The sequence below is a fragment of the Lonchura striata genome, chromosome 1 (genome assembly GCF_050655825.1).
Source record: "Lonchura striata isolate lonStrDom1 chromosome 1, ASM5065582v1, whole genome shotgun sequence".
NCBI lineage: Eukaryota > Metazoa > Chordata > Aves > Passeriformes > Estrildidae > Lonchura > Lonchura striata.
In genome coordinates, this window is record NC_140703.1 from 60634772 (window position 1) to 60705938 (window position 71167).

Consider the following 71167-nt stretch of genomic DNA (forward strand, 5'->3'; position numbering starts at 1 on the left):
AGGCTGTTTCCCCTGGCATTGAGATGACAAGCAACTAAATCCAGCTGGGAGGGTATGTTCTGATTCCAAAACCTCCAAATGTTTACATCTAAACTCACTGAAGAGAAAAAGAAGCTCTTTGTTCTTCTTTTCTTACCCTATTTGTAGAACATACCTTTTCTCTCTTTGCATTGTCAGCCAAGTAACTGAGTAGTATGACCTCAGAGATGTTCTACAGTAATGACCCAAAATTCAACAGTATCACAGACAGCTGACATCTGTGTTGGCCCATCAGTGACCAGAGAGTCATGGAATAGTTTAGGTTTGAAGGGATCTCTAAAGTTCCTCTAGTCCAACTGCCCTGCAATTATCAGAGACATTTTCAACTAGATGAATTTTCTCAGAGCCACATCCAACCTGACCTTTTATGTTGCCAGCAATGGAACATCTACCATTTCTCTTGATAGCCTGTGTCAGTGTTTTACCACTCCCATTGTAAAAAATTCCTTCCTTATATTTTCTCTATATCGACCCTCTTATAATTTAAAGCCATTATCCCTTGTCCTATTGCAACAGTCCCTGCTAAAAAGTTTGTCCCTGTCATTCTTATAAGCTCCCTTTAGATACTGAAAGGCCACAATAAGGTTTCCCCAGATCCTTCTCTTCTCTGTAGTGACTAGCCTGAATTCTTCCAGCCTGTCTTCACAGCAGAGATAGTCCATCCCTCTGATCATTTTTCTGACCTTCCTCAAAGCCCACTCCAACAGCTCCATGTCCTTCCTGTACAGGGGATCCCAGAAGTTGATGCCACACTGCAGGTGGGGTCTCACCAGAGCAGAAGGGCAGAATTCCCTCCCTTGCTCTCCTGGCCACAGTGCTTTTGTTGCAGCCCAGGACAGGTTTGGCTTTCTGGGCTGCAAGCACACATTGTCAGGTTATATTCAGTTTTTCATCATCAGCCTCTCCAAGTCCTTGTTGGGACAACTGATCTCAATCCATTAATCCCCCAGCCTGTGCTCCTACCAGGGGTTGTCCTGACCCAGGCACAGCACCTTGTACTTGGTCTTGTTTAAGTTCATGAGGTTTCCATCGCCCCACTTCTCTAGCCTGTCCGGGTCCCTCTGGATGGCATCCCATCCCTCAGGCATGTTAGCTGCACCACTCAGCTTGGTGTCATCTGCAAACTTGCTGAGGGAGCACTCCATCCCAATGCCTATGCCATTGATAAAGATATTAATGGCACTGGTGCCACTACAAACCCTGGGGGACACCATTTGTCACCAATGTCCATCTGGACACTGAGCTGATGACCTCTATCCTATGGATAAGACCATTCAACTAATTCCTTGTCCACTCACCTGTGCCCCCATCAAATCCTTATGACTCCAGTTTGGAGAGTGGGAGATCGTGTCATCAACCTTACAGAAGTCCAGACAGAGCACATAACAAAGTACAGTTAAAGGTTTAAAATGGTTTCTGGGTCATGAAAAGTAAGGTGTTCCCACTTTCCTTATTTTTAAAGTGTGCACTATGCACAATATAGAAGTGTAGCTCATTATAATAAATTTTTAAAATAGGATAGAAAAAAATATGATTAATAACAAAACTCATATGTACCAGGAAAAAATGTTACTGCTGCCTTGGCAGCATGATTTAAATTCACTGCTGCAGTCTTCTCTGTCACATCAGTTGGCTGCCTTCTTGGGAAATGTTTATGTAACTAAGGGTCAGGATCAGGCCCAATATAAATAATAATATGATCACTTAGAGGGAGCTTTACATCTGTACAAACACTGTCTAATGAATTCCTGATGGAGTTCTGCTGTTGACTAAGGAAATCATGTGAGAACCTCCACAATAACTGAAGCAGCAACACATTTTGGATCAAAGAAAACCATACAGAAATGCAAACTAATATACATAGGGCTGCAGTCATTCTTGGCATATCTCCTCCTAAATCATTTAGACCTTCTTTAGGCACTGCCACTATTTACCTTATAGAAAAACACCCTGGCCTTTGACTTGAAAGGCCTTCAGTCTTTGATATCAGAGCTCTCATCTTTAACCAAGAGGACAGTCTTCAAGAGGAAGAGGGTGATATGTGCAGACTCCAGCTCCATTCAGTGTGAACTCTTTACTGCAGAGGTAACCTTTCCATTTTGCTGTCGTGCAGTGTGAGCACAGCAAGGTCCACATCCATGCCAAAGATTCCAAGGCACTCAGAAACACAAACAAATAGCAACAGTCCAAATTTAACCAGGGTATGACCACACTGAATCTAACACCAAATGCTAGATGCTCTTCTTGCAGTGAATCTCTATGGAAAGGGCCTAAATTTCTACATGATTTTTAGGAACTACATCATTCCCTTTTAACTGCAGTAGCTGTATGTGTTGAAAACCTCCACCAGACTCTATTTGGACTGTCTTCACCTCAAGCCACATGCACAAGACCAGATAAAGGCACAAACAGTATTTTCAGAGTCAGACCATAAAGGATAAGTGTCCTGTCAGTTTACCTGCTAGATGTCATCAAATACTTCACCCTACTTTTGTACATCCTCCCATGTCCTCTAACTTAGATTCCAATAACTACCTTACCATATTCTTAAAACCCTACTGAAAGATAATTTACTAAAATTACCCACTTTTCACATACTGTGCTTTTAGACCAACAACTGATATTTAGACACCCAAACATATGGTGGTATAAAATGGTGTTCAGTCTAACTTAATTCTCTGATAAGCAACCTTCAGTGCTGACCAGTTTTGATGCTCCAGAGTACAAGGACATTCAGTCTGTAACTCTGGCATGCAGAAGGAGTCTCACCAGTTGGCATGAGGATGTCTTGGCAAGAAGTTTTAGAGCTGCAGAAGCAGGCACTGCAGAAATGGCAAGAGGTAGAGTGGAGATCCATAATGCCAGTCAGCATGCACCAAAAGGGCTGGTGAGGGTAAACACATGGGTGAGCTGTGCTGTAATCAAATGAAACCTGCACCCCCCGTGATGCAAAAGTGTTGAGTGATAAAATCTAAACAGCAGAGCCCATTCAATATGGATCCAGCCCATAAGGATATAAATATATGGATGAACTGCTAGCCTTGGAACAAGTTAAAGGGAAGTAGATGCTGCAGTTACAGATCAAAGCAGCAGAAAACTCCTGACATTTTTTTTTAAACAGAGAGTTTCAACCACTGTCCAGTAAACCAGTCAAACTGCCTGCAGGGAGAAAATTTAGGGAAATGGTTTCTCACCACTTTAATGCTCTGAAATTGGCATTTCCAGGAAATAAGCATGTAAAAAGAAGAGATTATTCTTGGCATAGAGTTAAAACACAGTAAATAATGTTACCTGAACCACTTTTACTGACTTCAAAATAAATAAATATGTCCAAGGGGTTTGGTTTTGGTACCAAAAAAGGACCTGCTAACAGCATATTTGAAAACAAAACACATGTCAGCAAATGAACAGGAAAATATCCTGAAGGTTTAAAGGAAAGAAATTAAATCCTAGGAGGTAGCAAGAATATATCTTTTCATGAGATTGATAAGAAAATCTCCAAGGCATGTATATTGCTGAACATAAAAATAAAATTTAAACAAAAAGGATGAAACACACACCAAAAAAAAAAGAAACTAATGAACACAGCTGCCTGGCTTGGCTCGAGGGCCTCTTTGAACCAGTTAGAAGCCCTTCAGCACTTGGAAATCCGACCAAACTGATGCCAATAACAAGAAGGATAAAGTACAGCAAGGGAGAGGTGAGGAATGAAAGAAAGAGGCTGAAAGGTTTTCCCAGAGAAGCTATACCTAAAATTCATAGAAGCTGCTTATAAACAAGAACTCAGTGGGGGGAAATGCAGTGTCTGTTGGATTGCTAGGGATTACAAGAAGTGATTGTTAGGCAGAGACAGAGAAACCAGGAGCCATACAAGGGATCTCTACGTTATAACATGACTGTTTTTCTTCATAGATGGATATTTTTATCATTTCAAGGAAGTCTTTTACTGTCATATTTTAAATTGCTTTACAGATTACATGCCCATCTCCAAACACTTGGGCAGAGTTTACAGAAACCAGTTATTAGTTATTATTATGATTGTTGCATGCACATATTTCCAAGCAAAAAAATAATTACCATCATATTTCAATGCAGAATATTTTTTTGCAATCTCAAAACATAATGGCACCAGACACACTGAATAGAGAAACATATTTTTGATTATGTCTTGGTAATAATTGCCTTCATTTCTTCATATGAATTGAATATTTAAAATATTCTCATAAAAATAGAAATCCTTTAAGAGGTATTATCCTCTTCCATAATGGAAGTACAGGCCATAGAACACCTTCCTTTCCTCATTATTGATGCTGCTAGAAACCAGGTTGATAACTTCATTGTCACTGCAACATTTCTGAAATAGTTTGCAGGTGTCTAAAAACGCAGATATTAACCCCCGCTTTAAGCAATTGCTCACCAGCATATAACTGAGAACCATCTCTCTAAGAACTTCAGATAAGGTGTTTGGCCTGAAATAAGAGTTTTTCCAGTTTCTTGGTAAGAGAGAAAAAGAGAGTTCTTTATCGAAAGCATATTAGCATATTTTGCCTCATTAATAACTTCACTGCAGCATTAATTTGCTTAATTATTGCATTTAGAATTCAACATGGTAGCTAATTAATTCAAAGGCTGGGGAAAAAAATAAAATCATAACATACACACACAGTACTGTTTTGGGAGCACACTTTTTGGGAAAATCTTTTTTTTTTTTTTGCTGTTCTGTTTCATGAAACACTACATCTGTGGATACAATAAGTTAAAAGTTATCTTTTTAATTATTTATTTTAATTCATTTTCCCAGGTTTGCACATTTAATCTTCTCTCCTGATGGATCTTCCTATAACAAATGGAGTTAATGCACCTCAACAGTCTGCTATTGGGACTTCCAACTCCATTACCCACTTTTAAGATCTTGTTTGCTTCCTCTGCAAATCTTTCTGTCTATTTTACTGACAAAGGTCAAAAGGCACAGTAAATTCTTAGGAGGTCATTTGAAAACAAGAGCTCACTTCTGTCCAAACAGCCTCAAAAGGGACAAAAATAATCCAACACCAGAACACCACTCTCCATTTCCTTAAGTCTTTCATTCTAGTTGAAAAATAAAATCTCGTGATATATGGGTCACGTGTAAAATTCTCAACATTTGAATCAGGAATGATATTCCAGTATAGCATCTTCTAAACTGCTTGCTTATCAGTTTTACCACAAGACAAAACCACCAGAAACCAGTTAATGCTCCAGGCTACTCTGAGCTGACTGTCTCTCAGATGATGCTACAAAAGCTGCCCAGTAACTCAGGGGATTCTCACTGTGCTGCTGCAGGGATGCTCACAGAGGCATATTGTCCATAGCTGTGTTAACAGAAAATCTCAACTGAATATGGCTACATCAGGAAATAACTATTTCCATCCCTGCTACTCTACCTGAAGAAAATATTCTATATTGGTAACAAGCTGGTATCACCACACTCATGTTGCTGGCGCAGCTCACCTCCCATACAGGCACTTTTCTGCTTTAGTCTCTTGCTGTCCTCATCCATTTGTACTTTGTCACATACCAGCTTGGTGAAACCACAGAGGATTTCAAGGTGCTGGCCTCAACTGCCCACACTTTCATTCTCTTGGGTTGTTTGCATTTATTTAACAAGCTTGCTTACCATCACCTGTACTTTTTAATGAGAGATAACAGGAATGGGGATCGACAGAATCTGCTGGAGGTGACTTGGACCTTTTAAAGCCTGGTGTTGTAGTTGATGTTTTTAATGAGTCTCTCTGCTGCACTGGCAATATTTACATAAGGATCAGAACAATCCACTGGTGTAGGGGTAATTTTATTAGGGATTTTGGTGCCCCATTCAACATCTATTTAGCCCTGGAAATACCTAAATTCAGTAGTCATTGTCTTTTCAGTGGAAAACATTCTCTGCCAATGGAAAACATTCTAAAAAATCCAGAGTTCTGGTTTCTGGAAAGCCTAGATCTGCTCCAGGTGTAGGGAGCTCAGCCATACAGACTAACAAGATGCAGACAAAATATACAACAAAGTTCCCTGTGCATCCCTCTCCAAGACTTACTGTCAATGTACACTTAACAATGCAGTCCCAGTGCTCACAAAATGCACCCTGAAGCATTCTACTTTTAAAAAGCATCTAGAAAAGGAGATGCTGAGGATAGTACCCTTAATCTACTGAATAGCTTGAAGGTGCTTTTACAGAGGATCACACGATTATCTTGTCTTTTACAACTCCTATTCCCTCTTCCATCCCTTCTCCCTGGAATCATGCCTATGGTTGTTTGTTTTCCCTGCAATGTTCCTCCCCAGCTCATAAGCCCATCACCTGGTAGTTGTGATCAACAGATTCAAACCCTCTCCGCAAGAGCAGAGAGCAAACATGGGTCTATAGTTTGCATAAGGGTCATAACCAGCAAGCCACATTCAAGAGATAGATCCTTCATCATGTTCCAGATGTCTCTTGCAGAAAAATACATCCACTGAGACTTGTTACATCCTTTAAGAAAAATTAAAATTGTTGTTTCAAAAGGTCATTGAGGTGGGATTTGCTCCTTTACTGCAGCCAGGAGGTGGGCATTTAAAGCTGCAGGCTGAGAGGGTTTTGACTTGGCAGCCCTTTGCCACACATTCCCAGCTCACAGGTCTGGTCAACCCTGCAAGCCATGGAAATCCCTCTGAGAAACCAAGCCCATAGCCATGTTTGAGAGCTTCAGCTTGGCAAGTAAAAGATGGGCAGCAGACCAGCCACGTGGGATTGAAGCACTTCTTCCAGATCTTACCTCTGTTTTTTGGGTACTGCAGTGCCCTGGGCTGGAAATTCTGTAGCATTCAGTGTCATATTCATTACAAAAATGATGTTTCTAAATTAAACATGAGGATGAATAATGAGAGCACACATGCCATTATTTGTCTGACTTTTTAAATAATTTTGCATATTTTATAAATCAGACCATTTCAAAAACAGAATGAGCCATAATTTTTTGTGTGGCTAACTCAATCTGCATCACCAGATTTTCCAATTGCTTCTGTGGGATAACCTGGTATCCAGGAAAGAATGGAGTAAATTTGGTACTACTTGGATGTCCCTGCTAAGAAGTAAGCAGCAAAAAGAGACAGTTTTTCCATTGAAACGTTAACTATCCTTTGTGGCACTGATCCGGTTTGTGAATGAAGCTGTTTAAATCCCTTTAGATGAAAACTATGGCTTGAGGCTATCTACAGTCACTTATGGATAGTCTGCTTTTGGGGCTTCTTCCTTTTTTGCTGTTCTTGTGGAAAGCTAATGCCCTGGTCACAGTTCTGTCCCAAGCTATAGCAACCCCAGCAAGTTCTTTATCAGGGGAATTACAGACTGGACACCCAGAGCAAGCAGAGAGCCAAAGCTGAGCTGAATTAACAAAAGAGTTATTTAAGGAAACATGTCTAGCATCTGTTTTATCGAGCATATGTACTCTGCTCATTGCTGTGCACCATTAAGACTTCATGCAGAGATCATAAGGCACACATGAGCACTACAGAAGCTCTGAGATTGCTATTTTTTTCCTTCTTTACTTTGCCTCATCAAGATTTCATTCAGGATCACTCTAGCCTAAAATTACCCCAGTAGTAAAACTAAAATCCCCCTGATAATGATCTGAAGGACAAGGAGGCATCAAATAAAGAGGGAATTTTCAGAGTGACTAATACACATTGGGGATGTGACCTTATTTCAGCTACAGGAGTCTGGCTAACTGAGGACAGATGAGTACATTATCCATGAAAACACATGTTTAACCACTGTTAGTAATGATAGGATCCAACAAGACAGGATGCTCTGTCCTCTGGCTGTGTTGATCCCAGCAGGAGAATGTCCCAAGTCAGCTTGCCTTCCCACAGACTGAGGGAGGACATCCACTGGAGAACAGTCACCTGCTCCACCATTCCATGTCTACTGGATAGCCATTTTCAGGAGCACTTTCACCAAACACAGAACCTCCTCCCCACCCTACCAATTGTGGTAGATAGGACAGAGGAAAACCTGTGGAACAGTCCTCTGCCATATGCTTCTGGTCCCTAACTCTGCACACTGGGAGAACCTGGCAAGGAGCCGTTCTCCAGACTATTCCCAGACTAAAGCATCCCATCTACATTACGTGGAGTCTGAACCAGAAGGGAAGAAACAACCCTGCTCAAGCATTCAACTGTCTCACTGCCTTATTTCTGGTATTGACCCCCCAAAAGGCACACAGGCCAGGAGGTTAATTTAAAATAACAAGAATGTTCAGAAGTTGGCAGCTGGATCTCCTCGGGGTTCACTGGGGGCAGATCAGCCACTCGTTTTTTTCATTATCTGGATTACAATAAAAAGAGAAAAGAGGCTAAGAGGCAGCCACTTCCCTGCAGACTTCTTGCCCAGATGCTAATCCAGCTGGCTACAAATCCCACACAGAGGCTTTGCTGCCAAAACCAGGGTTGACAACAGAAGATGGAAATATGACCTCTACCTTTTTCTCTTCTGAAAAAACTGTATCTGTATGACAGCCTGAATTTGCCACAGCAGATGCCACCTGGGATAGTGCTCTGCAAAGTCACACATCCACATTTGTACCATGTCCCTCAGGATTTAGAGAAGATCTTTGTCACATGCACCATCTCTTGCCAGTGGGCCTAGAAGGGCAGTTCCATGAGGATCACAAGCTATGGGACCATGGGCCCCACACTTTGCATTGCTTTTGCCTGAAACTTCTGCAGTTCCATCCCTATGACCTCACAATGTCTTACACTTCACACTTCAAGCTGTTGCAGTGACCCTCTTCCTAAGATTTTTTTGTCCTTTTTCTGTTAAATCTTCACCTTCCCATTTGTCCAGCACACCTTTCATGTTTGTTTTTTAAAGTACACTGCTCATGAGGAATGCACTTAGTCCACCAGGCAGGGCAGGAGAGGTACCTCAAACAGACACCTGCATTGTCTGAGAGAGACTAGTTCTGCCTTCTGGTAATTCATCATATTCTCAGTCATATGCAGGGAATTCAGCAAATCCTCCTTAGGAAAACTCCCTTGTATCTCTGAAATGAAAAGCTGGCACTCTGCACCCTGTTCAGCCACAAAATGCTTGCTTTCATAACAGGTAAATAAAAACATTATTGCCAAATGCTTCTCTCTTCTTGTTTCAAAAAAAGAAAAAAAATACACCCAGCAGTCCGTTGATAAAAAAAATTTATTTACATAACTATCAACAATCAACTTGATAACACAGAGCAGTCAACACTGATAAGCAGAAATTGGGACATTTACCAGCTTCAACATACTTGAAATCCTGTGTTGTCTCTTTAAAAACAATGAAAAACCATTCTGGATAAAATCTTTCAGAATGTTTTATTTCCTCAAGAGAACAGATCTCTGTTCTTGAAAAAAAAATACTCACTAATATTAAAATATACTTAACCTGATAGAACAGAACGTCTCCTTTGAAGTTGCTTCAATCTTTTTAAATATCTAAAGGACCTAACCCACACAGGGCTTGCACGTTTTCAGCTTGAAAAAAAAATCAAAGCTTTCTCCCCTTTTTTCCCCCATGTACACCCGCTCGCCAATTATGGGAATTAGGAAAAAAAAAAATCAGTGTATGAAAGAGGTAGAGCTTTTTACACTTTTGTAATTATGCATAGGATTTAATCATTTGGGGAGAGGGAGTGCCTGGGGGGAGAGTAGAGTTTTATTCCAAGGCACTTTCATCCTGGACCAAGTGTCAGCCACCAGGTGATTTTTCACAGGCATTGCCACGCTCCTCTGCTTAACAGCTCATCTCCGATTTGCTCGAACGATCAACAGCTCCTCATCTTCTTTATTAGTCTCTCTGTTTATCTGCCCAGCAATGAGCTCCAGCTCCCGCAGCCAGAGAACAAGCCAAGAATAGCCAGATCCAGAGCTGTGAAAGATATTCTTCCAGCATCATCTGGCTCCTTGGCAGAGTCTGCAGGCAGCTGTACTCACAGCCCTGTCCCTGCCGCTGGGTATGTCATGTGGCCATGCCATAGTGGTACTGGCTGAGCATCTCTGTCCTCCTGGACACAATTTTCCTTTGATTCACCTTGAATTCGAGAAACTCATTATATGACCATTGCTTCAGATTTGATAAATAAGGGCTTTTTTTTTTTTAATGGCTGTCCATAAAAAATAACCAACACCTCTTGTTTCTGCTGTCATACTTTATAAATCTAAATGCTGCCTTTCAGGACCATTCCCTTTGCCATACAGGGCATACTTCAGTGGCACTTTTTCACAGCACACGAGCAGGATCTTTTCCAGCTGATTTGTAGCACAGGGGCTGGACTTCTTCACTGAGGGATAAATAAAAAGCCTGAAAAAAGAGGCATGGAGCAGAGGACAGGAGGGCTACCTCACAGCTGCTCTGGAGATTAGAGCTACATTAGTCAGTCTATGATTTTCAAAATATATTTAATTGGTTTTTTTTCAGGAAAACACACAAAAAAAATCAAAATTAGTAAAATATTATCCCTGATTTAAAGGATGCAATCCTACACAGCTATTACCTTGTGCTTTTCACTTCCTTCTTTCCTTTTTCCTCCTTTTCTTCCTTTCACAAGAAAGACCAGTAAAAGCTCTGTGTATATTAGATACAAGCCTCACCTATAAAAATAATGTCTTAAAATATTACTCATATCACACTGTTGCACAGTCAAATTTCATAGGAAACAAAGCACTAAATGCAACATAAATTACATCAGCATTACAACTTGGGCATAAATTATCTGAACTAAACAAAATCTGACCTTGCTTCTACTAGTTTGGTCAGTGTCTCCATTTTAGATGCTGCAGGTCATCCTTAAACATAAGTTTATCCTTTCAGTTGATTTTTACATTTAAATTGATTTAATAAATCATGACATAACAAGCATTAAAATATAAGCATTTTATACCTAAGGAACTAGCTGTCTGTCATCTTCAGCAGTAGATGTGACACAGCTGAACACTTGAATCAAAAAAAAGAGAATATTTCCATCGACTGCAACTGATGAAATTGCATACAGGCATTTATTTGTCTGCTTAAAGTTTCAACCCTGATAGTTTTTTCCTTTCTTATTGTATTTGTCTAAATCCAATTGTGAGTTCTTCAGGGCAGCAATCTGTCTCCTCATATGTTCATAAAGCACCATGTACACCTATGGCACTCTGTAATAAGTAATTTCTGATCTGTTTATGATTAGAGAGGGATTTCAGGTGAAATATTGTAAATTGAAATAGACAGGCGACGAGGACAGCTCACATCCTTAGGTCGGACATGGTCTTCAACACAGGATGGCAGCCAATGCGCTATGCGCAGTTTGAGCTTGCCCATGTGCAGCTCTAAATGCATTTTGAGAGCCACCCTACAACCATCCCCCATGCCCTGACACTATGCCCTTAAAAAACACATTCTGCAGCATGGGAGCACTCTCCGTTAAATGCTTGTTGCTGCGATACACATCTATTTATAAGGATTTATAAGGATATCTACTGTTTTTTCCAGCGTTACTCTCTGAGAGCGAGCCAGACATGCTGCGGAGTGACCAGAAAGATAGCGACTGCCCTGTCTCAACAGGAGTTGGAAAGAAAGTGGGACAAGCCACAGAAGGAGGAGCAGAGGGAGAAGGTGAGAATTTATTATATTAATAGGATCACCTGGTGACTTGCTCAGGGGATGAACATATCCAGACCAGTCTGTTCACCACTTAATGGCAGTCGGTTTGTGCAGGTGATATATCTAACGTGAGAGTCCAGCTGCCTGATGCATGCATGGATAAAGCTCCCAGCATGCTTAGGATTACCATATTTATGATAGCAAGAAGACATGTGATAGCCTTCTGGGAGCAAGCATCAGATCAGGCCTTTGCCTGCACACCAGGACAGGATGATACCTATTGGTGGCCATTCTAAAATCCCCCATCTTCCAGAAACTCAGTCCTACACATGCCCTTGCTGCCCCCAAAGAAAGGGGCTTTTCCTCAGCCCTTCCCAGTCCAGATTCCTCAGCTACCCACAAAGTGCCTATACCCAACATTTGTGGTCTCAGAGCTCAAATTCCCCAGCTACTTTCAGACCTAGCCTGTCCCAATCCAGCTGCTGTCCCCAAAGCCAGCATTCTCACCACATCCCTCCCATCACTTTCCACACCAAGACCTCAGCTCCCCAGGCTTCCCCAAACCCCATAACATTCCTCAGCCCTGCACCACAGACTTGCCATCTCAGAGTTCACTCTCACCCCTTCAGGGTATACCCATATTTCCCCCCTTTCAAATAATCCCACCAAGTCCCTTTACCACCCAGTCCCCCCACCTGGTCCTCCCTCTCCCACCTCTGATCACAACCTGAATATTCCATCACCCCATCTCCCTCTCTATACAGAGACCCCTACCTCTCTGCATCCCTGCCATTTGTATCTGCCATGCTGCTGACAGGCCCAACATCCCAATGGGAGCAGACCTCCAGCTTCCAGTTTACCCTGCCAGATGAAACCCCACAGCTCCCTTTTCCTGCCTGCTTCTTCTCCAAGGGTCAGTCTGAAGGAAATTCCCATCCATAAAGACTTCATTGGGATTCTGGTGTCTGGAAGGGTTTTAGAAAAATAAAATCAATAGCTTTGATTTTTTTCATTTCAGGATTTCAAAAGGACCTAGCTACAGGCTGAACCCACTGCCCTCTGTGGAGTGCTATTTTAATGGCAACACAAGGAGATGACTTGCCCAAGAACACACACAGAGTCCAAGACCTGAACCTTCAAACTCGCAAGACACATATTAACCAAACTGTGCCTGTGCATCATTTTTGGCCACCCAAAATGAGTTCTGCACAGTTCTGCTTTAAGGCTCACCTGGGTCTTCAGCCTTTGTTCACCCTAGAAGCCTCTTTGCTTCCTGAAAAAGCTACAGCCTCCAAATAAAGCTTTGCTGCTATTTATTCTCTAAAGCCACATTCCCAAGGCAGCAAAGCAAGAAAGTCCCATGCAGAGGTTTCTTCCTCTAGGCAGGAAGATCAAAGAAGGTTTACAGCTGTAGGAAAAAGGAGACCAAGAAGGTCACTGTATACCTGGAGGACAGTAACAAAAGAAGTCACCACCTGGGCAGCCAAAGTTTGTAACTGAATAAGCAATCACTGATCTAAACTTTCATCATGCCAGCTTGTGTCATTACAGGGCAAACAGGACAGAGTTTTCACTTCACAGACCTATATATTTCCATGGCTATGACACCCAAGGGAACTGCTCTGCAAGTACATTGGTAAGACTGCAAAGTCAGGCACTTAAACTAGGAAATATGGGGCCTAAGGTGGTCTTTGCAGCACCAGTCACACTGTGATGCAATCCTTATCTGCCCAGAGAAGTGTCACTTCTCCACCATTCTCCTACTCTGCTCCACAGACCCAAGAGCTTCAGTGGCATATTCTGGGTCCTTGCTCCTTGGTCATAATTTCCTCACATCACTCAAGCCCTGCTCAGGATGGAAGCAATAATTTACTCATAGACTTTTCTTTGGCCTTCCCTGCTCTTAAATTAGAGTGATTCACAGATGTTAATTATCTTATTTCCATAATGAACCTGTGGAAGGAAGGTGTATCATTAACTCTGCATTACAGCTGGTGAGCTGAGACAGAGGGCTGCAAGTTACTAGATTAATATCTGCTAATTTTGCACACCTAAGCTCAAACACTCAAGGCTAGCTTTGCTTTCACTCTGTGGGACCTGACATTGCAAAATCGATGGCGCTTTATTCACATCTCCTTGGACTTTAAGGTACAGATCCTGGAAAAGAGAAACTTTACCACCAGACCTCCTGCAGTTTTCCCCAGAGCTGCAAACCTTAAATCCATAATACTGACCATATCCTGTTTGAGGAAGCACGGAGCCAAGACCAGCACTGGGCTATCATGGCCAAACGTTCTAGAAATCAAGAGCATTTGGGATGTTTTGCTAGAGGGTTTTGATGGCTCTTTCTTGATACCAGACAAATAGTTGGCTCTGTCTCTCAAGTAGCCAGAATACTGATTCAAGTTTGAGGCAGAGCAAGAAAGAAGAGGGGAAGGTTACCTCCTTGATGTCTACTCAACTCCTACAGGCTGCACCATTTAAAATGTGTAGTCCAGTTTAGTTGAATGCTTACCAAAATGGCACAAGTCACCTGCCTGCACCTTCTTGCAAAATGTCAAATCCACAAATGAAACCATGAGAACTGCATCATGAGTTAGGGGGAAAAAAAGAAAAAAGAAAATAAAAAAGGAGAGCCTGGATATTTATCCCACAGGCAAAACAACCATAAAAAACCCTAGGATAAATTTACCTTAGTTTCCATTCTGGAGATAACTAACCTGCTTCAGCTGAAACTTTCTCTTAGAAAGAACTTACAGCCTGAAGTCAACATCCAGGATTGAAAATTTCAGCTTAAAATAGTTAATGCACGCTGAAGAAGAAGACATCTATCCACTGTAAGTATTGTATTACAGGACATATAGTGAGTCCTGAGTGCTTTTCCTCAACAGTGTCTGCTGTCTCTGCCTCCACTACCTTTGCCTGACTCTCTACTGCCCCTTCCCAAGGCAAGACTTACATTGCCACCCACACTGACACAAATTTCTCACCCTGACATTTTTATCTGGGTTAAGGTAGCACAGCAAACCAAATTCTGAGGAGTCACTAATCCAAAGCCTTCAATACAAGCTACAGCTCTCTTATATGTACTTGCAGATCTATATATTTTGTACTTCTTACTGTCCTTATCTCCTGTGGGTCTGCCACAGGTTTTTTGACTGGTTAATGGCTTTATCCCCAAGCTGAGCACACAATCTCCAGTCATTAGTGAGCTGCATTTGGATGTGGAATATCATCCTCTTTGCAATGCCAGGGGTGTCTTGCACAAGCCTCCCTCACTCTTTTGATGGACTGTAGACAGCTTGCTCATTAGTTTAGTATCTAATTGCATATCAGTCACACTCTCAGGCTCCTCATTACTTCACTTACACAGCTACAGTAATTAGATTTCACATTTCTTTACACTCTCATGGCATTGTTTTAGCCTATCAAGGAGGCACTCATATATAATACACATATATTATAAATTATCTCCTGTAATTATCATATTCATTATAATACATAACACATGCATATACATACATAATGTTGCTGAGGCAAACTCAAACCTCTTCAGTTCTAAATGCTCAGGATGCTCCAAGAGCATCTCCAACTGCTTGTTTGTTAGTTTTAACTTCAGCAAGGCTTCACCCATCTGTGACCCTTTGCTTACAAACTGTGCCTGATTGCATCATTTCCTACTTTTCCCCCACCACCTTGTACCTCTCTGGAAAAACAAAGCCTTCAGATCTGCTCACTGCAGAGATGCAAATTCTTTTAGGCAAAAAAACAAATGTGATGTTTAGTACAGCAGCAAACAGAAAAGCTGCTTAAGCCACCAGCCTTTATCTTTTGGGATAACATAGATTTTATGCCTCTTTTTTGGTCTAATTTGATGCATTTCTTTAGCACCTACTCTCTAAGCTTCCAGCTTTTATGTGAGATCATTCCATACATTTATTATGGCACTTAAGAAGTGATAACAATTTATTTAACTTTTCAGAACAGAATTCTGCAGACTTTGGGGGCAGATGATTTTTTTCCCTGGGTATCGTGCATGGAATGTATGATGGTGTCTGTATTTCCAGATGCAAAAACCACAGATACAGGATAGGAACATGTGCCTCTTTTTAAAGGGAGTTAAATAACTGAAGGCACCAAATAGCTAAACTCAAAAAGGCAAACAGGTTAATTCCCCACAAATTGTAAAAGGGCTGTACCTGCATAGAATATGTCTGCAGAACTAAGCAGAGCCAGAGTATGGAGCTTTTCATTCAGTGTTGTAGATATAGCCATAGAGACTGCAGTGGTTTCCAAATTGCCTCCTTGTCCTGCTGTGATGCACATTCACAGGTGCAGGAGGGATGGATGACATTTGGGGACTGACTGCCTAGCTCCTGAAGATGGGCAAACATGCCCTTCAGGGCTGCGGTACACATGCATCCTTCAGCCACAGAAACAGCTCGAGTCTCTCCACTCTGTCACCAGCTCCAGTCCCAGGTCACATCACCCCAGGCCAACATTCTGCCTCCTCAGCCAGGCTCCTTCAGCGAAGCGTATGCGGAGAATGAGCAAATGCCACATATGAGAGACAAACAGTGAGTACAGGAGCGTTTCATAGGTCTGGAGGTGCTGCAGAGGTCAAAGAATGGTAGATATAGTCCAAACAAAAAAAAAAAATCACCCAGTGGCCTCAAATAGCAGTCTGATCTAGTCCCGAGCAACACCCCAAACTCATGAAATGCAGGAGAATGCAGTAGCAGAAAACCTTAAAGCAAAAATCCTGGATGAAACGCTCAAGAGCACCCAAATGATTTAAAAATCAGATTTGCCAAGCTTCTGAAAAGTTTGCTTATCTTCAGCTTAGTAGAAAAATCTAAAGTTCTTTCATCTCTCTTGTAATGGGATGTGTTTGCTCTCCATCCTCCTCTGTACAGCTTTGTGTTGTTTTTCTGCCCTGCTCTGCCTGGAGCTGGCTGCGTGTCAGGCAGCAACACCCTGACATGGAAGATAAAATCTATCACCCAACACATTAAGGGTGGGGCCAGAGAGGGACATTTAATACTGAGCCCTCCTACACATTGGAAAAGGAGATGATTCCAAAACCAGGATGAAGGCCTGATGGAACTCACTACCATTCCCCCCACATCCTTCAGCTCTGGGGTGCTTTTCACTATGCCAAAATAAAACCTGGTGCTGGGCAGACTCCCAGCCCTGGAAGCCGCCGGCTGAGGGAGGATGCTCGCAGTGTGCTCCTGCCCTGGCAGGCAGCCAAGTGCGGCAGCCGCCTGCATCTGAGCTCTTGCCCTGCTCTCACAGCCTCTTCAACAGGAGTGACACGAGGCACACTCTTGCTCACAGCCTGCTGCCGCTCAGCAGCTTGGGAGAAGAAGAGACTTAGTCCTTCACAGCTGGGGGCTCTGACTTTGCAAGCTGAGGCGCGATTAAGATGGAGGGCAAGGGGGGAAGCAGGGGGGAGAAGGAGAGCTGAGATGGAGGAAGGGACTCCTGGCATATGTCTGAGTCCCTGATTCTGTGTCGCGTTCTTCCCCCGTGCTGCCTCTCACTGTAATCCTCCGGGAAACAACCAGGAGCAGAGCAAGGCTAGAACCTGCAGGCCCCTCAGCCTGGGAATCAGAAGCTGTGGCACTGTGCCCAAGCCTATTAACCCTGCTGCGATATTGGGCTAATTAGCTCCAGCATGGCATCATGCTAATGCAACTTCTCTGTTTCCAGGACCTTAATGAGGATTGCTTTCCAATGTCCTCTCCTATGCCACAGATGTATCAGTAGAGGGGGTGGGAAATCACATGTGCAGGGTGATACTGAAAACATATAGACAGCAGAGAAATGAGAAGGCCATTTTTATGGGCATTGTAAAAATATATTGGCATGTACGTAACTATCCTTGTGCTTGTATAAGGATATGATCTTACTGGGAAGGGCTTCCAAAACTGTAGGAAGGTGGCAGAGACCAAAGAGTGACCAGGACATACTTGTTTAGTGTGGCACTGGGTGGGTGACACTGGCTGGGCAGGGGCAGCAAAAGGACATGCAGAAAGGGACTTTGCACGCCAAATAGCCAGGGAGCTGTTTCTCAGAGAAATCAGTGAAGCCCATCACAACCACCACACATAAGTATTCGCAGAGGACTGTCCATCTTTCTGGGAGCTAAGAGGTGTATTTCTTCCACCCATTCATCATTTGTAAGAGTCTAAAATTCCAAACAGTCCTTCAAGGAGGAGAGTGTGAATGAGACCCAAGAGGAAACAAGGAACTGCTGGAGGAAAGCCAAATATATCAGTGTGGACACCTTCAAAGTACTATGAAAGACATCCCAGCCAGGCATGTAGCAGCAGCCACGGAGCAGGAGCATCAATTCACAACAGCCAGGGAGAGAAGATGTGCAAGTCCCCTCTTTAATATCCCAGTGATCTGAGCAGACCTCAAGCTATGGAGAAGGTAAGCACTTCTAAAGGTCCAGACTGGGGACAGATATGAATAACTGCTCTGCTACCTGCACTCCCTAAAACCAAAGGCACCAAGGCAAAATAGCCAAAGGGATGTGCATAATAAAAGCAGTTACTTCTAAGGGCAATTCTGATCTCCTAACAGTCCTCGTGGTAGGCAAAGAGCAGGACTTGGGATGTCACCTGTCCAATGCACCCACATCTGTAGACATGAGGAGTTGAACCTGAGAGAGACTCAAGCCCTCAGTCAAGTTAAATATGTCCAACTTCCACAGCATTCAATGACAATTCAATACCTAAATATCCCAGACCTTGGTGGGGCTGAGCCTTCCTCCAGATGAGATAGTTGAGAACTGAACATGTGAACCTGCCTCCTGGTTTAACAGCTTAAAATCATCATTTATCACTTCTGGGGCAGAAAACACAGAAGGTAAAGAGAGCTGGAAAAGGGGCGGGCAGTGGGAGGGTGGGTGGAAGAGCAGAAAAGGAAAGGGACACCAAGGAGTAAAGTTATGTGGGAACATAAGCTGGGTTAGGAGGCAAAATCTCATATTCAGATACCTTGCCAGCAAGACAGACCAGGAAACACCCCCAAAAACCTGCAGTAGAACCTGCCTAAAGACAACATGGGGAGACCTTTAGGAACGCACTGCCCCAAGGATACCTCCAGGCAGCTCGCCCCACGCAGTGTAGGGAATGCAGAAAACTGGTCTTTTGTTTCATGCCCCTTTGTTTTAACCTCTTGTATCAAAGACCCCAGCTGCTACTCTGGGAGAGGCTAGAAATTAATCCAATTAAAAAATAAATTCCCTGTGGAATCAAAACTGCTTGCCAAGTGGGGGGTACAGGCACGCAGTTTCTTTTTTCTGCAAAACAAACTCCTTCTTCTAACCCACATTTCACAGAGGGGAGATGCAGGCAGGGTAGCATTTGAAGCAAATAAACAAATGATCAGAATGATTTATAACCCTGGTACCAACCCGCAGCTCACGGAAAGGTTTGCAGCCATGTCTTCTATAGCCTGCATGGCTGGAGACAGAAGCACAATGCCGCATGCTACCCTCCAACACAAACAGCCAGAGAGCAACAAAACCCTTCGCCGCTTCGTTCCACTCCTTTGTTTTCCAGGGGTTTTGGTCAGCCCGGGCTTGTGGAGCTTGACAGGTTAACCCACACTTCCTTAGTTTCAGCAGAAATGATTAAACAGGGGGATTGTTTAGACCCTGAAGCAGAAGGAATTCCTTTGTTTTTGTAGATCGCTCCAAGGCAGCCAAGTCCTGGGGATACCCAAGAAGAAAGAGGAAGGCCTGAGCATGGAGATGAGTTTCCAGGGAAGGAGGGCCATGCTACCAGCTCTGCAGGCTAAGAGACAAGGGGTGGGGGGACATGTTGCACCTCAACTTCATGTCTAGAAAGAGGGTCAAAGAGATTCTCTGGTATGTGGGGAGCAGGAGCAGCTGGAGACCATGCCCAGGTAGCCTGGCTTCTCCTGAGAGGCAGATATACCACCCTAGGGTTTGGGCCACAAGGGGCTCCCACCCCACCACTCCCAGGACATGCACTTACCATACAGCCTATGTTGAGAGGGCCAGAGAGGGGCACTTTCAATAGCCAAGGCTTGATACCCTTAAGATCTCCTGGGAAAAGGGAAGCACATATATTGTGCAACAGGGAAGCACACCGCCCTGTGCGTGCATGAAGCTGCACGCTCTCCCCCAAGGCACACATGGTCCTGAGATACTAGATGGAGTTCAATGGGAACCTTGCCTTCTCTCACACCTTTAAAACATAGGACCTTCAAGCTTATCTCCATGAACAGAAATCCCTGGGCAGGATCCCAGGCACCTGTTGAGAGGAGGGAAGTCTTACCCTCCTGCACTGGGACACTTGACACCTTGACACCTGTGTGAACCTACTGTGCTGTAAGTGATGGGAAAAAGCAGTTTAGTGTCATCGCTCAGCTGGAGGAGTGAAGAACAGGATGAGATTCCGGGGTTTTGCCACCCCTTGTAAGGCAATAACTACCTGGGGAGAGGGAAAAGCACCCACAAACTTTATTTCCAAGATCTGAATTGGGGGAAAAAAGAAGTAAGTTCAAAGCTGAAAAGGAGAAACCTGGAGTGATTTGCTGGCAATCACTTACTTGACTGATCTTGGCAACAGGCTGGTGGTCCAGGAGTGCTCCCCCTCCTTGGGAGCAACACATTACCCAAGATCCCAGGTTCACAGGGATCCTCTGCCTGGCACCCATCTCTCAGAGCAGCTTTGATTTCTGTGTCTAAAGAGGTACAGAGAGCAGCTTGGCAGCAGAGATCAGACCTCTGGACACCGCAAAACACCTCCTTCTTTGCACGCTCTGAGTCTCCGCAACAACACTAAGTGCAAGAGAGCTGGTAAATTATTAAAACAACCTTGCAACAGCTCCAGAGAAACCACCAGTGCCTCAGATTCAAAGGAAAGGCTGTGGTGTGAGAATCCCCATTAGTAACAATACGCACAGTTTGCAAGAACATATGTCCCCACATGGAGCAATCAACCAATCTGGGCTGTTTAACCACAATATTTCAAAGAAGTGCTTTTAATGCAGCTGATCCGTATGTTTATTTTGAGCTGTAAAACAGGATTCTTCACCAGCCTTTCAGAACACTTCTGTGGTGGGGTCTATTGGGGAGAATAGAGAGATTGATACATTTGGGGTTTTTTTTAAATCAAAGTCACTACAGCAAAAAAAAGAATAACCCAAGCAGGCAGAAAGTGCATTTGAACTCTAAAACAAAATACACACACACACACACACAAAAAAAAAAAAAAAAAAAAAAAAAAAGGCATGATGAGCAAGACCCCATGAGTCCCTCTTAAAAATGGGTTTGGATAGAAAGCATGTGAAAGCAGGACTGGATAGATGGGAAAGGGAAGGATTTCCAAGCCTCCCCTTCTGATTCAGATACTTGAGCATACATTGAAAATACAGCCCTTTTCAACCTTTTCTCCTGCAAAGTGTGTGGGAGGTGAACACAGGTCCTGGTTTATCGATTGATTGGCTTTTTTGTAAAGAATAAGAGCTCCTCGTGGAATAGCCATGCCTTTGCGGGGAGGGGGAGGTGTGGGGAAAGGTCTGGTCTCCTTCTCTGCTCGATCTAATCCTAATTAAAAATAAATTACATGCTGTATGGAACTTGAAATGGCAAAGATAATCCTGTTACACACGAGAGGCCGCCCCGCTGCCCACTGCCCGCTCCCGACCAGCGGCCCCGTTCCCAGGCAGCCCGCTTCCAGTCTCCACACCTCGGACCTCTGCCCGGTGCGGACCCCGGCCCGGCTCTGGGCGGCCCGGCCCGCAAGCTCCCCGCCCCGCCGGGCGGCCGCCTGCGGAGCTGCCGCGGGCAGGAGAAAGGAGCTCCGCGGAGGTTTGTTCGTATGGAAACCGCGCGTTCGGGGAGCTTTTGTTGGCGGCGGAGCGTGCCCCCCTCCCCGCGCCCCCGCAGCCAGGGCCGAGGCGCGATTTAAATCCCATTTCCATAAGCCGGCGCTGCGGGCAGCCCGCCGCCCCCCGCTCGCGTGCCGCCCCGCGCACCTCGCACGCAGCCCGGGATGGAGCCCCGGGATGCGACAGCGCTCCGTGCGCCGAGCCGAGCGCCTTTATCCAGGGTTTCCAAAGGAAACCGGCGCGGGGTTGGACCGGACCGCATGCTGTTTGTCACCCTCTTCCTTTAAAATCAATGTCTTGGGTCCGAGGAGAGGAGAGGAGAGGAGAGGAGAGGAGAGGAGAGGAGAGGAGAGGAGAGGAGAGGAGAGGAGAGGAGAGGAGAGGAGAGGAGAGGAGAGGAGAGGAGAGGAGAGGAGAGGAGAGGAGAGGAGAGGAGAGGAGAGGAGAGGAGAGGAGAGGAGAGGAGAGGAGAGGAGAGGAGAGGAGAGGAGAGGAGAGGAGAGGAGAGGAGGCATGAGGTTTCCCGGAGAAGCAATTGCCCCTCAGAACCCGCATCTTCCTCCCCGTCTTCTCCCTGCGGGCCAAGGCCGGCAGCCCCATGGTTTTTGAGGCACTGCGGGGCTGGGAAGCTGCAGCGGGCTCCGCGCAGGGCCTCGGTGCCTTGCGGGGCAGATGGTTTCGTTCCCCCCGGTTCGTGCCAGGTTTCAGCCTCATGCTGTTATTTTGTTCTTCTGGAACGAGACTAGTGTTGCTTCCCAGAGAGGCCCTATTAGGACAAAAAGAAAATCCTGTGAATAGGCGTAACAGGGCACCAGGAGGGATAGGTCTTAAATGCATTTTAATATGAGCAGGGCATTGTGTGTAATTCAGCGCTCATCATCGTTTAGTCAAAGAGTTATGGCAGTGATTGGGAATGAATAGAGGGACATAATGGATACATGTGGCGTTTGCTCATTATATTCAACTTAGTCCAACTCCTCTGTGGAAACTGTTCAACTTTCTCTCCCTTTAGCCTGTCATAGTGAAATAATACAGACATTGGTTCCTCGAATGGGATAGCCTGCCATGCTATTATATTTCTACAGCTAACGAGGGCTTCATAAGCCTTTGATACTGCCTGATCTTTGAAACCTTTCCAAATCTCCTCAAGCTTATGCTAAATCCTATTTGGAACTTTTTTTTTTCTTTTTTTCTTCCTCGCCTGCTAGTGCCCCAGGCTTAAGAAACCCGGGCGGTGACATGCATACTAAAGCATGCGGGGACACCTCCTGAAAGGCGACTTACGGCGCTGATCACAGGCTCTCACGCGAGTGACACACCACTCCGGGCGCAGCTGAATGCCGCCCCCGCCGCTCCCCCGCGCCCCGCTAATGCGCGCCCGCCCCGCGGCCCCGCGGCACGCCGCGGCACAGCGCGACGTGCCACGACACGGCGCGACATGGTACGGCACGGCATGCCGCGACACGGCACCTGTCCCGACTTGCTGGCGGATTAACAAACCCCACCGCGCACTGCACTCCGCGCTCCCCGCGCCACCTCCGCCGCCGCGCCTACGGAGAGAGGGAAGAGACGAGAGCGGGAGGAAAGGGGGGAGAAAATGAGAAATAAATAAACGGGGGGAAAGAAATAGCGACGGTGCGGGGAAAGGGGGGGGAAAGGAAAAAAGAAAAGAAAACCCCCGGACCCCGCAGAGTTAAAGAAAACAAAGGCGAGCGCCCCGCGACCCCGCTCCCGGCCCGGCCCGGGGAGCGCCGGGGGCCGCCCGCCGCCCGCGCTGCGCCGCCTCCCATTGGCTCCGCCGCCTGCTCATTTGCATAGAGCCGTCTATGAAAGGCGGCGCGGCGGCGCGGGGGGCGCAGACGGCGGCGGAGCTTTCCCGGTGTGTCCCGGCCGGACCCGCGCTCATCCCGCCCGCTCCGCGCGTCGGGCTGAGCCCCGCGCCGCTGCCATGAGCCCCCTGCGGCTGCTGGCCGCCGCCTGCCTGCTGGCCCTGTCCCGCTGCAAGACGGTGAGGTATCGCACCGACGAGGAGGGCGCGCCGGGCACGGTGATCGGTACTCTGGCCGACGAGATGCCGGTGAAGGCGCCGGGGGAGATGAGCTTTCGCCTGATGCGGCAGTTCAGCAACAGTTCCCTGGTGCGGGTGCGGGAGGAGGACGGGCAGCTGAGCATCGGTGAAGCGGGGCTGGACCGGGAGCGGCTGTGCGGCCAAGCCCCCCAGTGTGTCCTGGCCTTCGACGTGGTGAGCTGCTGGCGGGAGCGCTACCGCCTGGTGCACGTGGAGCTGGAGGTCCGTGACATCAACGACAATGCACCGCGCTTCCCCCATGCCCAGATGGCGCTGGAGATTTCGGAGAGTGCTGCACCTGGCACTCGCCTCCCACTGGAGGTGGCTGTGGATGAGGACGTGGGCTCCAACTCCATCCAGAGCTTCCAGGTCTCCCTCAACAGCCACTTCGGTGTGGAGGCACAGACACGGGCGGATGGGGCACGCTGTGCCGACCTGGTGCTGCTCCAGGAACTGGACCGTGAGCGCCAGCCCTCCTACACCCTGGAGCTGGTGGCCAAGGATGGTGGCAGTCCAGCACGCTCAGGCACAGCCACCGTGCATGTCCGTGTTCTCGACGCCAATGACAACAGTCCAACCTTTGCCCAGAGCTCAGTCACGGTGGAGTTGCCTGAGGACGCACCACCCGGCTCCCTGCTGCTCGATCTGGATGCTGCTGACCCTGATGAAGGCCCCAATGGTGAGGTGGTCTATGCCTTCAGCAGCCAGGTGCCCCCTGAGGCACGGCGGCTCTTCCGCCTCGACCCGCGCTCAGGCCACCTCACGTTGGAGGCTGCCGTGGATTACGAGCGCACCCGCACCTACGAGCTGGACGTGCGTGCCCAGGACCGTGGGGCCAGCCCCCGTGCTGCCACCTGCACCGTCGTCGTGCGCCTCACTGACGTCAACGACAACGCTCCGCGCATCAGCATCAGCGCCCTCCGTGGTGCTGCCAGCGCTGCCGGCGTGGCCTACGTCAGCGAGGCGGCAGCCACTGAGAGCTTCGTGGCCCTGGTCAGCGCCACAGACCGCGACTCGGGTGCCAACGGGCAGGTGCGCTGCAGCCTCCGTGGCCACGACCACTTCGCCCTGCAGCGAGCCTACGAGGACAGCTACATGATCGTCACCACGGCGGCACTGGACCGTGAGCGCATCCCTGAGTACAACCTCACTGTGGTGGCTGAGGACCTGGGCTCCCCGCCCTTCAAGACTGTGCGCCAGTACACAGTGCGGGTGAGCGATGAGAATGACAATGCGCCGCTCTTCGCCAAGCCCCTCTACGAGGTGGCTGTACCAGAGAACAACCCCCCGGGTGCCTATATCACCACAGTGGTGGCTCGTGACCCTGATCTTGGCCACAATGGTAAGGTCACCTACCGGCTCCTGGAGACGCAGGTCATGGGGGCCCCCATCTCCACCTACGTCTCGGTGGACCCCGCCACTGGGGCTATCTATGCCCTCAGGACATTCAACTATGAGATCCTCAAGCAGTTGGACCTGAGGATCCAGGCCACTGATGGTGGCTCCCCACAGCTCTCCAGCAGCACTGTTGTCAAAGTGAGAATGGTGGACCAGAATGACAACCCTCCTGTCATCATCCACCCAGTGCTCACCAATGGGACTGTGGAAATTGGTGTGTCCAGCAAGACCACCCGTGACTCCCTGGTGGCCCAAATCAAAGCTCGAGATGCAGATGATGGCGCCAATGCTGAGCTCACCTTTGCCTTCCTGGAAGAGTCCCAGCAAGACCTCTTCACCATCAACCCAAGTACTGGGGACATTGTGCTGAGGGGTGACCTCTCTGAAGAGCTGGGAGAGCTATTCAAGGTCATCCTCACTGTGACAGACAACGGCAGACCTCCCCTGGCCACAACTGCCACAGTCAACTTCCTGGTGACTGCCACTGCCCCATCCAGTATCCAAGACATAGCCAAGCCCAGCTCCTGGGAAGGAAAGGCTTTGCAGTGGGACATCCCTCTGATTGTGATCATTGTCCTGGCAGGCAGCTGCACCCTCCTCCTGGTGGCTATAATCACCATTGCCACCACCTGCAACAGGCGCAAGAAGGGGAACAACGTCAAAAGCAACGCTGTCCTGAAGGACCAAATAGACATCTCCCACCTGGAGAAGGGCCATCAGGAGGAGGGTAGCCAGAGGGGAAACATATTTGAGGTACGAACCTTTCCCAGCAAAACCTCTTTCACCAGCCCTGACCCCTCTCCAGCGACTGAAGAGATCTCCACCACTGAGAGCGGCAGCGACAGCACTTGCCTCTACGAGGGTCAGAAGAGGCTGAGGGGACAGAGTGGGGAGGTAAGGTCCCACCACGGGGAAGTGGGGCTAAGGGCTGAGGGGTATCTTGGAGGATGTGAATTGCAGAGGTGCAGTTAATGTTGGTTTACTTTTCACCGCTTCCCTCTCTCATGTCTCCTTTGATTTTCTCCCCACCAGCAGGGTTTTGCTGCCACTCCGAGCTACAACAAGGAGCCTGCTCCCCCCGTGGCCATTTGGAAGGGACACTCCTTCAACACCATCTCTGGCCGAGAGGCAGAGAAGTTCAGTGGCAAAGACAGCGGCAAAGGCGACAGTGATTTTAACGACAGCGACTCGGATATCAGTGGAGATGCCCTGAAAAAAGATCTCATCACACACATGCAGAACGGTAAGGGCTCTGCCCCTGCTCCCCACTGGACTTCAGACAGAAAGATGGGGTGGATGGGGAGGTGAATGAAGGGACCCATCTGTGGGGCACAGTGGTCAGGCAGGGCAGCTGGAAGGGGAAGCCAGATGCTGCATGGCTCAAACTGCCCATCTCCTTGTAGCAGGCTGTTAGGTGTTGGTCTCTCTCTGCACTGAAAGCCCAGCACAAATAAGGATTTGCCAGAAGTGCTGTAGGATTGGATTTTTTTCCTAAAAAAAGGTTCCCTTAAAGCTAGAATTGTGAGGAGTGTCCTTAACAAAACATTTCCTAACCGAACCTGGGATTTTGTTGTGCTGTAAAGCATCGCCTCCCCACTCCTACCATCAGTGCAATGAATCATCCTGTGACTGGTAACTCTAAGGATTGTGAACGGTGTGGATTTATTCCTGCAGTAATGACAAGTTTCTCCTCCCCTCTCTCTAGGTCTGTGGGCATGCACAGCTGAATGCAAGATCCTGGGGCACTCCGACCGCTGCTGGAGCCCCTCCTGTGGCCGAGCCAACCCTCACCCCTCTCCATATCCTTCAGCACCCCTCTCCACCTTCTGCAAGAGCACGTCCTTGCCCAGGGATCCCCTTCGCAGGGACAACTTTTACCAAGCCCAGCTGCCCAAAACAGTCGGGCTTCAGAGCGTCTATGAGAAGGTTCTGCACAGGGACTTTGACCGGACAATCACGCTCCTCTCCCCGCCACGCCCTGCACGGCTCCCCGACCTTCAGGAGATTGGGGTGCCCCTGTTCCCGGCCCCCTCGACTAGATACCTGGGCCCCCAGACTGAGACGACTGAGAAGGCGTAGCCCAGCGTGCTCCCCCTCGAGCGCAGCCCTCCCTGCGCACACAGCTAGGTCACTCCCGAGAGCCTTTAAGTTATTGACCAGATCCAGTGTCGTATGTGTAAATATGCAAGATGTGCCTTAAAAATGAAGTCGTTTGGGAAAGATTTCCAATCAGATCAGTACTGTTTGATATTTGCAAACAAAAAAATTTGTTTGTAGTTAATGTAATTTTTATGAAATGTGCAGTATTTAAATTTTTTTTCGTGTTTTCTACATTGGGGTTTTTTCTTTTGCTTTTGGTTTACCCATGGCCTGCCATTTTTTTTGTAGTGTTTTTAACCTGTACATTGTGTAATGTAATGTTTGTACATAATGAAAATTCATTATATTTTTATATAATAAGTACTTAAAAATGTGAATTCTTGCCAAAGGAGCTGTCTGAAAGACACAGTAATAACAATTAATAATAATAATATCCTGAATATGTAGAATCTTGTAAGGGAAATTCCTCTTTCACGGTGTAATAATAACCTAAGCAATCCAGTGTACTGAGAAGTTTGCCTTGCCAAATGTGACTTGTATTTCTTGAGTCTGTGGTCAGCTTAAGTGTTATTTAATTGCCTTTGGTTCCTGTAATCTGTATCACTGATAAACACTAATAAAGGTTTTGTGATGTTCAGAGGGTTCTGTTCATGAATTTCATGCCTCAGGACATAGAGGTATTCACAGGTCAACAAAAGTATTTTGTGCTGGGAAATACAGTGGGAAGGAGCTACTTTTAGTCTTCTTGCCCATCGTTGGTCTCTGGCAATACCTCTGGTGGTTTAGCTCTAAAGCTTTTAATGCTGGGTGGGAGGGAGGCTGGGGTGACAGAGCCAGCCTTTGCTTGTCACTGCCTGGTCTGAGCTCTTCCAGCTCAGTCCTTCGCGGGTGGGGAGTGGTGTCATTTTAGTGAAGCTCTGTTCATCAGTGGAAACGTTCGTGCTGTGCTGATGTCTTTGCATCAGCAGCCACCCGAGCACTTCACTTTCTGCTCTGGCTGAGACATTGAGCCAGGCTCTATGGGTGTGTGCTGAAATGTTTACTTCTTTTTAAAGCAGCCTTACTAAAGGATTGTAGCTTGTGTACATGTACATATATTTATACATCAAGGGAAAGGTACATAAGGTGCATAAAACAGAAATCAAAAATGTTGATTGCATAGACATTTTCTGTGGTACATATTTCTCTTCTCACTGAAATGACTGTCCTGAAAAAAAAAAATCATAGTATTCAAATCAGAGCTTTGAAATTCCTTCCTATGAGGGTTTCAAGCTAAAAGCAGATCTCAAATCCATCTGCTGAAATCAGGTATAGAGTAGCATTTAATGAAACAAAATGAAGGTTTCTTCCTGTGTTCAAAAAAATTCTTACACCAGAAGTAACACTTCTACTGGAGTTTTAATATTTGATTTAAGTTTTCCAAAAGAGAGAATTGCTCTTTATGTGGACTGTTTCACATTTTGTACAAATTAATAGTCCAAAAATCTTTCCAAGGCAAAGCTTCAGGGTTTAATCATGAATTCTTTAGCTCTTTATCTAATTGGTATGGTACATATCTATAGGATATGACTCACCAAGGAAATATAAAACTTTCTTAGATATACACAACACTCAAAATGTAAGCAGAAAACATTATGGCTTTGTGTCTCAAAATGTAAGCAGAAAACATTATCTCACTTGTATGTCCCTTAACCAACAAAAATCACCTTCTCCCTCAACTTCCAGGTTTCTCAAGCCCATGTAGCAAGAGTGGGAGAACCCAGTCAAGCTTTTATGTACATGGGGTCTGAGTTTTAACTGGGGCTTCACAAATGCCACAGTGTGAAGATTTGTGGTGGGCCAAGAGTTTCAGAGATTGAACTTGAAGGGAATTTAAATCAGGCTGATGTAAGACTCAGCTGGGAAGCTACGTTTGTGATACATCTCCTATGGTCAGGAAAACAGGTGAGCATTTCTGGTGAATCCTCTGAAGTCTGGTAGTAAAAATCATGATGCATCTAATGAATTTAGAGGGTCATCTTGGTTAAATATAGAGCTGAAGTTGTGGCCGAAGGATGGGTGCTGAGAGAAAAAGCTGGTAGTCTCCCTTCTGGCTAATCACCAGTGATGCAGAGCAGCAGGCTGCATGGGAAGTAATTAGTCATAACTGAACTCAGGGAGGGAAAGGCTCTCTGTCAAAAAAAGCAGGGCTGTCTGATAAGCTGATTCTTCCTCATCTAGTTCAAAAGCCTGGATTGCGTACCCCAACACCTTCCCAGCAGGTTCCTAGACTCCCCTAGCAGGGCCAATAAAGAATGGTTCATCGCACTGGGTTTTCACATCAAATTTGTGCTGTTTCCTGCAACAGAGCTCGTGCCCTTCTGGAAGTGGATTGATGCTCCTCACTGCCTGATCAGGAGTTTGGGCTACCCAGTGCAAGGCAACCTTGAAATGGTAGGAAACTAAAGTCACTTGTTCCTGTTCCCAAAACAGCTTTCAGCAGCAAGCAGCTACAGTCTCATTGGGGTCTGGGATCTGTCTGTTCTAGCACTGCACATGCTGTAAAATGTGGGATTTTAGTATTAAATACCACTTAGTATTTAAATCTGAGCCCATCATTTCACTGGGACTCTCTGGTTAGTGGAAAGATAGAGACTTCTTCTGAGAGCTTCTCATCTTGGCCTGAGCAGGCAGCGGGGACTGTTCAAGTGCATCACTGAAGCTCCTGATCTCCCCTTTTCTTGTAAGGGCAAGGGGCAGCAGTCTAGACTTCTAGATGCATGTAACTTTCAGATGCTTAAAATTAGATGAGGGAAGTCTCCAAGCTCCATCAGATAAGAGCACACACCACCCAAAGCACAGCTGAGTGCAGAGGGGAGACCAAGTCTTGGCTCCTGGGCTAAGTCCCTGGGATCAATATTTCACTGTGTATGTCCTAGGGTTTTGTGGGTTTTTTTAGATTTTAATTATCCTGAGTATATTATTGATGACGTATATTATTTATACTTCATAAATTAATGCAGCTGTCCTATCAGTTAAATTCCATTTATTTGCCAAGCATTGTGTGACATCAGCCCTATGGTGAGACTGTATGACCACAGAACCTCTTACTCACAAAGAGCTACCTTCTCCTGTCTGCCTTTCCCTGGCTCAGAGGGCAGAGGTGAGGAGGGGGTGCCAAGACACAGGACTGGAGACAGCACTCTTTCACTGAGCCAGTATTAATTCCATGGCCCAAACTGACTACAGCAGCAGGACATCACAAAAGCATTGACACTGAGCTTGAGCCTGCTCCTGCTGAAATCTCTGGTAGTCACCTACAAAGGAGCCAAGCCCCTCAACACCCTCCACAGTCATTGGGGAGAAACAGGCACTTTCAGGACATGAAAGAAAGTGGGTAATTCCCACAAGCTCTTTTCCAGGTGTACCTTCACAGCCATTAAGGCGTAGCTGCAATATGTCCCCTGAATACCCCACTGATATTCTGGGACTGTGGGCTTGCATCTGACACCCTGGAGACCTTAGGCAGGTCTCCAAATTTGTTTTAACTCTCAATAATTCAAATTCATTTTCCTAAAGTCAAGTCTGTTTCACCCATGACAGTAATTGGTAAGCATTCTCTCTGTCTGTCTCGACCCATGAGCTTTTTTAATCTGATTTTCCATCCCTGTTCTGCTGAGGAGAAATGAGGAGGGGCTGAGTGAGAAATGGGGAGGAGGTCTGGCTGCTGATAAAGGTCTACATGCACCAAGGAGACAAGATCTCAGGGATGCCTTCACTGGTACTTCAGTCAAAAAATTAGTTAAATTCCCATTGATCTGCTCTTCTGTCCTGTGCCACTTGAATGCCTTCAAGGATGCTTTATGTATTGAGATGTGTGATGGACTCAAACACCACTAAGGTGCCTGATTCTGGCTCCTGCAGTGCATGCTGTAGGAGCAGGACTCCTCCTAAAACAGGGTGGCAGCACCCATGTTTGCAAGTGGATGTGGCTGTGACCTCTGGGACAGGGACTTAATCCTGTGTCCTCAACTCATGCAAGACATGTGCTGAAAATGTGTCAGAAAATGCTGCCGGGACCACACCCTGAAGGCAGAGAGACACCAAGTGGGGTTTAGCTGATGATTCAGAGAGATGCGACTTCTGAGGCCAGTGTGTAGAGCCTACATGAATGACAGGCATCTGCACTCCTGTGGCAGACAAGCAGAGCTAGTCAGGGGGGTCTAGGGGGGCTGACATCTCACAGTAGGCAACTGCATTCTCTTTTCACAATTGTTCTCTAGTCTCCCATAACTGTGTTGACTACCCCACCATTGTACATGACAGCAGACTAGGCACCTGTCCTAAACACAGGCACAGACCTTGTGGATACAGAAATTCAGGTGAGTGCACTGTCACCTAAAGGGATGGTCCGTCCTCTCCAGCTCCAGCTTTATTTTCCCCTGAGTCCTTTGACAGCACCACCCAGGAAAGCCATCTACTCATGGACAGATGTACCAAAGTAACAAAATCAGGTAAATTGCTGCACATTTAGCTCATCCAGATGTCAAGCAAATATTAGGAAGGGGGAAGAGAGAGAAGAGGGCCCCAGGGCCTGGAAAGAAGATAGGAGTGTGGTTTTGAGCAGCAGCCAAAAAAGTAGATCAGCCTATATGTAACGTAAAACCTCTGGAGGTTTCTAATCGATTTCAAGGTTGGTCAAGGAGAAAACATTGCCTTTTGGATAATTTCAAGGCTTAGCATCACTAGTGGTAATGCCCACTGACTCTTCAGCTGTCACACAAGCCCAAATTTAGCTTGAAGAATGTGGACTAGTAACTGAAGAGAAGTGTTACTTTTCACCATGTACACCAAGGTCTTGAAGTGTTCGTTATTTAAATGGATGGATAGGAGAAGCTCCCTGGAGTTGGTTTCCCCCTCAGCAGTGATACAGATCCCTCCTGCTGGACACACAAAGCTGATTTCACACTCATGCCCATGATGCCGATAGAAAGGAAGCAGATGGCCACCAAGCTGAGAAATGCAATTACTTAGCCTGGGTGTGAGAAGCCAATGGGTTCATCCAGTTGATAATTATTAATTATTTTTGAGTGGGCATGAGGATCCTCAGGGTCACAGGCATGAGCACTCAGCCTGTAGCAGGCAAACCCCACTTGCCTTGTCAGCTCCTGCTGCAGTGGATGGCTCACAACTGTGCCTAGAAGGTACTTTTTGAGTAAGGAGGACCCACCAGCCCCACATCTGAGGTACAGAAGCAATCCTGTGTGGTGCTCTAGTCAAATACTGCTAAAGAATGAAGAGGTATTTGTGGCAGCTTCATCTTTCAGATCTGAAAACAGTTCTAAGTTGTGAACCTTTGCCTTAACCAACATCAGATGAACGTGCTGGAGGCCAGACGTGGAGGCTGTCTCCTATCCATTCTCCTAAGTGGATGGCCCAATGCTGGGTGACATTTGTCCCTGCAGAGGTCTGCTAGGCAGCCCATCTTTACAGCCCAGCTCCCAGGACCTTTTACCCCCCTGACTGCTGGCTGTGGCCTTACACCAGGGTGTTGAGTCCTGACCCTGTCCTGGTTGGCCGCTCTGTGGATGGTCACTGTACACAGCCATGTGCTCCATCCCCTCAGGATGGGGCAACCTACTGAAGAACAACCAGTCCAAATGTCCCTGCAGACAAGTTTTCCTTTTTTTTCCACAGGTTCATACTTTTGTAGAAATACTCCTTTGTGGTTAAAGCAACATAGCTTCAGGATAACTTAAATTTGGTCCTGCAAGAAGAGGGTAGTTTTGCAGGATGTCAGCAGAAGTCACAACGATAGAGAGCTCAGAGGGACAGAGAGACAAAAAGAAGAATAAAGGGCAACAACTTCCTCCCTTCACCTGGAAAACTCCCATTCACAGTGAGAAGGCAAAAAAAACCAGGGAGTTTGGAAAGACAGGAGAGAGGGACCCACATGATGGCAGACTAAGCTGTCTAGAGGCTGCAAACACACAAAGGTTTGAGAGGATGATCCCAAGTTCATTAAGCAATTTCATTATGTACAGAGGATCCTCAGCTTAATTCACCCTCTTTTTCCATGCAAAACATGTCCACTGGACTTGGAAGAAATTCAAGAACCTTGACTTTCCGAAAGTCCTACAGCAGGCACTAAGAGCGGGTTCAGCAGACAGCTAGCTAGAGAATAGCATGAAGAGGCACCTCTGCAAAACAAAATCTTAACATTGCTTTTGTCTACAAATTTCCCACCTGAATCTCTGCATGTGGGACAACAGTATACAGTACATTTGGGGTGTGACCCCTAAGTGAGAGCATTCCATCCCCAGCTCTCTGCTGCAGCTCCTAGAAAATAATTCACCAGGTCTCCTCTCTCCTTAGAGTTTAATTTCACTTCTGTGCCAGATTTTCCTCCTCTGTCCCTCCCTTGGGGGCTTGATCACTTCAGAAACGGGATCACTTCATGGCCAGCAGCCTGCTGTGACCTTTGCCTGTAGTAATGTACAATTACAAGAGATCTGGGATACTTCTGAATGCACAGCTTGGTAGGATCTTAATTAAAACAGAGTAACACTACCTCTACCCTTGACAAGGCCCTAGCTGAGAACGTTTTATGGAGCTCTAGGAGGTAAAGGAACATGTTCAAGGCTATGCCACATATCTCTGAGAGAGCTGGGAGTAAATCCAAGTGCGTTTTGTTTACATATCAACATACAGCTTGACACATGCAATGAATCCAGGACAAGACCAGACAGATGCACCAGAGACCAGTGGCATGAGAAGGTAGAAAAAATTTCTTCCAGTCACTTCACTTGAAAGAGAAAGAGAGTTTTGCCTCCATCCTCTCTCACCCACACCAGCAGCAAGCCATCACTGTCCAAATCGCCTTTGTAGAAGTCCCCATGGTCCCTCGGTCCCCTGTCAGATGATAACAAAGAGGTTCAGTCTGTCGCTTCCAAATTCATGGCTCCTTTGGGCCCCAGGATGGCTGGGATATTGCTTTGTTTTACCACCCTGGCATGACCTGGGTTTTCTTAGCAGTTATTTATTTTTATTTATTTAACTGCGTAAATTGATTATCCATGTAACAACTTTAATCAATTATCTGTGGCAAACAACTTCTCTGCAACTTAATTTGCAAAGTTCTTCCCTGACCTAGCAATATCTGATTGCATCATATAAGAGCTTAACTTTGAAATGGCAACACATTTCATTAAAAATAACTAATAGCTGCAGGGTTTAAAGATGTAAATGTTAATTTTCTTAATGAGAAAAAAAAGGGCATGCAGACTCTACCTGTCTATATTCATTATACTGTGTCCACATGGGATGACTCACATTTGCAAAACTCAGGTTTAATTAACATGCTTATTTTTACAATGATATTTCTCATTATAATAAATTAAATGTTTAAACAGCCAGTGCAAACATTTTGATCCAAGACAAAAATGCTTGCACAGTGCTAGTTTAAGCATTTAATTTATTATAATCCTTTCCATAACAAATGCCTTAGAAGTTGATTTCTTCGCTGTGAAAGGCTATTAGTATTATTTCCTCTGGTAATGTTTAATCCAAGACAATCAGAAGTGTAAGGCGTGAACGGAACGGGGCTGGAAGGGACGATGCTGGATGCGGTGGCGCGGGAGCTGCCCCGGCCGCAGCCGCAGCGGGTGCCAGCCCCGCGCGGAGCTGCGCCCGGGCACCCGCGCTGCCCCCGGCAGCCGCGCATGGACCCATCCGAGCGCATCCATGATCCAGAGCGCGTTTGGTACCCCGGGGCGTCGACGCCATCCCCCCATTCACCGCCCCACGCGCGCCCCGGGGGGCGGTCCCTCTAGCAGGACCTTCCCGCCAGGGTCTGCGCTCCTTTGGAGCCCCGCTCCGACGCGTCCCGGCGGGGTCGGGGCGGGCGCGGGCCCCGGGCCGGGACGGAGCCGCGGCGCTGGCGGGGCGCTGCCGGCGGGTCCCGCCAGGGGGCGGTGCGGGCCCGCCCCGCCGCCGGGGCCGCGCGGGAGCGGCGGGGCGGGAGCGGCGGCGTGTCCCGCCGGGAAAGCCGAGAGGCAGCGGGGTCTGCTAAAATCGAAGTGTCTGGCACGACTGGGGAGCTCTCTGGTGACCGAGCTCCTTATTTCCTCGGCGTTCCCGGCCCGGTGCGGGGCAGGAGGCTCAGCCCCGAGCTCGGCGGCAGCGGGGCTGCGCTGCAGAGGGGGCCGGAGCGCCTCTGCTGTAAGCGCGGGCTGGGACAGCCGGGACAAGAGACAGCTCCGGAGTGACCTTGCAGCGCCTTCTTTGAGTCCCTTATAGCCCTTCCGAAGGGGCTACAAAGAGCTGACAAGGCCATGTGGCGCCAGCACAGGTGGGAATGGCTTTAAGCGGAAAGAGGCTGGATACAGATTAAATATTAGGAAGAGATGAGGGTAATGGGGCACTGGAGCGGGTTGCCCATAGTGGTCATAGATGCCCCATCCCACGAAGCAGGCCAGGTAGGATGGAGCTCTGAGCAACCTGGTTTGAGGAAGGCATTCCTTCCCATGGCAGGGGAGTTGAAACCAGATGATTTTTAAAGTCCCTTCTGACCCCAACCATTTTATGGCTCTATGATTTCTAAAAAGCTTCTGATCCAGCTCCTCCATGGCCAGGATCCTGGGAGCAAACTGGGTCAGGGAATGTGTCCTTTTCCCCTCTGTGTAACTTCACCAAAGGCAGTATTATTCCCCAAACAGATGCCAGCTGTCTGGGCTCTGTCAGTTCCCACTTGGGACTGGGACTGGGACGTGAGGCCCTGTGAATTCACAAGTAGGAAAAGCAGAACATGGCAGGGCAGAACAGGGACTCTCCTGGGACATGGGAAGGAGAAGGGGAGGTTGCCCAGCCTGACTGGGAGCAGTGAGACAGCCTCCATCTGACTTTCCTAGGGTTTGTGCTCCCAGGAGATATCTCCTTCACCTCCTCAGGGGAAGTTTCCACCTCTGAGCTGAAGCAGTGTCTGCAGAAAGAAATGAGCCAGGAGGCAAATTCCTCTTGAAGTAATCCAAGAAGAGAAGTTTTGTATAAGAGCTGAAGCCAAGGCAGGGTGGTGCAATCAGGTGAGAAAAGGCCATGTGTTCAACCCCCCCAGCAGCCGGGAAACACAAGGCAGGGAGCAGCCTGGGCTGGGGATAGGCACGCAATGACCCACCGGGGCTCCCCAGTGTAAAGCCACTGGCATCCCCTGTCTCCATCCCACCCTTGCACCCAGGAAAAATCCCACCCCAGCCTGGGGGCCTGGAACCAGTGTCAAATAACCATAGCTGTACAGGGTATTTCAGGGATGCTAAAAAGTTAGTCTGCAAGTCACTCCAGTTTACTTGGTAATTCAAAAGTATGTAATTTGAATTCATAAATAAAACCCTTAGGGGATCTTATTACTCTGTGAAGAGCATTAGCAAAACACAAGTTGTCAATCACTTTAGCCAGCTGACAGGGTAGAAACCAGATGATGATCTAGGCTGAGCCAAATCAGCAAAGGGGAAGAAAAATCCCTCCTGGATTTACCTCCAATGAATCACCAATGACAAATGACCAGTGATTTTTTAAAGACATGGGCATTAAAACATTCATGGACAAATCACCAAATCTCCCCAGACCACTCAATTAAGTTTAAGGGTTACTCATTGTCTGAAAAACATCCAGCCAGAAGGCGCCCATTTATGTTCCATTGCTTCCTGCCTGACAGATCTCTGGGCTCACAAAAATTCAGCAGATTAATAAGCTGATCCCACTGCTAAACTAATTGCAAAAAGCAAAAAAAGTGATTTGAGTAGCAGTCCGATGGTCATTACAAAAATATTCACTGACTTTGGAAAATTGAGGGCACAACATTTTTACCTCAGAGGGCAGATTTATGTAGGCCACAAAGTGCCTTGGGTGTTTCTTAAGAGTCCTTGAGTTTATTCATGTATTATTTCCTCCAAAATTCAGTATATTTTTCCAGCAGGCAAGAAACTGGGGCTTCTGCGTACAAGTTTCATCTGCTCAAAATGTGAAAAATATAGATCCCCTTAGCACATTCTGCTACGGTAGAAGCAAAGTGTAAAAGAAAAATTCCAAATATGTAGATTTAAAAATAAAAACACAGAACTCTCCTTCCTCAAAGGGATTTGAAGGAAAAAAAACCCTTCATCTACAGATAGGTCTAGACTTTAATTGTGGAGCTGCCTAAGAAGAATTGTTGGCCTGAGGTCATTTTAATCAGGTTGCATGTCAGCTTGCAAAATCTCCAAATTAGCTTACAGCTTGGGGAGAGAAAGATGTTTTTCTTTCCTGAAGAACGCAAACAGATTGTTGTGACATGTTCTCAGTCATCATGACAGATCAGATCCCTGCTTTGCACTGAGAGCAGGGAAAGAAGGCAGCCTCTTCTCCAGCTCCTTCAGAGATATGGGCATCTCCCAGTTTGTCGGAGCTGGGGATGGAGTTTACAGAAATCCTTATGAAAGTGAGGTTTATATGCAAAGACTCTGATAAAAGAGATTGACCTTAATTGGAAAGCAAGTTTCTTTCACATTTTTTAACAACCTCCAGGCCTTCCTATCAGTCTGATGAAAGGGAAGTTCTGAAAAGAAACAATCTGTATTTATGCAGCAGAAACTATCATATCCTGAGCCACGCAGAGAATGACAAGGAACCGACTCATCCTTTTAAAAAAGGATTAATTTGCCATTTTCTTCCCGAGGTTGTAAAAAGCAAGGGTGTGGGTGGATTTCAAAACAGGCTGAGTACTTTAGCTGGATTTACAGTGAGCTCTGAGCCTGTGTGAGACACTGCATTGTGGTGTGGAGTAGCTGACCTGGTGTGATGGCCTTCCCAAGGTGTGCATAGCTTATGTGTCCGATTTAGTCCCTGAGCTGCAGCATATTTGGATACTCTTTTTTATTTTTTTTTTTATTTCTCCACGTCCAGTTTTTCATCAGCATCAGTAGACAGTTCCAATGAGATCATAGGGGAAAGAGAAGAAGGAGAATAGGAGCTGGGGCAGTGACTTGGTTTCATCTCGAAAGACTCCCAGAGGGAGAGGCAAGTGACACCTGGCTGGGAGTGGAACACGTCTCTTTGGCCCCCAAAGTTCTGCATCTGAGCCACTACCCAGCAGTGTCTCATTCACAGGAGTGAAAGAAACGGGTGTCTCGAAATGGTGATTCCTCCAACTTCTATCTCCTTCTCTTAACTAGTTCAGGCACCCTATCTAAGGAAAGGGATCTGTCCTTGGTAGTGCTCCAGACCCCACCCCAGCTCCGTTGCCCTTTTATGGACTCACTCCAGCCCCTCAATGTCTTTTTTATAGCTAAGGGCCCAGAACTGGACAGAGGATTTGAGGTGTGGTCTCACCAGTGCTGACTACTGGGGGCAATCCCTGCCCTGCTCCTGCTGGCCACACTATTTCTGATCCAGGCCAGGATGCTATTGACATTTTTGGCCCCCTGGGCACAGCTGGTTCATGTTCAGCTGCTGTTCACCAGCACCCCCACGTCCTTTTCTGCTGGGCAGCTTTCCAGCCACTCTACCCCCAGCCTGTAGTGCTACCTGGGGTTGTTGTGCCCCAAGGGCAGGACCCAGCACTTGGCTTCACTGTACTTCATACAATTGGTCTTGGCCTATCGATCCAGCCTGTCAGCAGAGTGTAAGACGTAAGACCTTCAGGCCTTTAAAACTGGATGGGAAAAGACAGTGGGGTTGTCCCTGTTGGGACAACCCCTGGCGCCAGGAGAAGAGCCTGTATTTCCCTGCACCCACTCTTTCCTTAGGTGGCTTTGGAAGCCAAGAGAAGTCACACCCATGTGTCTCAGGGTAGAAGCTGCCAGTTTATTTCTCCCAACAGCCTCCACATTGACAACATAAAAATCTCCATCTTCCCTGTTGTAAGAGTTTGGGGAGTTATTTTTCTGTTTTCTGGCTCCCTGCCATCAGCCCTGGTGGGACCCAGGGCAAGACAGCAGTGCCACGCAACCCAGATGTCAGCAAACCATTAATCCTAAGGGACAGACCCCTGGGGTGAGAATCCCACTGAAACTTCTCCAATTAGACAGCTTACCTCCTGCTTTGCCTCTGCTCTAGCCATTTCAGACTGAACATATTTTATTGTTCAGACTCCTAGTTAAATGGCTGGGAAGCTCTGGATGTAAGCACACAGAGATTACTGGTTCAATAATAGAGTCAGGCATGCTGGCTTTACATCGTTTTGCTAATAAAGCTGCAAAATAAAGCTGTTGACTCTTCTTTCATCAGCATCAGCCCCATGAGGCTCTCCCATGTCTTGCCTGGTGATTAGAGCAAAGGACTGGGAACATGGGTCTGGAGTTCAGCCCTTAATGAGCCTCCTGTTCGGTGTGTTTCACTCAAGCCTCTTGACCTCTTTGCACCTCAGCCAACTCAGCTGTAAAACTGGCTGAAGGATGGATCTCGTGGAAACCATCCACTGTGCCCCAGTTGAGCCTTGAGTCCAGATTCTGTGGGTAAATACAAAATAAAACTCAACAACAATTTGAATCTGCAGTGACCCAGCTCAAATGCCACGAAGACGTCAGACCTTGCCACTGTAAACAGTGCTCAGTCTCTGGGGTCCCCCATTACAATGTCAGAGCAAATCTAAGAGCTATCCTTGCAATTTGTGCTGCAGTGAAGGAAAGCAGTGCTGCAGCCTCCAGCACACACAGGGCAACATGGTGCCAGCTCCGCTATCCAGGTACATCAGCGCCTGCCACACCCAGCAGTGCTGTGAAAACTGGGTGCCACATGCGGTCTCAGCAGAGGGAAGCAAGGTCCCACTTACTCTCGAAATCTCTGAGCTGCCAGAAGGTGACATCTCTTCCCTCATAGAGAAGTTGGCATGAACTATGCCGAGGACAGGAAAGCTTTAGTGTTCTCTTACACCATGTCCAAAATGTTTCCAAACTGTCCTGCAGTCAGGATGACACCTCTGTCAGCACCCGTGGCTCAGTGCAACAGAAGGCGGTGAAAGGAGGCGCTGGCACAGCTTGTTTGCTGTGTAACACCTTCCAGGTATGACGGTGATGCTCAAGAGAAGCCCTGTCTCACTACCTCAGCTGGTCCAGTGCACACACACATCTACTCACATAAAACAGTGATTTCTCTCAAAGTTGAGAGCAATTGAGAGCTTTTTCACTCTTAAGTGGGAGGTTGCAGGTCAGACTTTTAGGTGTCATAGAGGAGCCAGAGCTTCCAAGCTGTCATTTGTTGCAGAGGATAGATAGATATGATTGTTATTTTAGCTAGCCAGATGTCACTTCTACCCTTGGATGAATCCTGGAGTGAAATGGACTGTTCCATCCCACCCTGCAAAAGATTGTGGTTCATCCTGCACCTCTGTACCTGCCCCTAAAACAGAGTCTGTAACCCCATTGGCCCATACCTTGTCCCAGCCCACCTGGGAGCCCCTAATAAGGGGGCTCTGAGCGGCCATGCGGCCTCTTGGCCCTCTCCTCCTCTCTTGGACTTCCTCCCTCTCTTGGACTCCCTTCCTCCCTGGGGCTTCCCCTCTCCTAAACCCTCCGTTTCTCTCTCCCCTCCCCCGTCCTCCTAAGCCCAGCCACGTGCTACGCCTGAGAGCACGAGGCTCGAGCATCCCTGAATTCTCCAATAAACCTCTTCCCCCAAGAGCAAGCTTCAGAGATCTCTGCCTCCCTACACCCCAACCGTGCAGAGGAGCCTACTCTTCCCACAACTGGCGCCCAACGTGAAAGAAAAAGGAATCCACGAATTTCGACACCTCCATGCACGGTAATTACCTGTGATAGCCTCCTCTTCGCTCTGAGCACAGGCTGTCGTTGCTAAGCAACGTAGAAGCCTTATCTCTTTAAAGTTTGCCGAGGCATTTTACCCTCGAGCACCATCGCCTGTAAATAGCCGGCTTTTGGAGCTCTTGAGACTGCCCGACAAGGAGCTGTGACCTGGTGGCACGTGGCCACATTAAGAGAGCGCACCGAGCACTGCCCAGCACTGCCTGCGCTGGAAGCCCCGAGGGGGGAGGTCTGAAGGTCCCGAGCACGGAAAAGCCGTCCGGAGAGACGCCCGGAGCTCTGAGGGGACCTGTGCAGAGTCCTGAGGAGAGGATCTCTGCTTTTGCGAACTCGAGGTGAGCTACACAGGTCTAAAATATGGGACAATCCCACTCTGACCAAGATAGAGATCTCTATAAACAATTGAACCATCTGTTACGTAGTCATAATAGTACTTTGCCCAAGAAAGAGTTAAAATCCCTCTTGGAATGGGTCCTGCCCCACTTCCCTCATACTGATCGATCAGCCGCCTTTACCAAAGAATTCTGGGACTCAGTAGGTGATAAGCTTTTTATTGAGATTTCCAGGAGAGACGCCGTTGCTTGCAGGTTACTCCCAGCTTTTAGAGCTGTGGCCGAATTGTTCGTTCCGCGAAAGCCGGCCCCGGCCATGTGGCCGGCCCACGCGGCTGCTGACGACCGCGCCGCGATCCCCTCCCGCCCCGCCCCTCCCCCTCCCGCCGCGGCCCCGGCCGCAACCGCCGCAGCCGCCCCCCTGAGTGACGCGGTTCCCACCGCCCCCGCCCCGGCCCCTGCGACCCCCCACCCAACCCCCGCGCCGCGCCGCCGGGCGCCGGCCCCCGCGGCCGCTTCCACCCGTGCCGCTTCCGCCGCGACCGCGAGCCCACCCCCAACCGCCGCGGCTGCGCCGGCCCCCGCGACCACCCCCCGCACCCCCCCGATCCCCGCGCCGCGCCGCCTGCCGCCGGGCTCGGCGGCCCCCGCCGCGGCCGCCCCCGCCCCTCCCGACTCCACCATGACCCCACCCCCGGCCCCCGCGGCCGCCGCTCCTGTCCCAGCCCCCGCGGCCGCCCCGCCCCCCCCACTGGCCGCGGGGCTCGTGCCCGCCCCGGCTCCCCCCGAAACCCCCCTAGCAGCGGCTGTTGCTACTTTCGTTGGCTCCTTACAAAGCGCCTTCGCCGCGTTTCTACAAACGCTCGATCCGGCGATCACCGCCGCCGCTGCCTTGCCGCCGCTGCCCGCGCCGGGAGGGCGCTTGGCCACGCCCCCAATCCCGGACGTGCGACAGGAAGCACCGGGAAGCCCGGTGCGCCCACCCCAGCCCGAGCCCCGGCCGTGGGGGGACACCCCGGGTCCCCGCGCCGCGACCCCGCCACCCCCCGCCCCCCGCCAACCCCCCCGCGATGCGAGCCCGACCCCGGAGAGCACCGGCGGGGCGGCAGACGCGGCCGCCATCTTGGTTCGGCCGGCGGACCACGTGGTGCGCCCCGCACATGCGCAGTTCGCAGTGCCCCCGGTCCGGCCGGTCCCCGTCGCCTCTGCCGCGCCGCCTGCCACTCCCGCCGCGCCCCGTGCCGAGACCCCACCACCCCCCGCCTCCCGGCAAACCCCCCGCGGTGCGGCCCCAACCCCAGAGAGCTCCGGCGGGGCGGCAGACGCGGCCGCCATCTTGGTTCGGCCGGTGGACCACGTGACGCCCTCCCCGCATGCGCGGTTCGCGGTGCTCCCGGTCTGGCCAGTTCCTGCCGCCTCTGCCCCGCCGCCGATGGAGCCTGCTGATCCCCACGCCGCCCGTGCCGCGATGTGCGATCAGCCAGAACCCCCGAGCTCAGCAGCGGCGCCGGCAGGACCCCCGGAGCCGCCAGAAGGAGTTCCACCGCCGCTGCCGGGGAATTTCGAGTCGCTTCCGGGTTTGCCGCTAAAGCCCTCCGTGCCGGGTGCCCGCCCGGAACTCCGGCCAGCCGCGCAACAAGTTCTCGTCACCCCACCGCCGCCCCTACAGCCCCTGGATGCCCCCACTTCCTCTCCTAGGCTGCATCCACATTCCACAGCTGCAGCCTCAGCTTGGAGAGAGCCCTCCACATCCTCAAGTTTCTCCCATGAGCCTTTGCTGACAGTCTCCACTCCTGCCCCTCTGCCCCAGCTGTTGGCAGCTGCAGCTGACTTACAGCTTAGCATGCAGCCAGGGAAAGAGGAACAGCACCTGGCAGCTGCTTTGACGAGTACAGGATCCACAGAGAACTGTGCTAGCCCTACCAATACCACCCCTGCTGCCTCAGTTTCCCAGGATGCTCAGGGGAGCATTGATGGCCTCCAACTGATGGACAGGCATATATCCAAGCCTCATGGTCCCAGAGAGTGGACGGCTGTCCCATCTCTGGACAAGAGAGAATTCCTAGTAGCAGCAGGAGATAGTTGCTTCCGTTTCTCTTATGGTTACCAGCTGTTGGGGGGTACCATAGAAAAGACATCTGAGGCCCTAGAAAGCAGCTTATTAAAACAGACAAGGGGAATATATAAGGCCACACCCCAAAATAGGTTCAGCAAAGCCCCATACGCATACAATCTTTCAAATTGCTGTATAGGACAGCCTGACATGCCCATTTACAGACACTTTCTGAACAACAAAAAAGTAAAAATAAAAGTCTTGATCAAGACCTCAGTCACAGGACAAATAGAAAGCCCATGCAACCTTGTAACGTGGGAGAGAGGGTTTGCTTGTGTCTCTACAGGCGAAGGACTCAGATGGACCCCGGCAAAGAATGTAAGGCCTTACCATACACCGAAATCTGGCAGTGCCCTCACCAGTGGCAGTGACTTTGCAGGTGCAAACCAAGAAGCAAGCGCTCAGATTTGAACTGTGCTAAGACGAGATGAAAACTACCTGCCAGAAACAATTCAAGACTATGGACATTTATTTTCACATGCATGTTAATTTTGTACCCTTGTTGTTACATTTGTTCTCTTATTTCAAATTTTTGTATTGAGATTTCACCTATAGGTTAACCAAAGACAAATGCCTGGGTAACTCTGGCCAAGACTGCAAGCTCTGATACCATATCTCTAACTGATACAAAGCTCTAATAGACTTTTTCAACCTAGTCAATTATAGAACCTTCCTCAAAAGATTTTAATAACACTACCTCAGTTAAATTCTTCCATTAGACTAAAGCAGTCAAAAGGTTAAAATGCTCAATCAGTAAAGAAATAAACGCCACCTTGATTACAATTAATAATCTAGCTAAACAGTTTATCTGAAGGTTTGAGCTCTGCATCTTGGCTGAAGGAACTCTGTAAAGTAAGCTTGATTGTTTTTAGAGTAATAAGTATAGTTTCATTAGCAATATGTTATGTACCCCAAGTTGTGCAAAAATAGTAATTAAGTCTGTATTTACCTTTTCAAAAGTTTAATGAAAAGGGGCAATTGTTGCAGAGGATAGATAGATATGATTGTTATTTTAGCTAGCCAGATGTCACTTCTACCCTTGGATGAATCCTGGAGTGAAATGGACTGTTCCATCCCACCCTGCAAAAGATTGTGGTTCATCCTGCACCTCTGTACCTGCCCCTAAAACAGAGTCTGTAACCCCATTGGCCCATACCTTGTCCCAGCCCACCTGGGAGCCCCTAATAAGGGGGCTCTGAGCGGCCATGCGGCCTCTTGGCCCTCTCCTCCTCTCTTGGACTTCCTCCCCCTCTGGGGCTTCCCCTCTCCTAAACCCTCCGTTTCTCTCTCCCCTCCCCCGTCCTCCTAAACCCAGCCACGTGCTACGCCTGAGAGCACGAGGCCTGGGCATCCCTGAATTCTCCAATAAACCTCTTCCCCCAAGAGCAAGCTTCAGAGATCTCTGCCTCCCAACACCCCGACCGTGCAAGAGGAGCCTACTCATCCCTCAGTCATTTAAAGGTGGGGAGCAATAAAGAAGAGACAGACACCATCCCTTGGGATTTCAGCAATGTGGAGCCAGTTTTGCACGTGCCATTTGTCACAGCGGGCTTAGCAAAACGGAGCAGGAAACTGTTTCCAGGCAGAGCAAGAGTACCTGGGATCCAGTTATAATTTAGTCCTGTGGCAAGGCCATTTGCTCCCAAACCTGCTCTGTACCTTCTCATACACTATTAGTCCTGCACTATGCAGCCATGTGGAGATGAGATCCATGAACCAAAAAGGTCTTTCTTGGGCGTCAACAAGAATCCCAGGTGTACTTCTCTGTCTGTCAATATTATCCCACCTTGAACCATGCAGACATACCCAGCCAAGCACAGCTTGGAAAAGGCTGAGTTTTTTGAGAACTCTTTCAAAGCCTTCTCCATACCAGGTACCTACCCCTTATAACCCTAGCTGCCCACAAAGTGCCCTTTAGTGACTGGTGTGAAGAAGAGGCTGGAATGAAGCATCCTCTGGAGCTGGGAAGGTGGTGTTTGCACAGCAGGATGGGATCAGTGCTGGTGGCTGGGTGTGAGCACAAACCTTCAGCGTACAATGGAGCCTGTGTTCTGGTGTGAGGATCCTTTTGCGGAGGATTTTCCATCCCTTGAGGAAAATATGTTAACAGGCTTTAAATAATTAAACAAATCACATTGCAGGCAAACCCAAGTTGATCTTTAAAATGCATTATCCTCAGAAGGCACTAGAAACACTCAGTGCTTTACGCCCTCCTCAGAGCTCTTCACACATTAACTAATTCATCGCACAAGGGACCACCCAGCTGCATCTTGACCACGGAGCAAATGCTGTGCCAGTCACTTCCTCCTTCAAAACTGCATGGCCACAGCTGGAGGCCAGGTTTCTCCAGCACCAGCAAGCTGAGGCAGTGAGGCAACAACGCTCTTTTCATCAGGCCAAGTTTACACAGGAGGACGTTTCTCCCACAAAGCCACTTGCTGATCCCAGATGGAAGGCGGGTTTCCCTTGTGGCCACAAGATACTCTGGGGCAGCTGCAACCACCTCCTTGCAGGAAAGGGGAGCCGTGTGTTGTAAGGACCACAGGTTTGGCTTTCCATGGGCAGAGGCCAGGAAATCAGCTACTTTGAACATTTCCTCCAGGCCACCAAGCCCATGGATGGTGGAGAGACATTTGCAGGAGAAAGATAGGAAGGCAGAGCAACTGCAAGGCAGTTCTGTCCATCTAGTATGATGCTACAGAATGTCTTTATCTGGCTCTGTGTAAGCTAATTGTTCTTATCCCCCAAAGCAACCCCAAAACCACCCTGATGATAAGTCCTTGCTGTCCCTGACACACTGTGCAAGGACAGGTGAACAGCTTGAGGCAGCAACTAGAAGGTCTGTCAGCCACAAGAAAGCCCAGCTGGTGAGGAGCAGGGAAAGTCCCTGCCCATCCCCAGCCCTCACCAGTGTCCCAGCAGCTAGGTGTGCTGGGCATTGCCCTTGCACTCACAGGACCCCATGGAGGACAAACTGGTGGACAAAAGGCACTGCCACCCCTTCTCCAATCAGAAAGGTTTACTGTGGTGGTGTTTGCCACCCTCAGCTCTCCCCCATGCCATACATGGCCCAGAGCAGGTGGGCTGTAACACATGGAGTTTAAATTATTTGACAGGTCCCCTTTGGGGATTTGGGAACACCATGGAAATGGCTGCTCATGGTACTGTGGGGCAAGCCCTGAAAATGTGCTGGGCATCCTGGAGGCAGCTGCAGCTGTGAGCCCCAGAACAGCCAGCTCTTCCCAGCAGCTCACAATGCCTTCTCCAAACTCACCTGGCCTCCAGGGCCACAGGCTGCCATTCCTCCATCCCTCACTCTTCCAAGCTCTCCAAGCTGAAAGGTCCACAGCTTTTTTCATGCATTTGTTTTTTCTCAAGCATTCATTCCTCTCAGCAGTTCACACTGGACACACACAACAACCTTGCTGCCCCAAATAACATCTTTGAGATAGGAGATTTGGACCCAGACAGGCCAAAATTTTTGTTCTTGCTAGTGCTTCATTTCACAAGGAAAGTGAAGTATAGCACTGTCTGCTGGACTTTCCAGCAGGAACTCACCCCTTTTCTCATCCATGTTCCAACCTAAGCACAGAGGTCCTTAGAGGCAGTGCAGCTCTCACAGCCCTCAGTGGGGAACAGAGGTCATGGTGCACCTTGATGGACGTGCTGTAATCTCAGGTTATTTCTGAGAGCCAGCTGGCTCAAGAAAAGGGTTGTGAAGGCAAAAATCCCCACAGCACTAAAATTTCTCATTGTTCCTTCACTCTCCTAGGCTTAGTTTATGAAATCTGATGTGAGGGAAGCATTTTGGGAAAAAAAAATATTTTTTTAAGTAAAAAGATCTAATCTGGGGGAAGAAGTATTGTAAATTGACTTAAAAAAACCTAAAAACCTGATGTAAGAGGCAAAATAATAGAACAGAGAATAGGTGAATAAGGATTAAATCTGCTGGAATGAACTCCTTCAAAAGTCTCACAGAGATGATGAAAGCAAAAAAAAAGTTTAAAGTGTTATCAGAAGGATGAGTAAAATAGATTCAAGAGATTGGATTTGTAAAAAACATTCTGGTGCTGCAGATGCCTGTGGGACAATCTCATTGGAAATATTCTCTAAAGTCAGGTCATGAAATTATTAGGAGAGCAGCCCACAGATCGAAAAACAGAAATATAGTTGATTCATGGGTGTTTTGGGTGAGGGGAAAAAAAAAAAAAAAAAAAAGAAAGCTAGGCTCTGCCACAAAGTAAAAAGAGACTTAGCAGATTTCTCATCAAAGTGCAAAGAAGCCTCTGGGAAAGAAACAGATTGATACTACCAAGTTGTTTAAGATAATAACTACCTCCAAAGCATGAAGCTGTGGTTGAAGGTTAAGAAAGACAGTAGCCTATGAGCAATTTGCACAAAACAGCTACAAAAGAGACCACATCGTTAAAGGTAGGAATTAAAGCAAGTAATGACAGCTAGTTATTTTATTTTATTTCTCTAATTCCAGGAAAACAGAAGGCACAGCCACTAGCTAAATTAAGAAGAATAAGATGAAGACATATGGATAGATGGGAGCCAGCCCTGAGGAAAAGCAAATCAGCCTTTAGTATCCTGAGGTGAGTAAGAGCAAACCGTGACGGGCCATATGTCCTCACCCAACCACAGGAGAGATGAGGGAGGATCAGGATGAGCAGGATCCTGCACCAAGCACACTTAAGGCCATCCTGGGGCCAGCTCAGCTGCACTGGGTCATCCTGCTGGAGATGTGTCCCAAACAGGCAAACAGGGATGCTCGTCCTCTCCAGAGAATAGCATTAGAGCATGGACCTTGCAGGGCTTTCCAGGGAGAATTTCACAGCCTACCAGGAAAAGCAGTGTTTTTGGTGTTTAAAATTACATGAGTTGCTGGTCAGAGAAGGGAGGACTGTGTCAGCAGGGGAGGAGAGGAGGAAAAGCGAGCATCCCTGGAGCAGCAGTGCCCAGGGACACGGAGATGAGAGCTGTAATGATGACAAACATACGTGGGTTTTCATCCTTTGGCCTCACTGCCAGCAAGAATCTTTAGAGTTTATCAAAATTCTTGGGCTGTCACAAGTTAAATAACTGGTTTTAGGAGCAGAGGAGCTGTGGGGGTGGCTTCTGTGAGAAGCTGCCAGAAGCCTCCCCAGTGTCTAGCAGAGCCAATGCCAGCCAGCTTCAAGACAGATGTGCTGCTGGCCTTGTCTGAGCCCATCAGGGACAGCAGTAGCACCTCTGGGGTAACAGAGCTAAGAAAGGGGAGGAAAAGCTGGCAAAACAGCAAATGGAGACAGGAGTGAGAATGTGTGAGAGAAACAGCCTTGCAGACACCAGGGTCAATAAAGGAGTGAGAGGGGGTACTCCAGGAGCAGATGGATGCCAAAAGGAGGCTGTGACCATGTGGGAAGCCCATGCTGGAGCAGGCTCCTGGCAGCAGCTGTGGCCCCATGGAGAAAGAAGCCCAGCTGGAGCAAGTTTACTGGCAGGACTTGTGACCCCATGGGGAACACAGCCTGTTCCTGAAGAACTGCACCCCATAAAGGGACCCAGGCTGGAGCAGTTTGTGCAGAACTGCAGCCATGGGAAGTACTGATGCTGGAGAAGCTCATGGAGGACTGTCTCCTGTGGGAGGGACCCCACACTGGAGCAGAGGCAGAGTCTGAGGAGTCCTTTCCCTCAGGAGGAAGGAGCAGCGGAGCCAACATGTGATGAACTGACCACAGACCCCATTACCTGTCCCTCTGAACCACTGCAGGAGAGAAGGGAGAGAAAATCAGGAGTAAGTTTGAGCCTGGAAAGAAGGATGGGTGGGGGGAAATGTTTTCAGGATTTGGTTTTTCATTATCCTATTTTGATTTGATTGGCACTAAATGAAACTAATCTCACCCTGTCCTTATCTTGACCTATGAGCCTTTTGTTATATTTTCTCTCCCCTGTCCAGCTAAGGAGAGGACTGATGGAGCCTTGGCAGGCATCTGGCATCCAGCCAGGGTCAGCCCACCACAATACCAAAGCTAGCATTTTATTTTTCTGCAGGATTTTTTCCTCCAAGGACTTTGGTTATTATTGAAGAGACATCAAGTGTGTGGAACCTGAATTGGCACCATGTTATGGTGGTGTAAAGCCATGGAAAAGCAGAGCAGTGAATCAGGTGCCCAGTCTCAGTAACCCTCACACATTTTCATTCAGGCCATAATGGAGTTCAAACAACTATTTGGACCACTTAGAAAATGAAGATGAAATGCATAAGGCACCACAAGAGACTTTCAGAAAGGCACACAGCATGACCAAATCCTTCTCATTTTTAATATTTCTATTTCTTCTTCTAAACTTTTTCTTTAAACTTGAAAATAATGAGAAAATGTGCTTTCTTGAGACAAGCCAGTCCTATCAGCTAAACAGCTTCACATTCATCGTAGCACTCCAAGTGCTCTGGAATGCTTTTCAGCCCAGAGGATAATAGTATTAGACGACCAGAAAGGCTGTCCTGTAAAAGACTGTTATTATGATTTCCAGTCTCAGAAGTTGGCTTAATCCAGCTGAGCACACACATGTTATTTAGAGAGGAGACTGAGCTCAGACACTGCTATCACCATCATCTTTATTGCAAATGAAGGGTTCAGCCAGTGAAAGGCAAGTCACGTTTTTTTTTGTCCTAAGCCTTGCAAACAGTGGCTGTTGCAATCGTCTTTGCACTCTGCAGTGAGAGTCTGGAGCTGCTGAATGCGGAGCTGTTTGCACAGATTTGCATCTGTCTAAAAACTCCTGTTTTCTCTCTTGTCACCTAATCAATCAAATGGCAAAAGATGCACTCCCTGCACCCTCCAAGGAAAACAGTTCTGTGCCCACACAAAAGGCAAAGCATGAGCATCGGGGTTAGCTAGAGGTGATAAGCTGTGAACCCTGTAACAGGAGCAATTTTTTTCACTGCTTGAAATTTCATGCTGCTCTTCCTCTGTCTATGGAACAAAAGAAGAAAAGGCAGTGATGCTCTGAATTGGGAAAAAAATAATCTGGGATTGTTCCATGCATGAGAAAAATATGTTTGGAGGATTATTCAGGGAATTTGCACCTTGACTTGAGAAGGAAATGCTGCAGAGCTTCTCTCCCAGGGTTTAGGCAGAACAGCTCCCTCCCAAAGGACTGGTTCTCCCACCCACACCTCCCCAGGCGAGCAGGACCCATCTCACGCTGCAGCCTGCCAAGGACCAGCAGCCAGGCACCAATCCCTGCAGGTCAGCTTTCAGCTGGTACCACTGCTTGGAATTGCTCGAATCTGCCCAGGCAAAAACCTGCCAGGGCCATGATGCCCCATCCGTAGGGTGGAGGTGAGCCTTCCCACTCTATCCTTTTTGCTCCAGGGGGGATATTGCATTTCGTCACACAGCACTGGAGTGAAAGCCCTTTTGTGAATATCCAGCACAAAATCCTTCCTTTTCGTTCTTGCACTGGTAGTGTCTTTGCTAACAGTCCTTGTCAGGGCAGCCTCAGCCACACTTTTGCAAGACAAAACAGCTCGGCCTCCCTCTGTCCTTCCAGTCACCTCCCAAGAAAGGAGCCACTGGGCACTCAGATTCATGCCAGGATGGGAGAGACAGCAGCTTCCTCTCCTTAGTCCCAGGGAAGCAGCTCAAACAAGCTGAACCCCAGTGAGCAGCAGCTCTTCCTGGGCAAGCACTGCTTCCCTGGCACATTTTCCCATGGGAGAGAAGCACAGGGCCCTTAAAATAAATCTGTCTTTTTAAAGCAGTGATGCTAAATGAAGGTTTGAGATCAAAGGCTGGAATTCTCACATTTTGCCAAGATAGACATATCCATTCACGAGATTTTTGGTGTAACAAAATACTTGCTAATGAAGAGGATCATAATCTTATTATTAGCCCGAACTACCACAGTATGTCATTCAAGAGCGGGTTGGAATATGTCCTAGTTTAGGAAGTGGCACAGTGGGTTTTGCTTTTGATTTAATGAGCTGTGATTGTGTTTATTTTCAGCAGCAACTATGCCCGTTAAATTTTGGTTGAAGTTCTGATCGTTAACGACAGTAATCGACGGATTTAGGTTGAAGGGGAGGAAAATGGGAATTATATGTCTCTGGGATTCAGTCCCCAAGCAAGCAAACACAAGGTGATCGGGAGAGCCTCATCTTTCTCTACTTTTGCAGTGCCTGATGATGGGTTTTCAACTACTGATTAACTCAGTTAAGGGGATTCAGACATGGAAAAATAAAGGTTTTTGCTGTTATGGAGTGGGGCACAGAGAGTCAGGTGTAGGCAATCAACAGGGGGGGCCAGATTTTCCTTTTGTGGGATGGTGGGGCATGGTGAGCCATGGTGGGACAAGGCCATCAGCTGGCTTCCACTATCAAGATCCCAGAAATTTGAAGATGGGGGGACATGTCAGTAGTGTGTAACAGCTGAACAACCTGCCAGATGAGCAAAATGGAGAAGAAAGGGGAAGAGAAATATAGACACATACTTTGAAAAAAAAATATATTGCTGCAGCAGAGCTGGTTGGTGTAGGCCCTGCTCTGGAGTGAGATAGGGCCCCATGTGGCAGGGTCTCCCCAGACAAACACCCCCCCTCTGCTGCCAGTCTGGGTAACTGGAGCTGGCCCACTGAACAAGAAGGGCAAGGCAGGATGGGGCAGAACTCAGACCCACCCCACATCACACTCTATTGCAGCTGGTGTCTGTGTCTCAGTTTCCAGCCTTACGAAGGATGCTGTGCTTTGTCTTTGACACCATCAGCCCCAAAGGTGTCCAGCACAATTTATTTTTCAGCATCAAACGGTGCACACACAGACACATGCATGTGCATGTACGTACAGGCAGGACATCCAGAAGGGGCATGAAGGAAACGCAAATATGGACAGACACATGGATAGACACACATAGCCGGTTGTAGCCCTTAAAGGCTTGCCATGTACAATATTAGAATGGTCGTGCCCAGCCTGGATACGGGGCTTAGCCGGAGGCTGTTGGCTTGTGCCAGTCACCGAGGTGTTTTGCAGAGCGGTCGCCGACCAGCCGCTTGTCACCTCCAGCGCCTTTAAATTCCTGTGGCAAGTGTAAAAAATCAGTTAACACGTTGTTCTATTTTAAAAGATGGCTTTGGGGTTTTTTTTATATGACGGTCGTCTGTCTTACGGGGCACCCCTCTTCTCCGCCACGTCTTGCGGGGGGTGCGTGTCCCCTACACCCCCGACCCCCTGTGGAGAAGCTGGAGACGACACCAGGGGTGGGTGGGAGGGGAAGGCGATGGGGCAGGAGGGCGCAGCCCCGGGCCGGCCGCCGGGCAGCTCAAGGGGCTCATTGTGCCGGGCTGGGCGGCGCTGCCCGCCCCGCGGGCCGGGGCCGGGCTGGAGCGGGGCGGGCCGGGGCGGTGCAGCCCCGCCGGGGCCGGGGCCGAGCACGGGCAGGTCCCCCTGCCGCGGCAGCCATGGCAGAGGGCTCCGACAAGGTGCCGATCGCCCGAGTGGGGCCCGACGATGTGGAGCTGTGCCTGCCCCCCGTGAGTGCTGCCGGCAGGCACCGGGCGGGACAGGGTGGGATCGGGACAAAGCGTGCGGGCACGAGTTGCGATGGGACGGGACGGGATGGTTCGGGACGGTAGGGAGCGGGTGGGGTCGGGACCGTCGCGATGTGCCGGGGCGGATCGGGACAGAACGGGCCAGGTGGGATGGGGTCCGGGGGTCCCCGCCCGCTCCCACCCCGCTCTCCGCAGGCGTACGCGGCGGGCGCGCCCCCCGGGCCGGGGCGGCTGCTGAAGGCCGGGGCCGCGGTGCTGATCGCCGGGGCGCTGCTGCTGCTGGCCGGGGCCATCGGCGCCTTCTACTTCTGGAAAGCCACGGAGCGGCAGGTGAGCCTGGCGGGCCGGGCACGTCCGCACCCGCGGCCGGCTGGGCGGGGAGCTCTCGCCCGTGCGGAGAGGCACGGGCTGGAAGTGCTTCTTGCGAGGTCTATAAAGAGGTCTTTAAGCAGACCTGAAGGTTTTTTTCCTTTCAAAAATCCCAAACACCTAAAAAACCCAAACCCATAATCGCTGTCTTTGGTGGCTGTGTGGATGGAGCTTCCTGGAAGTACATTTATTAGCGAACACGAAACACATCTTTGAGAGCACAGACTCTACATTGATTTCTGCTCACAAATCCTCAGTGAACTCAAACCCCAACAAGTCCCCAGGGATTCACATCCTGGGCAAACTCCGCCTCTCAGGACAAAAAAAAAACCATTGAAATGTGTAAATTCTTTTTTCATAGCATCTGCATTCCCAGTCCAAATTCTACCTGGACCCTCAAGTATGTAATGCTATAATTAACCCATTAACAGGCACCGTTTCTTCTGGTGCTTTGTATGACTGTTAAGTCATAAGTCACTTAGGTTTGCAGCTGTGGAGCAATTTTTAAAGTTAAGTTTTATTATTCACAGTTTTTAGGGTACATGAGAAATGCTTTATGCAAAGAATGAAACTGAGAAGCTGGTGATCAGTTAAAGACCCAAACTTCATAGCATTAGAATATATTTACAGATTAACTTTTCTTTTTGTTTACACAGAATTTGTGTAAACAGAAAGAAACATATTTGAAACATGATGGTACACACATGAATGTAACGTTCTCCATAAATTAAATTAGTACCATTGAATTTACTTTGGAAGAAGTTTTGTACTGCCTCTGGCCACGCGCCAGCCCTCATCAAGGAGAGCCTTGTGTGAACTCCAGGAGCCAGAGCAAAGGTGGGCCTGTGAGATACACCCCTACACATAAGGATAATTCACATAATCAGAAAGAAGATTACAAGGTTTTACTGCAAAAAGACAGGACACATTGCTGACTTCTAAGATGTGCTGCAAGAACCATGTGCTCCTCTAGGCTTTTGAAAAGGGTGAAGGAGGCACATGGCGACATAAGCAGGAGACAGCGCTTTCAGGTCTGAGCAGGTAGGTGAATTTGTGGAGTACAGGACAATACTTCCCTTTTTAATGCTTCTGTCATCTAAATTAATACACAATATGTCACATTCATAGTTTGCATTAAGCTTCAAAGTTGCTCTCTAGGTGAAGACACTGGGAAAGCTGAGAGTTATTTTTCCAAGCTACCTTTAAACTCAGAAAGCTGCACTTGAATTGCAAATGTTTAGGAAGCAACTGAAAAAAATATATCCAGGGTAATTAATTTAAAAAAACTAATGCAATTTTTAAATTCTTGGGTTTATTTCATATCTTTGAATACTTCCTAACTGACAGTGGTCTCAAAGTCTCAACTCTAGCTCAGCCTTTATCAGGGGGAGACCACATACTCTAGTCAGGTTTTATGGCTGACATATTCAACAGGAGTCCTAGAAAGCAGAAATATGGGAGTGGCTGTATATAACTGAGGAACCATAAATCCTTAGCACCTTAGACTTCCCTGAGTGAAGGTGAGAGAAGAAATTTGTCTCTAGCTGCCAGTGTAAATTTTTCATTAAAATGCTGTAAAGGCTTTTTTAAGACCCAAAATAAACTGCTTGTGCAGCACTTTTAGCTGCACAGGAGAATCACAAAACCCCTCCACAGATTGTGGTCCTCCAGCAAATACAAACCACACTGTAGCTCTCATTGAAAATAGGATAAGGGCAAATACGCTGACAAGGAAAATACGAGCCTATACAACTTCACATCCAATTTAAACAAAGTTCACATCCATTACAAGCTGGGAAGTGTGTTCATATTCAAGAGGAACCTGTTTTCCTGTGCCTCAGCAGAACATCCTAAGAGATAAATAGGGGTTGGCCTCCTTCAGAGTAGGACATTCATGCCTGCTGTCCTTTGGGAATCGTGCCAGCAAAACAAGCATTTCCTAAAATGTCCTAGAAGGTTTTTAGGTCAGAGTGAACATGGGAGTGGACTGACCCCACACTGTTTTTGAAGTAGAACTATAAGCATGCCCTGGTAGGGGGATCTCAGGTCTCTAGTCCTACCTGATGCTCAGAGCAGGGACAGCTGTGGGGTCAGAGATGGTTGCTCAGGGCATTATCCAGCCAGGCTGTGAAAACTTCCAAGGATGGAGATCAAACAACCTCTCAGGGCCAGCTGCCACACTGCCAGCCTGCCCCAATGCTGAAGTAGTCCAGTGTTGGTTGTTTGAGGGTTACCAAATGCCTGCAGCAGCAAAATTTAGGAGCTAAATAGGGATATGAAAGTCAGATTGACCCATTGCCTGGTGTAGGAGGAAGGCAATAAGTAATTACTGGCATGTGCTACCGCTCTTTTATTGATTTCAGGTGTACAACGTTCACTATACTATGAGCATTAATGGAAAAGTACAAGATGGATCAATGGAAATAGATGCTGGAAACAACTTAGAGACATTCAAAACAGGAAGTGGGAGTGAAGAGGCTGTTGAAGTCCATGATTTTCAGATCGTAAGTAGTGCCACTCTTGTCCTTCATGTAACACACTACCAGCACTGGACTCTGAAGGACACCTTGTTCTGCTCTGACTTCTCTGCCCCAGTCAATCTCAGGTTCCAGCCTCCAACCAGCCACACAAACATTTTTGCTCTCCTGGCTTGCTTTCACAGGGAGACAGGCAGTTTCCTCCAAAACAAAAATCTAAGTGCTTTTTGGAGATCAGCTGTGCCAGGTACCACTCCAGGAAGTGGTGTGGATTAGGCTGCATCAGGTTTTACTCCATGTAAATACTTTGCATTTTCAAACCACTGAGCAGAATTGTGACATGTGACCTTGGGGTCTTACCAGAAAAGCATTCTGTCAGGCTATGACACAACCCTGACATGATTTCAAGTGGTTTGAACTGGCAGAAACACCTCTCCCAAACATCCCTGTTTGAGGAGCATAAGCTCAATACAGTAAGCCAAAGAGAGACCAAGGAGAGACTACTCAACAGTGTTTGACTCAGGGAGCTTCCTCTGCCCTTAGGTCAAGGCTGGGAGCTGCTCTCCATGGCTTGGCCTGGGTTCACCCCCATGGCAGAGGACAGAGGCTTTTAGCACAGTTTATGTATACATGCACCAAATGCCAGGTGCTGGGCGACTTGGGCTGACAGCAAACACACTTGGGCACTACAGCTCTGTGGCTGCTCAGCACAGAGCCTGCACTAACAGATGCCAAACCTCAGCAGAGCTCTGCAGCTTGGATAGAGTAGGTCTCTCAGCTGCCCTGAGCTACTAGGGCACATCTATGTGATGCTGCAGAAACCGATCTACAGGGCCTGCAGTTAAATGTTCTCAGGTGCAAAACACTCAACTTGAAAATCCTCTGTAAGTCAAAGCAGCACCTAAAACAAAGATGCTGCTGTTAGGAAGCATCTCTGCTTCCAGAGCAGCCACATTTCCCTTGCTGGATCTATAAAGGCAAGGAAATCCAGCTCCTTAGCTTTTCAGCAAAAACAAACTAATCCATGCCAGGAGACACTGGACCCCAACTTTCCCAACAGCTGTGGTTCTGCCTTTATGCAGCTCTCATTAACATCACCACAGCAACATCATTAGCAGCTGAGTAAGAGCATCCACAGCAAGCTCTTCTCATTTACCTTTGACATTTCACATCTGTACAAAAGCACCAGTCCACTGGAGAGATGCTGAATTCTTGTTTCCTCCACGTGTGCTGCTGGTGAGATACTGCCTGTCACCATCAGGTTATGAATCAGCTCCTAACACCAACCAGCTCAAGGGACCTCACAGGGATGGTGCCTGCTTGTAATTACAGAGGGCCAGGGACAACCTCAGCAAAGGGATGATGCCACTTGGGTTTTCAGCCAAGAATGCACGCAAAGGAGAAAGCAACTGATGAGATGTACTTCCAACAGACTGGTATTTACATTAGCAGTTTTGGATTGACTGGCACTGCTGGAATGACTGCATGGTCAGAGAAAGTTTGGATTTGGCAATATTAGGGTATTCCTAGAACACCTGGTACACCACAAAGCCTTACATTCTAATGCACCCATCCTTGCACAGCCATCTCCTCTCTCACTACTTTTTGTAGTCATTTTGTTGTGAAGGGGGTGTATCCAGCTACACAGGACCTGCAGAAACACAGGACATGGCTCGGGTGCCCCTGTATCATCCATCTCATGCTGCACTAGATCACAATGTGCTGAGTTGGAAGGGACCCACAAGGACCATTGAGTCCAACTCCTCGCACAGCACCATCCCCAAGTGTCACACCATGTGCCTGAGAGCATTGTCCAAATGCTTCTTGGTCTCCGTTAGGCTTGGTGCTGTGACCACCTCCCTAGGGAGCCGTTCCAGTGCCCAACAACCCTCTGGGTGAAGAACCTGTTCCTGATATCCAACCTGAACCTCCCCTGACACAGCTTCAGGCCGTTCCCTTGGGCCCTGTCATTGTCACACAGAGATCAGTGCCTGCCCCTCCTCTTCCCCTCACAAGGAAGCTGTAACTGGCAGCAAGAGCTCCCCTCAGTCTCCTCCAGGCTGAACAGACCAAGAGACCTCAGCTGCTCTTCACATGGCTTCCCCTCAAGGCCCTTCACCATGTCCTGTGCCCTCCTTTGGACACTCCTTAACAGTTTAATGTCTTTCATTGTGGCACCCAAACCTGCACGTGAAGGCATCCATGATAACCCTTCAAGGCAGATGAGAGGGGTCATGCTGACACCCATTTTTTCTCCTGGCAGCTAGAGGCCAGGCAGAAACCCAGCACAACTTAAGGGCACTAAGTAATTTTATTTAGGTGGTTGACTGGAGCTTGTGCAACCACATAAAAAACACAAAAGTTTTCCCATTTACAATGAGCTATCAAAATATGTAATGTAGAAGACAGCTCTTTTATGGACACCCAAAACCTACAATAGAAGCATAAAAACTACAGACAATGGCAAAATGTTGACTCCCAAAGTTCTGGCACAGGGCTGGAAGGTACATCCCAGGACTTGCAGGAAAATTGTTCCTTATCTTCCTTAAAACTAGACATCTGTGGTTTATGCAACTGCATTTCACCCTAGTAGGCCAGACAAAGTCCCACACACAGATTTCTGCACCAAACTGCCCGTCACAAACTTCCCTTTGCTGTCACTGTCACTTATTTGTACAAACTGAACCAAACTGCCCCCACATTTTTGTAAAACTGTGTCACAAGGGTACCATGCCACCAGCTAGCACAATTTCAAGACGGCCTACGTTAGGTGCTAAGTTACAGTTCAAATCATGTCAACTAATTCCTTAACAGAGCTACTCCAAGTAGCCTACAGCCTGCATGGAAGCACTTACATAAAACACCCCCCCACTTTCAGAAATCAAGCAAAAACTTTCAGACCAATTTGACCAAAATTGTGAAGCTAAAATGATGAAGGGAAGAGCGCATTATTGCTTCTAGTTTTAAATAAGATTAATCTTCAGACTGAAAATTCAGTGGCAATTTTAGCAGAGATGAGGCACTTTCTTGAGGGCGGTGAGGAGCTGGAGGGCTGTGCACAACCCCCTGCCTTCTGCTTTTGCAGGGCATAACTGGGATCCGCTTTGCTGAAGGAGAGAAGTGTTACATCAAAGCTCAGCCAAAAGCTCACATCCCTGAAGTTGACGCTATGGCTAAAGCAAGCCTCTCATCTGAGCTGGTAAGGGGTAGTTTGTTGGGTTTTTTTAACTAATCTTTGTATAGAGAGAGCCTAAAGGAGACACTTAAATACAAATAAATGGCATTTGAAAGCCACTCTGGCTCATGGTAGGGTTGTTGAATGTAAGGTAGGATAGCTGAGGATTCATTGACTGGTTGCAAGGAGTCCCTGAAAGGTAAGAAAAACAAGATTGGTGTCAGACATGTCACTGTGTCCAGGGACATTGTGAGATGCTGCAGATTAGTGAGTGGGGAAGCCACAGACTGATTTCTGCCAGATTCACAGGAGACCTCTGTAACAAGAGCACCAGGCTGTGCACAAGGCTGGAAGGGAGAGTGTGGAAGAAGCAGCTGATTTAGTCAATGCAAAGGAGGACTGTGGTAGATCCCAGGAGATTTCTATCAACGTTTTAGCAGAAGTATGAACTCCATCACTCTAGTCAGTAAAAGGGAATTGTGAAAAACATGACAAAAATTAAAATAACTCAGAAGAAATAATTTCTTTTAAAAAATATGACTTTGCCTTCTTAGCATAAAACTTAATTTTACATGTTAACTAGAATTTGCATCACAACCCACACAGAAGCTGCAGTTCTCACCCAGATACCACTAAACTTCACATTTTCCCAAAAAGCTGATTGCTTTATGTGCTCAAAACCTCAGTTTCCCAGAGCTCAGACCCCCAAACTTATTGCTCACAAAGGAGTGGCTCCAGTGACTTGAGTCCAGCTCAGCCTGGATGCTGCTGGGGGCTCGGTCACTGGCAGGAGAGCACAGGAGATCCACAGCCCCTTTCCCTGGGCTTGCTCTGATCGTGGGAGAATAAAAGCAAGATCAAATTTGTGGGGAAGAGAGGCACTGTTAAGAGCTGCACCTCCCTGCAGTAGTGTTGTGACTGCTGAACATCTGCTTTAAAATGAAGGGGAAAAAGATCTCTCTTAATAGAGTCAGGCTGACAAATGTCACAAAGCCTCCTGAAGCTGGCAAGATTTTCCCCATGATGGGAAAGAGAACTTGCACAAATTCCAGAGAGAGAGCTCCATCTTTCCTGCCTTGCCTTATTTTAAAGGCAGGTGCCCTTGGCTTAATTAGCACTATTGCTTGAAGTCAAAGTTTGAATTTTTCATCTTTTTGTAAAAACAAAGTCACAGACCTTAAGACATTATCCTAAATAACCAAAAAGTTATTTCTAATTCTACCTGGTGACAGTAAACCTATTTCCTTGTCCCGTTTTTTGTGCATCTTCTCCAAAGATGCATCACCTGTGTGACTGTTGCAATGAATCACATGTACCAAGCAGCTCAGTGCTACCACTGAGACATTAACTTTTCCCTGTCACTCGGTTTTCCAGGCCAGATGTACTACAGGAATGGCAAAGTAGCATTTATTTTTCTAGGCCAAGCCGTCTCTCTGATATGGAGGTATTTAGGAGAAAGTATGCATGCACTCTTTTCCTACAACGGGCATCATAGCAACACTACCTACAAAAATTGTTGAGTAAAATGAGTTTTATAAATACCCAAGTTCTGGCTGCTAACAAGTCAGGATCATTTCAAACAGAAACAAAGGATATTTTTATTTCTGAAAATTAGAGTCAGATATTTCTGATGTTGATAAAAGCTTAAGTGGGAGAATATAAGTAAAGAGCAGTAGACAGATTGGACAGCAAACTTAAATTACTTCAGACCTACAAAATAAATCAATAAACACTAAAGAAACAACAACGCAAGGGAATAAATTGATCTAGTCAGTTACATAACAAGTCTTGATGACTTTTATGAAAGCTTTTTAGAATTTTAACTTTGAAATCATGCTGGTTTTCATGATTCAAAAGTTAGTTTTCTTTTAATATTTCACCGTTGCTATAAAATACTTACACATTTTATGTAAAATAATACTTTGAACTAACAACTTTAAAGAATCAATCACTGGCATTTTCCTACGTTACTTTGAAGATATGAACCAAAAACCTGCAGGGTACACTTCAAAAAGGCAGGCTCCTTTAACTTGCACTTCAAGCTTTTGGTCAATTGAATTGCTTTTACCAAACAAGACCTTTAATCAGACTGATCACTTTGACTTAAAACTGGAAGCTGGAGCAATTCTCAAGCTATAATCCTCTCTAAAACTTCTGAACAAGATTCCACACCTCATGCCCCCCCATACACACATTGTAAATAGAGTTGCATATTGGGAGTATGTCAAATGAGAACAGGGCATAAGAAAAGATGAGGGACTTGGGTTTTGCTGGTATTTCATTGTTGCTTTGCTGAAGGTGGTTGAACTTTGATTTCTACCACCTAAAATTATGGTGCTTTGGGCTCAAAGACCTCTGACACCCAGCCCTCATGCATGGGGCAGAAGCTTTCCAGGAGTGAGATGGGTGAAATCACAGCCCCAGCAAAGCTGACGGTGGCTTTGCCCTTCATTTCAGTGGAGGCAACCTTTCCCCGGGCTTTGGCTCAGCACGATTCCTTCACATTCATGACATAGAAGGATGCTTGGTATTAGTTGCAGTGGATAATTATACAGTTTGGTGCTCAAGCATTAACAGCGAGCAGGCACATGACTGCTCACTGAGCAGCAAAGGATTTATGCTCTTCTATTTGCAGGAAGATGAAATCATGCCTGTGAGATTTGACAAAAACTCCCTTATCTGGGTGGCTGCAGATGAGCCTATCAAGCATAACAGCTTCCTAAGCCCCAAAATTTTAGAGCTTTGCAAGGATCTTCCAATTTTCTGGCTGCAACCAACATATCCCAAAGGTAACATTTCTTTTATTTGAAAAGTATGTTATCCCTCCCTTCATCTAAATGCCTTGCCTTCATCAGGTTTGCTACTGAAACTAGCACATCTGGGAAACCAGACTCCTTTCCTCCCTTGCCCCCGCCTTCCTGGGCTTGTACCAAGATTGTGGGTTTGGAGTTTATCCCCTAGATATTTTCTATCCTTGTATTTACTCAGAAAATTTGTATAGCCCAAGTGGGTGACTTCCTAGATGAAACATTTCCAGAGAGGTCAGCCTCCTTCTAGAGAAGGACAAGACAACAGCTTAAACTATTCCCCTTAATGTGTAGATAGCTGACACCAGGTAGCAGGAACACTGGCCAGGGATTTGGGACCATAGCCTGTCCTGTCTTCTACCCTGTTTCCCCAGAGGAATTCAGTGGAGTGGAAGGAAGATGCTTTAAGCCAGCCAGCTGGTGGATGGTTTATGAGACCCTGGGGCAGTCCCAGCTCTGAACTTGGGGCCCATAGGCAAGCTTAGCAAAGGTGTTCAGGAGTCACCAGGAAGATGGCAACTCCTCCAGGTAACTTCCAGGCTTAGGAGGAGAGAAGGCTCAAAAATATTTATTCCTCCTTGATCCAGTTGATATCAGAACACTTGAGTGGGACAATATGTGTGGAAAAAAAAATCGCCACATTTAGAGCATCTACAGAACCAAGCTACCAGTATTTTCCACTTCCCTTCATGATCTTGCATATCCCACTGGGCAACAAAAGAGAAGTATCAAAGCTACCTGGAACCAGATATCCTTGAGAGCAGGGCACCACCCTGTCATAAAAGCATTTTTAAAAATAAGTGAGATGTGTACAGCTGATCTTGCTAGTGGTGGAAACTGCTGCTGGGTTAGTATCAGTGACTACAGGCTGGGTTAAAAAACCCCCAACAAATCTCCTCACACACATTTTGCCTCAAGGAGAGAGGAACGAGGGGGGAAAGGCAATCAAACTGCTTTGGACTGGCATTGGCTGCAGCCATAACAAACATGTCCCATGGCAATGCACATCAAGTTTGCCAAGGCAGAGTTTTGGCTTTTCTCTCTGCCCTTCATCCTCTATTTTTTAATATTTAAAGAAATCGCTGAAATATTAGGTAACTACAATGACACACCCAAGGTAAGATTGTTCCCTCCGTGATAATTTCTTCAGATAACCAAAGGAGAGAAATGAAGAGAAACAAGCGGCAATCAGAACCAAACTTTGATGAGGAAGACTTGGAAGCTGCTGCTGAAGAAGTAAACCCCAGGTCACGCACCATGCAGCTGACTCAAGAGCCTGGCCACCAGGCTAATGAAACCAGGCCAATGGGACAAGAAACTGATCAAACATTTAATCCAGACAACCCATACAACGTAAGTGTTTGCACTGTAATCTTCCTTCAGAGCCTAGGAGTGCGTTGGACTGGTAACACTGGTAATGTGGGGCTTATCTTTTTTTAATCTGCACAGTCTTTGCTTGTTCAGCTTTTTAAGGAAATAACAGACTGGTAAAACACCTAAGCTCAAAAATGTCTTCCTTCCCTCCTCTTCTCCCAGTTTTAGATTTCAGTCTGAAACAAGCACGAGTGCTTGAGGTCACAAGGTTAAGGCACGTTGATGCCAAGTTGCTTTTTGAGGTTTCCAGATCCATATGGAAACAGCACTGAAGATCTGACAAGGGTAGCACCTTCTAGAAACAAACCAAAGCTGATCTTGATCAGACAGCTGAGACCTGTCATTTACTATGTGAAGAGAGTCCAGTAGCTAGAAACATGCTTTGCTCTCAAATAGTACTAGACATGACTGCTACAGGGGAACATGGCAGAAGTGTCTGGGCGCAAAGAGATAAAGGTTCAGCGAAATAAATTTCTTTCTCAGCCTCTTCTCTATGAGGGTAAGCAAACCTAGACTAGCAATAACCTGACAGAGAAGAATTTGTTTTGAGACAGCAGCAGTGGGTGGAGGATGACTGTCATAAAACTTATTCTCACCCTTCAAGAAGCAGCAGCTCTCAGAAAGAGCAGAGGAGCCACCCTGCTGTGTCCCAACACCTCTGCCATGCTGCAGGAACGCTGGCTGTGCAGGAGGCACCTTCCAGTCTGCTGCACCAGCGCCAGACAATTTACACCCACCATTTGGTGCAGCAGGAGTAAGTCATTTTAATACAACACTGCCACAAGATAAATGCCTCCTGCTTTGGAAGTAAGTCCCAGCTTTGACTTGACATTTATGCAACAGCAGGAGATCATTATACTGTGACAGCATTCTGCCGAGTTGACATCCCTTAATTAAACTTAAATTAATCACTCCAAAAAAAGTGGATCTAAATCGACTCTCTCACGAGGTCAGTAAAACAGCAGTGGCACTGGAATGTAGCTTCTCCTCATAGCCACTAACGTGACCATCTCCACGAGGTCTGAGCTGCCCTGCCTCTGGAGGCACCACAACTGCCAGAGGTCTGCTCTTCCAGCCAGGGGGCAGCTGGGCCAAATGGGGAACGGCCAGACAGATGCAGCCATCAGATTTCCCCCAGCCTGCAGGGTGGGGTTCGCCTTCACCAACAGCTACTGCATGATGCCATCACCAGGCTTTCTTAAGAGACTGAGTCACTGGACTGACAAGCACCATTAATTATGCTCCAGGCCTTTCCTGAAGGATGAAAGAGTCCTCCCCTAGAGCTATTTACTCACTATAAGCAGAGCCTGGAAGATGAAATTCAGGTGATGTTCATGGCAGGTATCTGAATTCAAGGATGATGAATCCTGACCAAGAAAGCATCTTCCCTGCTCTCAGGACTGAGAAGGAGTTGCTTGGGTCCCTAAAAACACCCAGCTGTCACTAGTGTCCTGTACAAGCCCAGACAACGGGTGGCACCTTTCTGTGTCACTTTTTTTGTTGCGCTGCTACTTTTCGAAAATGAATGACAAATGCTCAGGGTAAAAAGCTGACTGGTACTCCAGCATTTGTGCATTACTGCTGCTTTTCTTGAAGTAATACCAACGGGCAAAGAACAATCCAAGTTTCCAAAAGCAGAATATCTGGTTACCTTTTTTCCCCAGAAATGAAGAAAGGAATTTCAAAGGGTAAAGGCTTTTAGGTATCTTGTGCATGCTTTGCTCCATTTAACTCCTTACTGTCAGCTACAGAACAGGCACAATTCTCACTGCCCACAATGCACCTAAGTGTGGCAGGGTGGGAGGGAAGGAACCAGATTCAGAGACAAGAGCCAAATCCTCAGAAAATTGCAGGGGACCAGAGGAATAGTTTCCTAAAAGTGCTGTAAAAAAAAAGCATTAAAGTACAGAATCTAAAACTAACCATAAAACCCACATAATATATTTCAGGAATTCTCACCTACATGAAAGATTCAGGTAACTATATTGAAATCTTCTCCATCACTAATATTTAAAGTTTGGGAGGAGCTTACTGTTATTGGAGCTTTTGCAAAGACTGTAGAATAAAAATAACGAAGTTAGAGCTGCCTGTTGTTCTTTCCATTTTACAACGGTGATTGCACCAATTCTACACTTCTGACAAAGAAAGCAAGTAAAAAGAAAAAATAATAAAGAAGCATGGGACAGTTAGTGAGAGTTTTGTCAATTCCCACAGCTCAAGATTGCAGGCTTTACCTTTGTGGGATTAACGGGAGCATGGATGTATTCTGCTATTCTGTGAGAATGAGAGCAGTGGGATGAGATTTAATATTTTTCATTCTAGCAGCTGGAAGGTGAAGGGATGGCTTTTGACCCCATGCTGGATCATCTGGGCGTGTGCTGCATCGAGTGCCGGCGAAGTTACACCCAGTGCCAGCGGATCTGCGAGCCCCTCATGGGCTACCACCCGTGGCCTTACAACTACCAGGGCTGCCGCACCGCATGCCGGATCATCATGCCCTGCAGCTGGTGGGTTGCTCGTATCATGGGCGTTGTGTGAGAAAATCCCTTGACCAAAACAAAAAAAAAAATTTAAACTGGAGCCTTGACAAAATAAGCAGGAATACAATGAACTGGTAAAAGACTAAAATCAAAGCAGCGGTACTGATCCTGCCTTACAAAATCAGAGCCTGTTTTTCTGCACCAAAAGCAAGGTCAGATATTCCAACGGCAAATTAAAATCTCAAGTTAATAGTCTATTAGCTTTACAAGAGGCAAGGGTATATTAGTACTTGCTGAATTAAAAAACTGAGACATCCCAAAAAACCACAATATTACATTTTGCTTACAATTGGTTTAGCAGTCCAGAAGCTTGCCCATACATCTAAATAAAGCCTTTCAAAACAAACCTCTCTCTTTCCAAGCTATATGTGAAAATTTACACCCAATTAAGCAACTAGCTCAACTTGTACACTTGGGAGTGCCTTTAATCCATGTAGCTCACTTAAATAAATCACAACTTAAGTTGCTCCCTGTTGCTATTCAGAGTTGCCAGGTCATTATAAATGGTTATAAACCAATTACAGCATACCTTTCCCACAAAGCTGCTCCAGGGGACACGGGAAAGTGCACATTGTGCTAAATCGGAAACAAACAGCAGGAAAAGGAGCTGTGGAAGGGATTGTGAGTGGCCACGGAATCAAAACCCTTCGCACATCCCAACATCAAAGAAGCCCCAGCATCAAGAATCCTGTATCCATGATACCACTGTGGTGTCTAACAAGTATCTGCTATCCAGCTACTACAGCAAAAGTATTTACATGCAGTTGCAGACCAAGGAGTCTCAAGACCCTTCAGAATCTACAACAGCCACTGTTATTTATAAATCCTTGAACTAGACACTTTTGACACAAGATTACAACCCCTCTTTATTTCACATGGATAGCAGCCATTCATGCCAGTTCCTTTAGCTTTGCTGAAGCTCACATCGCTTCCCCACAAGAGAAACTGTTTAGTAGAAGTGAGAGAGGAAAAAAAAAAGAAAATCCTTTTCTTTTTCCTCTCCTTTCTCACCTCACCCTTTTTGCTAAGGCAAACTGCAATTATTTGGATTGATCCCATTACACATTAAATCTCTAAGGAAGGTACTAAGCTGAAACACTCAAAGGTGGAACAATTTAGTATTTCTAGCCCTGAAAAACAAAAATAGTGGTATTACACTGCCTTTATCCATACTATGGATCTTGAACCCTACCTCCAAGATTATGGAGCCATCTACATCATCTTTATTAACAAAATGGTTCAGCTTTTCTTAAAGTCTGCTTCCTGGAGCATTCATTTTTGTGACTAAACAGCTCCTGAAATATTGCAAGCCCAGTAATGTTATTAACACTGTGTGACACACAAAAAAGAGGAATTAATTTGACATAATCGTGGCTTAAAGAAAATAAAGACAACCTCATGTGGAATGCTAAACTGCATATCTAAAAAGCAAAGTGTTAAATGAGAATAAGATGAGAGTAGAATTCAGTATTTTGTTCTATTGTAGCTTTTTAGTATAAACTTCACCTTCACTTAATCTGAAGGACAGACTTGCTTTGAAATATTTAAATTATAACTTCTTAAAAGGGGATTTCAAGGCCTGTTAAATTTGAGTTTCTGCTTTTTAAACTGAGAATGACCTTGATCATTATGTTGTTTTAGAAGTACATCTATCATATGCTTAGAAAAGTCAGTTTTCCTTTTTTTTTACTGCAGCTTAAACAAACACATTAAAAAACCCCAATTGCTCTCTGTGCTTTTTTCAATGTGGAAAGTGTAACAATTCTTTCACATACTTGTTCAAGAACTGTCTGAAGAGGAAAAGAAGGGCATTAGCAAGTGAAACACTGGAGGCAAAAAGAGAAATGTGACTGTATGTCTGAAAAGGACTGTTGCTGTTTTGCATCTTGAGGCAACTTGTCATTTGCTTCTGTGTCCTCCAATAAAACAAACGGCCTCCTTCTGAAGACACAAAAACAACTTTCTCATAGGTGATTTCCATGTCTATACATACTTAACAAAATTAATTTTAAAGAAAAGTTTATAATCATTTGCTGTCTATAGGCAGTCACAAAGCATGTAAGAAGTAAAAAAAATGCATCCTCCTCATGGATATAGAGCTGGCACATATGGCATGTATATCTCGAGAACATGTCTGTACACACCATGCCACAAAAGCCACAGTGACCACAATGTTTATCTATTTCCAAAAGGTAGGCAACAAAATGCCTTCTCCAATTCAAGCTTCAAGCAAGCAAATTCCTATTTACCTTCATATTGGATTCAAAGAGAGAAAAGTAAAGCTCTCGTGCTGTAAAATCTGATTTTGAAGGAAAAGTTCTGAGGCAACACAGGGATGGCAGTAAAACCAAAAAGCCAACAGTATGAAGAGATGTTGTGATATTCCCTGCAGTTGTAGCTTAGACTCCAGCTCTAACCATCCACAGTGATCCTAGTACTCTACAGTATTTACTACCAGTAAAGTAGTAAGTTTCTCACTGCCATCACAACCATGATACCTTGGTATATTAAAGAAGTTACAACATTTGGGGAAATATGGAGCAGGATGTTCCTTAAATCTGACCCTGGAGCCAGCAGAAAGTAACTGAAAGCCTTCCTTTGGCCAAGGTTTAAGGAAGAAGAGGAATGAGTTTGTCATCAACAGTATCTCCCACCACAGGTGGGTGTATGCTTGTCACAGCACTGCAGTTCTGCTATCCTTAAAACTTAATTACCCATGTGATTTTACTAGGAGGATTAGAATGGCAGAGCAGATTAGAGTACAAAAAGGGGATAAATTCAGGCTGGTGAAAAAGAGATGGAAAACAGGGAGCAATCCCATATGGTTAAACAGACTGAAAGCCAGTGATGGGAAGGCAAGAGGAATCTTTTTTCTAAATCTACAATTCCCTTTCTCCCCACTTAAAACAAATGAACCCTTTGTCCTTTTCATACAGGAATCACCCTCCACTTGTATCTACACTGGGAAAGCAAAAAGCAGCTGGGAGCCATGGAAGGGGGGAGATCTGGCTTCTCCATCTCATGTAACACTTCACCCCTACTGCAGCACAAAAAAATTCCAAGAAAGTTTTAGTGAAGAACAGACTAATCACTTGTTCCATGCAGTGTAGGAAAAAAAAAAAGGTAGTGAAGCATGGAACTACAGTTGTCAATGAACTGATTGCTGATTGACATGTCTGGGTGGACAGAATCTCTGCTCAGAAAGGGCCAAAGAGAGACTGAACCAGGAGCACCATCTTCTGCTTCTGAGAGGCTCAGCTGGCCTTTTACAAACACACATCTACAAACTGGTCTTTCACAAGCACATATATCAAAGATGAGAGGCAGCCTTAACCTGCAGCAGGGATCTTCCCCAAGAGCAGAAGCAGAGAACAATCCAATCTATATTATTAAATGGGAACTGTTAAATCTTGCTGTCCTCTTCCAGTATTCGCATCAGTACTCAGATCACTGAAGTCATCACATCAGAGCACTGAGGTGACAGTGCCTTGGTATTCCAGACAGTACTATGTACAGATGAACAAAAGGCCTGGGGGAAAAACCCCTCAAGCAGTTGGAACACAATTAAAATACCATCCACTCTGTCTTTAAAGGCAGTTCTCTTCCTCCAGCCAACTCATATCAGTGCTGCTACATATTCCACTCACCCTCTCCAGTCCCAAAGGAAATTCCCTTTGTCCCTGTTTTTTTTTTTAGAACCTCTATTCAATGCCCAAGCTACTGCTAGTATTCTCAGAATCTACAGCTTCTGGTACCATTTTGTGTGTGTGTTCACCAAGTTCATGATGCATCTTCCCCCCCCAGCTTCCTAAGAAAATTTTGCCTACCAATTTAATCCAATCCCCTCCAAACAAAAAACCCAACACCTCTCCCCCCACACACATTCCACTCTACCTATAAGGCAAGAACACATGCTATTATTGATTAAACTAAACTTGAAGGAGGAATACACACAGATTATCTGCCTGTGCTCAGAAACATGCTGGAATTATGTCTAGATCTGCAAACTTGGTTTACAGGATTGAGATGGACAGGGTGCTCTACCACTTGATTGCTACAAGTTTTAGCCTGAAGCTAAAGCATTATATTTGCATTACATATGCCTCAAGAGTATGTAAGTAGCAATGCATTTTATTTAACTTTTTGCCTTAAGCTAAGTGAATTGAATCTCAAAGCAGTGAAACAGTACCCACTTAATACAAGAATATATTGTGTTTATCTGACATAATGCTCCCCTGGTCTTTCAGTAAGCAAAAGACAGAGGAACCTCTGCCGTGTTCTCTTCCGTAAGTAAGAGGAACTTGATTGGCAGAAAACATCTTCAAATTACTTTTTAATTTCTATTTAAGAGATTTTTTTACCTAGACTTTTTCCCACAGCAAGCCTTTGCTAAGCTCTGTTAAGTACTCTGAATGACATTTATAAAGCAAGGCTGGCCAAGAGACAAGAACCCAATTTTGTGACAAAGTGAAGCACTCAGACATTTGTCTTCCTTCTACATTAAAAAGAAAGAAATGCTTTTGCACATAAATAAAAAGCGGTGAAACACTTATCTGGGAGAATGGAGTTTGAGTACCTATTCCAAATCAAATCAACTCCAATGTTAGCATCCCATATGGATGGGCAAATGCTCTACATATTGAGCAAACAGCTACTCAGAATTGTCTGAAGGTCAAGAAAAGCCTCAAACAAAGCTAAAAATTCTTCTCTGAAACATGTCCCAAGTATATGCTTTGAGAAACTTCCAAGAAGCAGACACTATTCAGTAAATGTCAAGAGGTAAGGCACACAAAACCCTTCCTAAATCCAATCCACCTTGGTTCATTGCATTCAAAGAGCAGGGTAACATTCAGTTCTGAAGGTTATCAAATTTGAACTTTGGAAAACAGGTATCAATTCTGAAGCCAGAAGTGAGACAAAAGAAATCACTGCCCAGCCTGCACTGGATAATCATGATCTCAGTACATAAAGAAACTGCAATTATGTACAGACTTGTAGTCATAGTCTACATCTAAAAAACCCCTCTTTAAAATCTCACAAATGTTAAAAAGCCTTTGTGTCTCTCTACTGTACATGCATAGTAATATTAGTGGGGAAAAAGCCACTGTACATTCCCAGCTTCACTGCAAAATCTAGGTTCCTATTCCTCAGGAGAACAGAATATATCCTTCCTTCCTCCTCTTTAATTTTCAATCATCATTTAATACCTAACAGCTGCAGACTTCACTCATCCTATTAAAAACACCTGTTCTAACAGCCTTTCTATTTTACCAAGCTCATCCAATTGACACTGTAGGAAAATAACACGTCCAATACAAAGAGAACAGGCAGAATAACAAATGGTCCTGAAAACCCTACATAATTAGGAAAGCACAGAAAAGTAGCAAACTTAAAACAGCATCCAATGGTTAGCAAAGAATGAAGTGGCTTTCATGGTGCTATCAATATTTGCAATTCATGGCATTTCTATGGTGACAGAAGATTTGGCTATCTCTGAATTCCCAAGAGACAATGGCACACAAACAAGGCACATTTAGTACAACATTCTGAGTACATCTCTCATG

General features: G+C 46.8%; 2 protein-coding genes and 1 long non-coding RNA gene across 3 annotated transcripts; all 3 read left to right on the top strand.

Annotated features, from left to right (window-relative positions):
• Positions 1–897: 897 nt before the first annotated feature.
• On the top strand, positions 898–21962 carry LOC146768690 (uncharacterized). The gene is made up of 2 exons (XR_014954428.1): positions 898–11686; positions 12693–21962. It is a non-coding gene; the product is annotated as an uncharacterized LOC146768690 (long non-coding RNA).
• A 1443-nt stretch (positions 21963–23405) lies between these two features.
• Positions 23406–27753, top strand: PCDH8 (protocadherin 8). The gene is made up of 3 exons (XM_021530892.4): positions 23406–25910; positions 26049–26259; positions 26722–27753. The coding sequence occupies exons 1-3, from the start codon at positions 23499–23501 to the stop codon at positions 27093–27095; spliced, it is 2997 nt and encodes a 998-aa protein (XP_021386567.3). The 5' UTR covers positions 23406–23498; the 3' UTR covers positions 27096–27753.
• A 24971-nt stretch (positions 27754–52724) lies between these two features.
• CNMD (chondromodulin) lies at positions 52725–67331 on the top strand. The gene is made up of 7 exons (XM_021530801.3): positions 52725–52843; positions 53057–53191; positions 55594–55734; positions 58793–58906; positions 61518–61671; positions 62840–63042; positions 65386–67331. The coding sequence occupies exons 1-7, from the start codon at positions 52772–52774 to the stop codon at positions 65599–65601; spliced, it is 1035 nt and encodes a 344-aa protein (XP_021386476.2). The 5' UTR covers positions 52725–52771; the 3' UTR covers positions 65602–67331.
• Positions 67332–71167: the final 3836 nt, after the last annotated feature.

Bases quoted from the DNA above. Each gene is read 5' to 3' on its own strand.
- CNMD (XM_021530801.3), top strand. From the start codon at position 52,772: ATGGCAGAGGGCTCCGACAAGGTGCCGATCGCCCGAGTGGGGCCCGAC. The intron at 55,735-58,792 runs GTAAGTAGTGCC...CTGCTTTTGCAG, and splicing joins AAGTCCATGATTTTCAGATC to GGCATAACTGGGATCCGCTT. The intron at 61,672-62,839 runs GTAACATTTCTT...TAATTTCTTCAG, and splicing joins GCAACCAACATATCCCAAAG to ATAACCAAAGGAGAGAAATG.
- PCDH8 (XM_021530892.4), top strand. From the start codon at position 23,499: ATGAGCCCCCTGCGGCTGCTGGCCGCCGCCTGCCTGCTGGCCCTGTCC. The intron at 25,911-26,048 runs GTAAGGTCCCAC...TCTCCCCACCAG, and splicing joins TGAGGGGACAGAGTGGGGAG to CAGGGTTTTGCTGCCACTCC. The intron at 26,260-26,721 runs GTAAGGGCTCTG...CCCTCTCTCTAG, and splicing joins CATCACACACATGCAGAACG to GTCTGTGGGCATGCACAGCT.